This window comes from Triticum urartu, chromosome 3A, assembly GCF_056163025.1.
Source record: "Triticum urartu cultivar PI428250 chromosome 3A, HENAU_Tu73, whole genome shotgun sequence".
Taxonomy (NCBI): Eukaryota; Viridiplantae; Streptophyta; class Magnoliopsida; order Poales; family Poaceae; genus Triticum; species Triticum urartu.
Window position 1 is genome coordinate 467,731,161 of NC_141875.1, and position 71,247 is coordinate 467,802,407.

Sequence of the window (71,247 nt, forward strand, 5' to 3'; positions counted from 1 at the left end):
GCCGAAGGCGGCGCGGTCAGCTTCGCGCTGGTAGGCCTCAGTGAGGCGTCTTACGGAGGCCAGCCTCCGGCCCTCTGCGAGGAGGGCGAGGCGGCGTGCTTCCAGTGCTTCGTCGTCGGCGTCGGCCAGGAGAGGAGCGGACAAGTCATGGGCCGCCGCGCGCGAGGCGTCGCGGGCGCTCTCATCGGCCAGGCCACCATGGCCGACAACCATCACTTCGGCGGTGACAGCATCGCAGCCGTCGGCTCGAGGAAGCGGGTCGTTGTAGATCGCAACGTTGGTGGGGAAGGTGTCGTAGGAGGCCGTGTCGGAGTCGACAGGCATCGGGTCAGTGGAGCCAACCGACTCCAGGTCCGCAGCGGGCTCGCTGGAGACATGGAGCTGGCCGAGAAGGTTGGCGAGGCGGTCAGTGCCCGCATCGGAGGCGAGCTCGTCGGAAATGAAGGTCTCGTCGGGGAGATCGGCGAGGCCGCTTGCCGCGCAGATGCTGGTGACGCCTTGCAGCGCGTCGTGGCAAGCGCCATCGGGCGTGCCGGGCTGGCTACGCTCGCTGGGGAGGAAGAGGGTTCCCGTACAGAACAGGTCTCCGGACGACGGTGCGCCTAGCCCCACGGTGGGCGCCAAATGTCGGGTGGTGGGTGCGACATATGCCAATGGGTGGCTTATCTTTGTGGGAACCAGTAAGACATCGCCGGTGCCTGGAAGCGGGATAAGGCGAAGACATGTACGCCGGCGGATCTTACCCAGCTTCGGGGCTCTCCTGGGAGATAACACCCCTACTGCTGCTCTGCGGGGTCTCCGCATGCTCACTAGATGAATGAATTAGCTACACAACGCTCCTTGAGCTGTTTTTGGGAGGAGGAGGAAGAAAGGGCACGGCTAGCCTGCTTCTTCTCCTTGTATGGTGTCTAGAACTAGCAGGGGGTCGAACCCTTTGCATGGGTGCTCCGGGGGGTTTATATAGGCCTACCCCCCGGGGGTACAATGGTAATCCGGCTGGGCGCGGGGCCCAGCCGTCTGTGACTGCGCTCGCCGGCTTCTGCGCCGGCTGCTGGGGCCCGCCGACTGGTGGGTCCCGCCGGCTGCCTGCTCATTGGTCGACAGGCAGGCCCTACTGTCCTGGGCCTGGTCGGCGGCTGGTCACTGTGGCTTCATCTTGTTGACGTGAGCTCCATCGTGGTAAGCGCGGCTACAGTACCGCCGCCTGTCGGGCGATCGCTGTAGCCTTACCGCATCTTGTCTCCTTAATGGGGCGTCTTCTTCGAGGGAGGCGGCAAGCCGGCTGCGGGGAGCCGGCTCTGTCTTGGGCCGACTGGTTGGAAGCGTGGCCGCCTTCGGCCGTCTCTCTACTCAAAGGGGCCCACCGCCTGTGGGCCGTGCTGGCGGCCCGTCGTGGGTGAGGCCAGGGTCAACATGGCAACAGTGCTGCGCCGGACGGGTCATGCCTACCCCGTACGGCGCACTGTGCCAGGCGTGCCCCGGGATTCGGGGGTGGCAGGCTCTTCTGTAGCCACGCCCCGTCGCACCGCCGTTAGGTGGGTGCAAACTTTGTGGGTACGGTCTTGACTGCTTTACGGGGAGCCGGCTTCTTGGAGTCGGCCTTCTCGTGAGGGCTAAACCCAGACCGCCTTCCGAAAGCCGGCCTTGATCGCAGCCAGCTAGGGGAAGGCGGCCCCATGTCTTGGATTCTTGAGAGCCGGGCGGGCTCGTAACTCTTTCAGAAGTGCCAGGGGAGGCCGGCCAGGCTACCCATGGCTATTTACTCCGACAGTAGTCCCCGAAGCTGATCGAGCTCCGAGGTGAGCAGGGGGACGAGAAGCTTGGTCAGCTTCCTTTCCTGAAGAGCCGGCTTTGCGGGCGTACGCCGACTTCAGAGAGCCCCGCGTAAGCGGGAGGAGAGGGGACCTGCGTGCTGACCACGGGCCCTCTCGCGGTCACGTGGCGGCAGGATCCTGCGAGCGCACGCGCGCGATGGGACGCCGCCGCCGCAGGTCCGGGCCCGCCACTCGCGAGCCTTGGTCCGGGCACGGATCTTCCGTGGCCCACAGGGGCCGCTCGCCTTCTCAAGGCAGTTTTGCCTCGCCGTTAAGGCTCGATAATCGCGGGACGTGGGGAGTGGGCACGATCGATCCCCACGCTTCCCCACGCCGCGCCTCCTCGGCTCCGCCACGTGAGCCTATAAGTAGGGGGAGGAGGGAGAGCGACAGAGGTTCGCGCGCTCCCTCCCGCTCCGTCCCTCCTAACCCTCGTCTTCTTCCTTTCGCTGCCGCCGCAGCTTCCTGTCTCAGCGCCGTCGCGCCTCCACGCCACCTCGCTCCCATGGCGTTGTCAAGCTCCTGGGACGGCTCCAACGTCCATGAAGACCACGTGGAGTTCCTTCGCCAGACCCGGCGTCTGCCCGGCGCCGACCGCGTACAGGTCCGCCTGGCGCCCGCGAAGGAGATCTCGCCGGCGCCGGAGGAGGGCGAGCGGGTCGTCTTCCGCTCGCACTGCCTGCGCGGCTTCGGCCTCCCGACGAGCGGGTTTCTGCGCTCCTTCCTCGACTTCTACAACCTCCAGCCGCATCACCTCACGCCCAATGCGGTGATGCTGCTGTCGGCCTTCGTCTCCCTCTGCGAAGGCTTCTTGGGGCTGCTCCCCACGCTGGAGCTCTGGGGAGAGTTCTTTCAGAGCAAGCTCGGCACAGTCGTCGCCGGCGTGCCCGCCCCCTGCGGAGCCTTCATCGCCATGAGGAGGGCGAGCGAGAACAATCCGTTCCCGCCCATCCCCCTGATCCAGTCGGTAAAGGTCTGGCAGAGATCTTATTTCTATGTGAAGAACGTCGCCGAGCAAGAAGACTACATCAATCTGCCGGCTTACGTAGCCGGCCCGCCGGCTGGGAAGCAGCCCTCGTGGAGCTTCCGGTCCCGGTCGTTGTCTCCGGCCGGGAACGCCGCCATCTCCCGGCTTCGGGTGCTGGTTCAGTCGAAAGGCTTGCGCGGGGCCGACTTGGTGGCCGCCTTCGTGGAGTGCCGGATCCTTCCTCTCCAAAGCCGGCCCCACATGATGTGTCAGATGAGCGGCCGCTTCGACCCAAGCCGGCTGAGCACATGGGAGATGCCCCACGCGGAGGTGGCGCTCATGGTCAATTACATTGCCAACTGCAAGCTCGGCGGGGACTGGCAATACGGCAAGGCGCCGTATTCTCGCGCCAATCCTCCACCCGTGGTAAGTTTCTCTCTTTATCTTCTTTTTTGTCGTCAGCCGGCTTCGTGACGGCCGGCTTCTGACTAGTCGGTTCTTTGAGCAGAACCCTCTTCTTGCGCCGCCGGCCGGGGTGGCAGGGATTGAACGCCAGTACGCCCCCGACCGCACGGTGGATGACGTTGACGACCCGGACTTGGGGGCGGCCGCCATGGAAGACGCCGTCGTGGGGGACAGTGCCGAGCCCGGAGGCTCAAGGTTCACCGAGAGCTTCGAGGACTGGCCGGATGACTTCGAGGGCGAAGTCTCTCCGCGTCGCCAGCCGGCGGCCGACCAACAGGGCGCGGGCTTGTCTGTCGCGCCGGCTGCCGGCGGCGCGCAGAAGCGCCGGGCCGCTCTAGGCCTCTTCGGCAGTCGGCCGAAGAAGTCCAAGCCTTTCGCCGCGGCGACGAAGCGAGATGAGGCGGCCGCGAAGGCGGCTCGCTTCCGCAAGGCTGTGAAACAGCCCCAGGCGGTCTCGGCGTAAGTCTTCAATTACCTTGCCGCATTCTCGTTATTGTTCTATTTTTCTTCGAATGTCTTCTTAACTTTTCCTCGCTTGCTGGACAGGGCGCCGCTTTCCCTTGAGCGGGGCCCGGGCGGCTCCGTCGTGGGGCCGGCTGGAGGGTCTTCGAGCTCCCGCCGTGTGGACCCCCGCGCCGATCTTAGGGAAGCCACAGAGCGGAACGCCCGCGAAGCGCGGGAGGAGCGCGAGGCGGCGGAGAAGGCAGCCGCCCAGGCGGCGAAGGAGCAGGCCGAAGCGGTAGCCAAGGCCCAGAGGGAGGCGGCTACCGCGGAGACGGAGGCGGAAAGCTCGCGCAGCCAGCCTCCGCTGCTCGACGTTCCTCTCCGAGCCGTAGCCCCCAACACCCCGTTGCCCTTGGCGGAGGAGATCATCCAAGACCCGCCGCTGTTGGAGAGGGAGGAGGACCCCGTGGCCTTGGCGGGGAGAGCGCCGCCTGCGGCGCCAACCGAAGCGGGCCAAGGCGGTCAATCGTCAGCGGCGCCAGAGGAGCCGGCCGGAGGTAAGCCGGAGAGCAGAGCCGGCCTTGAGGTGCAGCTGGCGATGGGCCGGCGTGCTGGGGGAGGCGCCGCTCCGCCGGAGTTGCGCCGAGCCGCGGGCGCAGGGCAGCCGGCGGGAGATCTGGAGGCGGCCAGCACCGCCGTGTCCGAGTGGACTCCCAGCGGGGGGACTGGCGAGCTGGATGCGGCGGCTCAAGGGGTCCGGAGCCGGCTACAAGCTCAAGCCGCCCTGCTGCAACAGCTCAACCAAGAGTTCTTGTCAACGCGAACCACTATCCGGGTGAGTCCTTCGCTCTTGGCTGCTTTGCTTTCTTGATTTCTTCCGTGGGGGCGCGTCAGCGCACCCACTGGGTGTAGTCCCCGAGATTCAGGCCGACTGCTGCGCAGTTGGCTCGGATCTTTCTCGACGGCTATCTTACTTTGCTTTTTTATGAATTTTCAGGAATACCACAACCTTCGTGCTGCCGCCTTCGACTCCCAGGCTCGAGAGTTGAGCCGGCGGACCGACGACCTGGCCGACAGCCAAAGTAAGTACTTGGTTTTGTCTGTCTCCTGTGGGGGCGCGTCAGCGCACCCACTGGGTGTAGTCCCCGAGATTCGGGCTGACTGCTGCGCAGTCGGGTCGGATCTTTCTTGACGACTCTTTTCTTATTGATTTTTCTTTTTCTTTTTCTTCAGGGGCCAACGCCGACTTGAGGAAGGAGCTTGGCGAAGCGAAGGCCGCCCTTTACACCAAGGAGGCCGAGCGCGCTGCCTTGGTCCAGGAACGGGATCGCCTGGCCAAGAAGCTGGCCGACCAAGAGGAAAGCCACAAACCGGCCCTGCAGGCGGCGCGGGAAAGTGAAGCCACCTTGCTGGCGGAGTATGAGATGGAGGCGGCGAGCTGGTCTGAGACCCGGCGAGCCCTGGACGAAGGCTTCGGCCGGATCGAGGACTTGATCGACGGTAAGTTGCCTTCCTCGGCCCTTCTCCTGCCCCTTGCCGCCTGGGTCTTTTGACTTATCTTGAGCTGTTGCTTGTTGTTTCTTGCAGATTACTTCCCGGGCTACTCCGCCTTCGCCGCCCAAAGCATTGAGGCCCATCGCGAGGCGCGCCGGCAAGCGGGGGCCGACATCGCGCCGGATGCAAACCGGACCCTTGAGGAGCAGCTCCTGGCTGTCCAGGCACGGTTGCAGCCGGCTCATCGGATGCTTTGCCGGCTCCAACGTGCCGGGGCGCAAGTGCTGGCCGCCCTCTGGCCCGGCGAGACGATCCCCCGCACTCCGAGCCAAACTGCCGACTGGCTGGAAGTCGCAGTTGGTCGCTTCGAGGCTTGGAAAGCGTCAGCGGCCCGCCTCGGAGCCGGGCGGGCGTTGGAATTCGTCCGGGCTTGGTACCCAGGGCTGAGCCTGGACCAGCTGCGCACTTGGCGGATGGAAGCCGACGCGGAGCTGTAGGTGGTGAGGCCGGCTATCGCCCAGCGGGCTTCGACGATCGCTGAGTGCACCGACATCAGCATTTTCGCACCCGAAATCGATGATGACGGTGTCACTCAGCCAGAGGAGTGGTTCGGGCTGAACCCGGCGGTGGGCGAGGACTCGGCGGAGGAGATTGCCTCCAGCGACGAGGGCGAAGAAGACGAAGACGAGGACGGCGGAGACGTCGAGCCGGCTGGTGGAACAACCAGCCGACCTCAGGCCGACCGTGCCTCCAGCAACGAGGCGCGTGGAAGCGCGCCCTCTGCGGGAGGCGGTGACCAAGCCGAAGTTCGTCAGCCGGCCGCTCCTTCAGCCGGCACGACCGTCTCCGCCAACCAGTCTGGCTTGTCGGCCGCTCCGCCAGCTTGACCTGCCGTCTTTATCTTTCCTGCTTTGTTGTCTTTGAACAATCTTTTGTTAAGTTTTCGCAGTTCCACCCACTGGGGGTGTATCCAAACTATGTTGAATGCTGGCCTCTTGGAGGTCTTTTTATGTAAATATTATCATGTGCATGTTTGGTTTCCATTCGCGTATGCTTGTTTATCCTTAGGCTTTTTCCTTTGCCGCCTTCCCTCTTTGGGGAGGCAAGTACTTGAGCTTTCTTGGATTAAAGTAAAGTGAATGGAAACCGGCCGGCCGGCTACTCTGGTAGCCAGTCGGCGGTGTGAGAAAAACCGGCTTTTGTTATATTAGTCCGTTAGTCCCTAGCCGTTTTTCGTGTGGGCGGTCGCTCCTACCTTTGACTCTTGCCAGCCGGACAGCCGAGGCGGGATTTGGAGCGGCGCCTACGTCATCGCTTTGGTTGCTTCTCGAGGGGATTATCCTCCGCTGCATCCTTCCATTCCACGTCATTGTTTTCTTTGGGTGTATCTACCATGTATATATCGTGTGATGAAGTGGCTGTCCAGCGCCCTGTGGGTGGTGGTTCCTGTTCCTCTCCTGCATCACCGACCATACCGTCGATGTCTTCAGAGTCGAAATCAAGCATGTCGGTTAAGTCGTCGACAGTGGCTATTAAGTGGGTGGTGGGTGGGGAACGAATTTCTTCGTCGTCCGCTTCCCACTCAAGCCGGACATAGTTCGGCCAAGGGCCTTTCGACAAGGAGAGAGACCTTAATGAGTTCAGCATGTCGCCCAGGGGCGAGTGCTGAAAGATATCCGCAGAGGAAAACTCCATAATCAGCGCCCAATCAGATTCGACGGGCACGGACACAGGAGGTTCGGAGCCCGTGGCCGGGGACAAATCCAAGGATCCGGCAACACAGGTCTTGTAGGAGGTGAAGTCAGTATTCGGCTCTATCGCCATTGAGTGTGCGGCCTCCGTGGCGGGGTCCATCCACCCGTCCTCGGAGGGCGTGATCTGCTCCGGATCAAGGGCCGGAGTTGCCACAGGTGTGATCTCCCGAACATTGTTCGGCGACAGAGCTAAGTCATGCTCGTCGTGGCTGTGCGGCGCACCTAACACGGGCTCAAATCCGTCAAAGATCAAGTCTCCACGGATGTCGGCAGTATAGTTTAAGTTTCCAAACCTGACCTGACGGCCAGGGGCGTAGCTCTCGATCTGCTCCAGATGGCCAAGCGAGTTGGCCCGCAGTGCGAAGCTGCCGAATACGAAGATCTGTCCGGGGAGAAAAACCTCACCCTGGATCGCATCGTTGCCGATGATCGAAGGAGCCATCAAGCCTCATGGTGACTCTCAATGAAAGCACCAATGTCGGTGTCAAAACCTGCGGATCTCGGGTAGGGGGTCCCGAACTATGCGTCTAAGGCAGATGGTAACAGGAGGCAGGGGACACAATGTTTACCCAGGTTCGGGCCCTCTCGATGGAGGTAATATCCTACTTCCTGCTTGATTGATCTTGATGATATGAGTATTACAAGAGTTGATCTACCACGAGATCATAGAGGCTAAACCCTAGAAGCTAGCCTATGATTATGATTGTTGTTGTCCTACGGACTGAACCCTCCGGTTTATATAGACACCGGAGGGGGCTAGGGTTACACAGAGTCGGTTACAAGGGAGGAGATCTACATATCCGAATTTCCAAGCTTGCCTTCCACGCAAAGGAGAGTCCCACCCGGACACGGGACGAAGTCTTCAATCTTGTATCTTCATAGTCCAATAGTCCGGCCAAAGTATATAGTCCGGCTGTCCGGAGACCCCCTAATCCAGGACTCCCTCAGACCCTTCTTCTTCATTAGCTTGAAGAACGGCAAGGCGCACTCCCCCAACTTGGCGGCCTCCCGCACTTCTTCATGGCCCGGAGAGGCCCTTTGAGACAACACCTCGGTGTCATCCGCGGCGGTAGGCGGAGAAGCTCGGGGAGGCGTCTCTCTCTCCACCATATCTAGAGCCAGAGAGTTCCCCTCAGATAGCGATGGTTGGGGGAGGTCACGAGCAGGGCTGAAATACACACAACATAACACGTTATATTAAAAGCATAGAAGGCCAAATACTTGTAATGAATCCTTTGGTACTTACGATTCGGCCAGGGGCTTCGTCCTGGGGCGCCTCTTGGGGATGTGTTCGGCACCCGAATCCAAACCATCCGAGAGGGTTATCTTCCCCCTCTTGGACACCCCCTCCTCCGGGTTTGTGGAGGTTGCCCTTTTCTTTCTTCTCCCCTTGAGGGGAGAGTCACTTTCTGCCTCCTCCTCCTCTTCGTCTTCATCTTCCTCGTGGGAGGAGGGGATTTCGGTTTCTTCGGACACCGCGCCTGAAGTACCCTTATGGCGGGGGCCGCCCTTGGCCTCATTGCTCTTCTTCTTGGCCTTCTTCTCTGGTGCCTGATAGGGCAACCGGACCAACATCTTCGTTAGCTCGGGAGTGGCCGGATCTTCGGGCAGCGGAGCCGGACACTTGATCCGCTCTGCCTTCGATATCCAGCCCTGTACAAAGGACGGAAAATTCATTACGCCTAAGGATTTACGGACCAGAAGTATGTTTGGGAATAATACACTTACCAAAGTGGCCGGATTCTCATTGTCAAGGCTGATGTCATCGGTCTCCTTCGGCCACGTCTTCTGGGCCTTGAAGACCAGCTTCCAGATCTCTTTATGTGTTGTGCCGAAGAAGCGCTGCAGGGTCCGAGGACCTTCTGGATTGAACTCCCACATATGGAGGGGTCGGAGCTGGCAGGGGAGGATCCGGCGGAAGAGGATCACCTAAATCACGTCAGTGAGACTGGTGTTCTTGCTTATCATGTTTTTGATGCGCTTTTGCACCGTCAGCACTTCTGTGGTCGACCCCCAGTCCAGACCCTTGTTGGTCCATGACGCAGGCCGCATAGGGGGTCCGGATCTAAACTCGGGAGTGGCCGCCCAACTACCGTCGCGGGGTTCGATGATGTAGAACCACTCATGCTGCCACACCTTGACGGTCTCCACGAAAGCCCCTTTAGGCCACATGGTGTTGGGGAGCTTGCTCACCATGGCACCGTCGCAGTCCACATGCTGCCCATCGACCACCTTCGGCCTCACGTTGAAGACCTTGAGCCATATTCCAAAGTGTGGGGGGATGCAAAGAAGCGCCTCGCACACGACGATAAACGCCGAGATGTGGAGGAAGGAATTTGGGGCTAGATCATGAAAATCTAGCCCGTAATAGAACATGAGGCCGCAGACAAAAGGGTGGAGAGGAAACCCTAGCCCGCGAAGGAAGTTGGGTATAAACACAACCCTTTCGCCAGGCTCCAGTGCGGGGATGACTTGCTTCTTGGCAGGGAGCCTGTGCGCGACATCCGCAGTCAGGTACCCCGCCTCCCGGAGCTCCTTGACGTCCTTCTCCGTGACGGAGGAGGCCATCCACTTGCCCTGGGAGCCGGATCCGGACATGGCTGGCGAGGTTGGTGGCGGTGGGAAAGATTGAGGCTTGGGCGCTGGAGCTTGAGGATGGGAAACAGGAGAAAGAAGAAGGCGTGGGGTGAAAAGTGGGATCTTAATCCACTTATATAGGCGGTGAATATCAAGCGCCCCCCCCAAGCCTTAAAACTCACCTGTTCCCAAGGGGACGTGCAAATGGCGTGGTTGGATTACCCAAACCCGTATTGATGAGGATCCCGCAATAAGTGGACACGATCTCTGTTTTGACAAGACGTGTCAATAGAGGTCGTGCCTCGAAGCGCGAAGCGGGAGGCCAAAAAACAGTTCGAAATGATAAAGAGGCCAGATGTAGCATTTCGCTGAAAAAGTTGTCAGTTGACAGACATAGTTTTGATTGAATATTCTGCCTTCATGGTTGTGGGATGTGCAGAGCCGGGTACAGATCTTTTATTTAGATTGCTTTGAAGTATTAGGAGGAGGAACCCGCCTTGCAATGCCAAAGACAATCTCCGCGCCGAACATATCATCATTGAAGACTGGTTCAGGGGCTACTGAGGGAGTCCTGGATTAAGGGGTCCTCGAGTGTTCGGGTTATGTGATACGGGCCAGACTAATGGGCCATGAAGATACAAGGCAGAAGGCCTTCCCTCGTGTCCGGATAGGGCTCTCCTTTGCGTGGATGGCAAGATTGGCGTCCGGATGTATAATTTCCTTCCTCTGTAAACCGACTCTGTACAACCCTAGGCCCCTCCGCTGTCTATATAAACTGGAGGGTTTAGTCCGTAGAGGCTATCAGAATTCATATAGGCTAGACATCTAGGGTTTAGCCATTACGATCTCGAGGTAGATCAACTCTTGTAACCACTATACTCATCAAATACAATCAATCAGGACGTAGGGTTTTACCTCCATTAAGAGGGCCCGAACCTGGGTAAACATCGTGTTCCATGTGTCCCTTGTTACCTTCGATCCTTAGACGCACAGTTCGGGACCCCCTACTCGAGATCGGCCGGTTTTGACACCGACAGTAATCAACACTACTAGCAACCCACAGGTACCAATCTGAGATTTTGGGACAAAGATTGAATACAAGATATGAATTAGGGTTTGAGAGGAGATGGTGCTGGTGAAGATGTTGATGAAGATTGACCCTCCCTCGATGAGAGGATCGTTGGTGATGACAATGGCTTCGATTTCCCCCTCCCGGAGGGAAGTTTCCCCGGCAGAACAGCTTCGTCGGAGCCCTAGATTGCTTCTGCCCAGGTTTCACCTCGAGACGGCGGCACTTCGTCCCGAAAGCTTCCTTCTAATTTTTTCTAGGGCAAAACCCTTCATATAGCAGAAGATGGGCATCAGACGCTGGCCATGGGGGCCACAAGCCCTGGGTGTAGGGCGCGCCCACCAGGCTTGTGGCCACCTGGTGGGTCCCCTCTTGTTGCTTCTTCGCCCAATATTTCTTATATATTCCAAAATAATTCTCCGTGAAGTTTCAGGACATTTGGAGTTGTGCAGAATAGGTATATCAGATTTGCTCCTTTCTGGTCCAGAATTCCAGCTGCCGGCATTCTCCCTCTTCATGTAAATCTTGCAAAATAAGAGAGAAAAGGCATAAGTATTGTACCATAATGTGAAATAACAACCCATAATGCAATAAATATCAACATAAAAGCATGATGCAAAATGGATGTATCAGCCGCCGCGCCGGATCATGGGCTCCGGCAAGCCTCGGCCTCGGCTCTGGTCGTCACGCCCTCGTCGTCGTCTCTTCTTCCTCGGATGAAGAGGCCTCGTCAGTGTCATGTCGCTGACAACTGGAGATGCAGGGGAGGCGCCGGCGCTCGTCCCAACCGCCGGCGACTGGGCTCCCTGCTCCCCGCGAGCGCAGGTGATGGTGGGAGATCGAGCATGGTGCCGGTCTGGGCGGATCCTTATCCGTAACCGCCCCACCCATCGCCTCCTCTTATGCGGTGCGGGTGGCTGTGGGTCAGCCTTTGGCCGGCTGTGGCAATCCAGGCCCAGGCGCCCAGCCTACCCCCTTCAGGATTTCAATTATTTTTCTCTATTTTTCGTTAAACATTAGTACTAATTATTGTATTAGTGCAGTTTTAGACTATGTTTAGGACTGTTTAGTACCGAGTTTGACTACTTCTTACATTCTAGTCCAGTTCTAGATTAAATCTAGGTTAGGACTTGTGTAATTATTAGTGTGTTTATATTATGTAATGGATTGATAATATAAATAAAGTACCAGATCTCATCTGGGAAGAATGACATGTTCCATGTGTTTACCACATATCAAGTTCTCTTGAACATGTTTTGTGATGGAGACCATCTTCTCTCGCATATCAAACTTGCATTTTTTTGAATATTTCTCCCTCGTTATATTTGGAATCACAAGGTAATGAGTCGGGATCTACTGCTCACTTGGAGATTATCCACTCTTACTGTGAGGTCTAAGCTTTGTCATTCTCGACAAGTTATTACCTCCAACGTGTATTCCTTATATCTGAATTGTAGCATACACAAGGTAATGGCAATGTTACCTGTTAATGTGAGATCTAAGTGATCCTCAATGTGTTATGTTCACACAATTGAGGTTGAGAATTTTTCAAGTTTTCACTTGAGCATCAATTTTTTGCATTCTTATTACGGAACCATGACAGTTTTAATTTACCACCAGTAAATTAATTATCTCTGGTTCCTCATGTAAGCAAAGATGACCGCCAAAGAGTTTGAGGAGCTTGACCTCAATGGCCACAACTACCCTACATGGGATATGGACATCAAGATCAGTCTTGCGTCCCGTGGGATAGCGCGTGTAATCCAGCCCCCCGAGACTCCTCTCACGGCTGGAGCCACGCCAGTGACAGAATAGCAGAACTATGCTGCTTTATTAGTCATAAGGCACCATGTTCATCCAGATCTGAAGTCCGAGTATTTACAGGAGGAATCTCCTAGTACTCTATTTCTGGCCCTCAAAAAGAGGTATGAACAGCAGAAGGCGGTAGTCCTGCTAGAAGCACTCCATGATTGGACTCATCTCCATCTTCAGGATTTCAAATCCATCAGTGAGTACAATCATGATGTTCATAAGATATGTTCCAAACTGCGTTTTTGTGAGAAGAAACCTATTGAGGGGGAGAAGATAGAGAAAACTCTGTCTACTAAGCTCCCTTCAGATAGGATCCTCCAACAATAATAACGTGCTCGTAACTACACTGTCTATTCCGAGCTTTTTCACATGTTACTTCAGGCTGAAAAGCATGATGAGCTACTCGCTAAGAATGGCTCTCAGCGCCCAGTTGGGGCACAACCTTTACCTGAAGTTCATCTAAATGTCGCGAATAGTCAAAAGTTTAATGGTACCTTTCGGGGTAAACAATCCAATTTCAAGCATAAGTGAAAGCGCAATGGGAATAGGAGATCCAGAAACCCTGGAAAGGGAAAAGGCACTTCAAAGCCCAAGTTTGATAAATCTAAGCTTTGCAACAAGTGTGGATGCTACACGCATTCTACTGAAAAGTGCACGATGCCCAAGCATCTGGTTATGTTGTACCAGCAATCTCAGGGACGCAAAGCACCTCAAGGGAAAAGGTTTGAAGCTAACTTCAACCTTCATCCGCATAGCGCAAAAGGAGCCGGTGTTCGCACGATGTTCCTCCTGGATCGAGCAACGCCATGATTCCTTATCCGCCTGAGGATCCTGCTGAAACGTAGAACATGTTGATTGAGTACACCACAAACAATGTGTTTGGCGACTTCGACTAGTCCCTCAATCTCCTTAGTGATCTACTTAATTATGTCCATTTGTGATGATTGTAATAAGAACATAAGTTTGTTGTCTTTATATTATATTGTATCAGCATATTTGATATAATAAGATTGTATTCTATGTATTACCATGAGGTTTTCTTATTGAAAATTCTTTGTTTTATATAGTTCTCTCCGTGGACAATCCGATGGAAGGGGAATTATGCCTTGTGGACAGTGGTACTACAAACTCCATACTGAGGGAGATGAAATATTTCCAAACTCTGAAAAAGATGAATGGAGATATTTTAACTATTGCTGGACGTGATACGGTGATTGTTGGCACTGGGCGTGCTATATTTACCCTCCCAAGTGGTACACAAGTAACAATTGAGGATGCTTTATTGTATCCCGATTCTTCACGTATCCTGATCAGCTATCGAGATATCCGTAAAAATGGTTTTCATATTGAAACCCATGAAGACAACAAAGAGGAGTATATACTCTTTACTAAAGATCACGAATATGGCAAAAAGGTACGTGAGAAAATTCCTTCTCTATCATCTGGTTTGTACTATACGTACATCAAACCCATAGAACATGTTGCATACAAAGTAATTTTTCAGAATGTGAACGCATTCCAAACCTGGCATGATCGTCTAGGCCATCCCGGAATCGGGATGATGAGAAAAATTACTAGCAGTTCCATTGGTCATAATTTGCTTGAGTCAAAATTTCCTCAATCTTCAGATTTTGTGTGCACATCTTGCGCCACGGGAAAGCTAATTTTAAGGCCCTCGCACCTCAAAATACAAGCTGAACCACTTCAATTCCTTGAACATATTCAAGGAGACATTTGTGGTCCCATTCAACCATTACCTGGACCTTTCAGGTATTTCATGGTTCTCATTGACGCATCTACACGATGGTCACATGTGTGTCTTCTATCCACACGGAACCATGCATTTGCCAAGATAATGAGGCAAGTCATTAAGTTGCAGGCCCATTATCTAGAAAGTCGAATTAAGTCAATTTGAATGGACAATGCCGCAGAATTCTACTCGCGTGCTTTCAATGATTATTGCATGGCTTTGGGGATTGAAGTTCAGCACTCTGTTCCATATGTCCATACACAAAATGGTTTGGCTGAATCATTGATTAAGAGGATCAAACTCATTGCAAGGCCTTTGTTGACAAATTGCAAGTTGCCAACCTCTTGTTGGGGTCACACTGTTTTACACGTTGCTGACTTGATACAATTGAGGCCAACTGCATATCACAGTTCTTTCCTTCTGGAATTGGTACGTGGAAATCCTCCTAGCACTTCCCATCTGCGTAAGTTCGGATGTGCTACATACATCTTGATCTCACCACCACAGTGGACATCTATGGGCCCACACAGGAAGTTGGGGATCTATGTTGGGTAGAAATCACCGTCGATTATCAAGTACCTAGAACCCCTTATGAGGGATCTGTTCACAGCCCGTCACGCTGATCGCATATTCAATGAGGAACATTTTCCGGCATTAGGGGGAGATTTCCAGTACCAGAAAGAATGCCCGGAAATTGATTGGAATGCTCATGCCATTTCGTCCTCTGATCCACGTACCCATGAGACCGAACCTCAAGTTCGGAAGATCATTAATTTGCAACATCTTGCAAATAATCTACCAGATTCATTCACTGATCTGAAAGGTGTTATAAAATCCTTAAATCCGTCCAGAAATGCGCCCGAAAGAATGGAGGTACCAATAAAAACCACTCAACTCCCTATTCCTAAAAAGAGGGGGAGTAGCACGGCCTCTGACCTGGAGCAAGATCCTAGCAAGCAGCAAAGGAAACTGAGGAGAAAAACCTCGGAGTCAGTAAATGCAAGTCAACTTAACGTTGACAAACACCTGATGGATAGTATACACCCAGTGGAAGGGCAACCTCCACAACCCAGTTCTAGTGTGCACAAACTGGCTGGAACATCGGAACGCCCAGACTCAATCGTATTGGGAAATCACGAAGAGTCTCTAGGGGTGCAGGAAATTTCCATCAACTATGTTGATTCTGGAGAATCATTTGACCATAAGACTACGATTGTCGACATATATTTTGCTGAAAAGATTGCAGATATCCTTCTCACTGATCATGATCCAAGTTCCATCGTATAGTGCCAAAAGCACTCCGACCGGCCTAAATGGAAGGATGCAATCCAAGCAGAAATTGCCTCGCTTAACAAAAGAAAGGTATTCACTGAAGCAATACCGACACCTCCCAGTGTTTTCCCTATGGGATTCAAATGGGTTTTCTCCGGAAACGGAATGAGAACAATTAGGTGGTGAGATATAAAGCAAGGCTCGTAGCACAAGTTTTCACACAGAAACCCGCCATTGATTTCACTGAAACATATTCTCCAGTAATGAGTGCAACCACTTTCTGATATCTTATATCCTTGGCAGTGCAAAATCGTCTATCCATGCAGTTGATGGACGTCGTGGCCGCATATCTTTACGTGTCACTAGATTCGGACATATATATGAAGGTTCCTGACGGAATCTTTATCCCGAATAAAAGTACAAAACGCAACATGTATTGTGTAAAGCTGAATAAATCATTGTATGGCTTAAGGCAGTCGGGACGGATGTGGTACAACCGGCTAAGTGAGTTCCTTTCAGAAAGGTTACTCCAATAGTGTTGATTGTCCATGTGTCTTCATCAAGAAGTCCTCCACATGATTTTGCATCATTTCTATGTGCGTTGATGGCATCGATATCATCGGCAACACATCAGACATTGATGAAGCACGCAATCACCTAAAGATGGAATTTGAGATGAAGGATTTGGGTAAAACCAAATTTTGCTTAGGTATTCAACTTGAGCACCTTCCCTCAGGAATCATGGTACACCAGCTGCCTATATCCAAAAAATATTGGAGAAATTCAATATGGACAAATCCTATACATCTGAGACTCCCATGGTGGTTCGATCTCTAGACATAGAGAAAGATCCGTTCAGACCAAGAGATGATGGAGAAAAGGTGTTGGGACCTGAAGTTCCATACCTCAGTGTCGTTGGAGCACTTATGTACCTTGCAAATTGCATAATACCTGATATTGCATTTGCAGTAATCTACTTGCTAGACATAGCGCGGCTCCCACCAAACGTCATTGGTTTGGAGTGAAGAATATCTTACGATATCTCCAAAGCACAAAGGATCTTGGCCTATTTTTTCAGTTCCAGAGAAATCAGGACTCTGATATGATTGGATATGCATATGCCGGCTATTTGTCTGATCCCCATAATGCCAGATCACAGTCCGGCTTTGTATTCCTACATGGTGGCATTGCTATATCATGAAAGTCTTCAAAACAGACTCTAGTGGCAACATTTATCAATCATTCTGAAATAATTTCATTATTTGAAGCATCATGTAAATGTGTATGGCTTCACAGAATAATAAACCACATACAACAGTCATGTGAAATTGGTTCGATAGAATCAGCTACCATTATCTATGAAGATAATGCGGCTTGTGTTGCACAGATGCAACAGGATACATCAAGAGTAATATCACTAAGCATATTTCTCCTAAGTGGTTTTTTTCTCATCATCTTCAGCAAAGCGGGGAAATAAACGTCTTGCAAATTAAATCATGCGAAAATCTTGCTTATTTATTTACCAAGTCTCTACCAAATTCTACATTCCAGAAATATGTTCATCAAATTGGTATGTGACGTCTTCAGGACTTGCAACTTGCAAGCATCAGGAGAGTCTCTTCTTGAGACATCCTTGTTCAAACATGACATTACGCTATCCTTCTTTGTGAGTATATGTTTCAGGATCTCATCAAAGATTTTATGAAGAACTTTTAAAAAAGAATCTTTTGAGATGATAGAGCTTCCAATCGTGAAGATGATTCTACATGGTCAAGCGTAGATTAGGAAGAGTGTTAAAACTAATTATGTAATTAGGGGGAAAAAATCTCCCCTTACTCCCGCAACCGACGCCTCTCTCCCGTCTGCCTGGAACCGACGCATCTCTCTCAGGGTCAAGAGTATCATCATTTTTTATTCGAAATACAGGGTTCGACTCGATGGGGAAAAGGTGTTGGTCGGGATGATGCTGCTCGATGGGCCCTACGTCTCCCTACGTCTCCGTTGGCCCCAATTTTCTAACTAAATCCGATGATGCGAAACATGAAGTTTGTGCAAGTTTTACATTGATCATGCAACCATGACAAAATATATCAGATCAACTCTGCTTTTGTCATATAATCTGGTCACATACTACGGATAAAATGGTCTTTTCAGGTCAGACTTGACACCGTTAATAGTCAAAACTGACAGTAGTGTCACGTGGGAACAAAATGAAGTTTGAGGAAAAAGACATGTTAGGACCGAAACAGGAAGCAAATTTCAAAAGGAGGCGCCAAATAACTTGCTTCGAAGGCAACCGAGCTGCCGCCGACAAAGCCATCGCTCTGCCTGTGGCCGTGGGCGAGGCATGGAACTGCTCAGCAACCAAGGCATCGACGCTACAGATTTGGGGAGCTACCGCCGATAGAGCACGGCAGCTAAGAGCATGGTTAATAAAGTGGGCCTCATGCGGGTGCAACGGAGAGATAGGAGGTACTAACAGTTATCAACACAAATCTACAACCGATGCCAAAAGACGAGAAAGAAATGGCATGCTTCGGTTCTGAACCAACCCTCAACAGGCAAGAATTGGAGAGCCAAGAGCTTGCCAGCGGAAACAAGATTAGGAAACCAAATCCGACTGATCATTCTTCTAGCTTTTGGATGAGTTCCGTCCATCCAAGAAACAGAAACTGGACTTTTGAGACACTTCACTAAAAGAAGCAGCATGGAGGAACTCAAGATTTTGGAGCCGGTCCACGGCCTGTCATCCATTTCGATCAGGCCGCAAGACCGGCACTTCACTCATCAGAGAAAGTTGCATGAAGGGCATCCACAAACCATACCGTACTTAGCAACTGTGTAACCCATGATAAAAGCTCAATTCATTAGTGTCCGACCACAGATTGGAAGACCTCCAGAGTTTGCAAGGGAACTCTGTTGATACTTTTGCAACCACCATGAATACCATTTGATAGAATGGTAACTTGGATTTGAAATCCAATCAACCCTTCTGTTGGGCTGTTTTCACTTATCATTCCAGGTCAGGAATACGACAAGTTTAAACACAATCTAATTGGGCAACTAAATGATGTGAACATCGGCTAACATCTAACAAGGTGCCTTAGACTATGTAATGTCAGAACGACCAAAGATGACTGTGTTTCAAACAGAGAAAGCTAGGAAGTTAACAGCAAATGCACAAATGCAGTGATTTGAAGACAGGGCAAAAACAAAACAAAAACAAAAGAGGGGGGAGGATGCCACAAGGTTGACAAAGAGGCTTATTGATGCAATGATGCACCAAACATTAATAAGAACATCCAAGTCATCAAACATAATAAACCCACCTCATATGATAGCAGCATTAGGCTACAATCCGTAAAAACAAGTAATACAGATTTGCATACCATAAGGACATCAAATTTTGGGGCATTCTAGATGGAACAATGGTGAATGTCATAAATCGACGAAGCCAGATAGTTAGAACCTCAAAACACAAGGGTACTTGAATGATTTAGCATAACACAAATCTATCAAAAATTCCTTGGTAAACTGAGTGCCATCATAAAATTCTTTGAACCATACACACTGAATGTAACTAATTGAAAATACAGTCTTAAAATTGAAAAGGAATTTCTAATTCCAGTCTCCTCATTTGCAAATCAATGTGGATTCCCATGAAAAGGCATGGAAGATTTGCTACCACAATAAACAAAAGAGCTATGACAGATTGCACACTGGGCAACATACAGCATGACCGAAATCAAACCATCACCTGTAGCAACCAGGAAAGACGCATACTAAACCAGCCACACAAGGAGTACCTGCTGAAAAGAGTATAACCCAAACACCATCCTGAGCATCGACCACCCTATAGAAGCACAAGCCCAAGCTCAGATGGCTTGATTCCATTGCGAATGCGATAATTGTAGAGATAATAGTGCAGCTGCCCGTCTCCAGGGCCAAACTTGAGCTCCTTGAGGAACCCCTCGTTCTCCATGACATCGAGCGCGTTGAACACATCATAGTTCTTCTGCTTGGCCACAATCAGTGCATCATTCATCAGCTGCTGCAACGGGGTCTTGACAGCAACATTGTAATATGAGTATGCGGCCTTGAGTGTCGAGTAGTTGGCATTGTTCAGCACAGACGAGGGCAGGGTGTAAAAGCTGCAGAAATCTGTGACCTCGTGCGTCTCAGGGCTCTCCACAAGGTAGCTGTCCACCACATCCTCCTGGGGGAGCAACCAGTGCTCAACATCAAGCTCATCAAAATCTGGCGCCACCACGTACCTTGCAAGGTATGCCCTGAGCAAGCGTGTGACTGCTGCAACATCCCTCAACTCCATCTGGCGGAACCCAGGGGTAAGCGGCGCATCAGGCAGCTTGTAGAGCCGGACCGTGCGGCTCATGGTCATCCGAGGACCAAGACGGGAGAAGCCAACGTCGATGAGCTTCTTCGGGTTGAGGGATCGATGCCAGTAGCGGCAGGTGGTGATGGGGGTCGGGAGGACGACGCCCGCAGTGTAGGCAGCCTGCCAGATGTTCTCCAGGTGGACGCGACGGGTGACCTCACGGATGAGCACCGGCGCGAGGCGCTTGGATCGGAGCTTCTTGTGGACGCAGAGGAAGTTGATCTCGGCCATGCGGACAACGTCGTCGCGCGCACGGATGCGCGCGGGGACGCCGGATATGAAAGCGACGAGCTTCTTGGACTCCTTGGCCCGGACGCCAATGTGCCAGGCGCGGAAGAAGGAGGGGGGGCGGAGCGCCCAGCGGAGGAAGGCCGGGGAGTAGTTGAAGCGGAACATGTTCTCGTCGTCCTCGACGTAGTTGTGGGCGAGGAGGGCGTAGAGGTCGGCGAGGAGGGCGTCGTCGTCGAGGTCGCAGGTGAACCACTCGAAGGCGGCGGGGAGAGGGTAGGGGTCGGCGCGGACCTCGGAGAGCGGGGAGGGCGGCTCGATGGCACCGTCGGGGAGGGAGACGTCGGCGACGTCGCCAAACTGGCCGACGGGCTGCGTCTCCCAGAACTTGTGGCGGCGGGCGGTGGGGTTGTTGGCGAGGGTCATGTGCTCCTGCACGCGCCGCGCCAGCGCCTCGATCGAGGTGTCCTCCGGCGCGGCGAGCGCGGCGTCGCTGGTGGAGGCGCTGGCGCTGGCGGCGGGCTGGTCGTTGTTGGGGGCGGCCATGGCGATCGGCACGGTGGGGAGGGCTGGATCGGCTGTAGGGTTTGAGGGAGAGATTTGGGGGAGAAGACTAGGCGACAGGCCGGGTAGTGGAACGCGAGGCGGAGGCGGATCGGATCTGTTATTGGGCTACCTATTCCCTATTCGTAAGCGTACCAAGGATACGTTTATTTATTGGGTATTTTCTCTTCTCCTTTTTCTTTAAGGTTTCTCTCTACATCACGCGATATTACAAACCGGAAGAAAACCACAAATAAGAGTATGTATACAACACTTTGAATTAAGAGCATCTACAACCGAACTTTTCATAAAGGTCCTAAACGTCCGGACTCGGCCTGCACAAAAATATGTCACGTGGTTGGATATGACAAACCTGACCCAAACGCCTGGGCTAACGAACACCTCTCGTATGCAGCCCATAACTGAAGTGGATATAAGGACGCTCAGATGCGTTCGTCCCGTCGGATTAGGCCCATCATGACCCACTCCGACCCCACATATATTCAACAATATCTGCACTTCAGATCAAACCCTATTCACTCCATTCCGCTCCAATCCTCTCCATCCCCAAGCTCCTCTCCGGCGAACTTCGACCGTCTCGGACGTGTCAGGCAGTGGATCTGACTCCAAGATTCTCCGATCCGTCAACTAGGGCCTTGTCCCTTGCGTGGCCGGTGAGGAGGTGGTCGTCTGCATGGCTCTCCGCTACTCCCGGGAGGAGTGCGGCGTTCCCATGACGTCGGGCTCCGGGTCGAGGTCAATAGTGGCTTCCCTCATGACCCGTCTGTTGTGGAGTCGAGGCGTTGGTTTGTAGACGCGAGGCGTGCCGCAGTACGAGGCAGAGGACGATGGAGGCCGCGACAGCCCTCACGACAGAGGGCACGGAGCCGGAGTCGCACAACCACCTTGGATGAGGTCCGCCCGTCCATGTCTATCATAGACCTCACCTCGACCAGCGACATTCAGGTCACGGGTTCCGACGAGGAAGAGTAGGGAATGTAAGATGGCGGCGGCTCGTGCCCCATGTAGGTCAGTCTATGTCTCATGTCCTACCCTATCTCATCGGTGACCGGATCTTCAATTTGCGTGTTTCACGGCCGCCGGATGAGGACATGAAGGGAACACCAAGTACGGTTACGGCGAAGATTTAGACTAGATTTTACGTTGCATTTAATTGGATGTATTTGATGATTTGCAATGAGGTATCCAACTATGATATCGAAGATTTGAGTGTTGACCAATCGCTGTCCGCGGACACGCCCGAACATTTCTGCGGATGTCTGTGAGGCGGATTTAGTTAGGTCCGCTTGTAGATGCTCTAACCATCTATACATAAGATACAAAATCTGATTTTATAACGCCCGAGAGAGGGAGGGAGAAACGCTCTCGATAACACAAATGTTTAAACTTGTCGTCTGCTCACAAAAACTTGGACAGGTTTTCTTTTTCTGTTTTTTAGAAAAAAACTTGAAAAGATGAGTGTTCATAAGTTGGACCGACGGAGCAAAGTGCGCATCGCAGAGGACAAAAACCATGGGCGAATCTGCTTTTAGGTGCCTTCTTTGGACAAAGGCCAACCATCGGGCCATGTAATACAAAGAAGGCAGCGTCACATGTTTGTCAAAAAAAAAAAAAGCAGCGTCACATGATTTCAGATCACAGGCTGTACGTTAAGTATCCACCAAAAGCAGCCCTCACTTCCGCAAAACAATACTTCCTCCGTTCCAATTTAAACTAAAACCACGACAAAAATTATAAAACAAAGGCACTAATAACAAAACGCAAAGCAGACAAGCGGAAATACCATTCTGCACCCGGGCTCAAATACATCTGATGTGAACCGTAAAATCAAAAAATAGTAAAAAATTCTTTTTTGGCATACTTTAAAAAATGTTTATTGTGCATATAAAATTTCATGATGAAATCACATTGATGGAAGTCGTGGCAAAAAAACAAAGCTCCAAAATGCATTTGAAAGTAACATTTTCATAGCATTGATTTTGTCTTTTTTTACCACGCCTTCTACCAATGTGATTTCGTGATGAATTTGTGCATACACAACAAACATTCCTTAAATTTTACCACAAAAAAATTCAGAATTTTTAAATTTAATTCCTATTTTTTGAATATACTGTTCACCCAGGAGACAAGTTGCTTGTCCTCGGGACAGAAACATGACTGCCAGTAATACTCCCGAGGCGGATTTTGCCGAGGGAGCATATGACCAAACTTGCATTAGAGTACATACAGGAAAAGGCGGCAGGACGAGATACACATTATTCCCTGATTTCAACACAGGACAGTATCCAAAATGCACCAACTTAAAATCATTCCTACGCAATGAAAGGAATGCCCTCTCAGGTACAACCAACGAATTGATTCGGGTTATGCTACAACACAGAGACAACACGCGGGCAAGAAGACAACAGGCTGGGCCTACGCTTCCATCCATCCATGTACAAGAGAGCAGATGTCGGCGCGCAGCTGACGGGGTCGACAACACCATCAAAACTCCCTGTGCGCCACTTGCAGTATTGTGAGCGCCTCTCCTCTTGAACCTGAAAGGTCACCGGGGGGGTTATATGATGATGGGAAAGATACTATGGCAAGGTGAAAGGTTAAAAATTGCTGGAGGATGAGTATGACATACATCGCTCGTAGAGCTCTGAGGCGAGCTCGAGGAGAGACTCGGTCTCCTCAGCCATCTTGCCGATCCTTTCAACCTCCATCATGTGCTCGTTTGCGAGGTGCGATTTGGCCTCCGCGTCGGCTACTTTCATCGCTGCAGCTTCAGCTGCGTCCAGTGCAGGACTCAACTGGCCTAGACCCTTTGCTGCCTTGGATGACTTGGCTGAATCCTTCTTCTTTAGAGATGGATCTTTCATTGGAGCCAGAGCCCTTTTTGCATATGAATCCGTCAGCTTATAGGACTTATCAATCTGTTCACATTAAGATAGAAAAGATTATCGTTAGTTACATCTAAAGGTCTTTTCACATCTTCAATTCAAAACGTACAAACAAGCTCAAAACTTGAGGGGATCCAAGGATATTGCATGTCTGGTAAACTAAACGTATAGTTTGGATCCAGCCACCAAAGTATTCCTACAAAAATATATCATTCTCAATACAACCTTGAATCTCGTGTCGAGCTCCACATAAGATAACTTGTAACTTGAGATGCAGCGTGCCAATTTTGACAGCCAAACTAAAGAATCTGAATTCCACATATCGTCAATGCTTAAATTGGAAGAGGTGCAAATCACAACATCTGCTGCAAATTTGGCACAACGAGACTTCCTATACCCCCTGTATCCCCACCAATACTCTACCCAGCAGATATGAATATTCTGGTTTGGGTTTGGTAAGGAATGTGGCATCCCGGCATAATCCATACGGAGAATTAAGATTCGTGTGGATTTGGTAATAGCCCTGCCGTAGTTTGAAGGGAGAATATATGCAAAAAAATGAAAAGGAAAATTGGAGATGTGGCCTAATGGAGTGGATTCAAACAAGCATGAGGCACATAACAGTCGCACCAGCAGTAGTCAACCAGGTAGTTAGTTAGGAAGAGAAAGAAATGAGTTAGGAAGGTGAGTTATATTCTCAAGGGGGCAAGTCAGTCTTCCCTATAAAAGAGACACCATAAACCCAGTTTGCAATTAAGCAATGAAAAATTAGAAGTTCAACTAAGCCTAGGAGCCTCTCTACCAAGGCAGGGAAGATAGCCCTGACAGTGGCTAGTCAAGGCAAGTTCCCTCCCATTTCTTCAGACCCCCAACAAGCTAACAGGAGAACTACTTCAGCACTCATAACCTTTCATAATTCTGGTAGTCTCGTTTTCATAATAATGAAAATATTGTCACCTTCTCAACTTTGTTCACGCCTATAAGCCTTCGTAATTTGGCACAAAGCAACCTTCTAAAATTTGGTTGCACCTCATGCCTTTGCTGCATGTATGGCACAAAGATAACATCAGCAACCTACCATTATCCTAGCAATGCAACATAATTATGAAACATAAGTACTGCAAGTACCAAAAAGGACACAAGCAAACCACAAAAACAAAATATTCCTGTAGCAGTCAAGGCAATCTTAGGAGCATCCTTGATGTAAAGGACTCTTAACAATAAATAAAATATCATGCAAAATTCATAAATAAAACAGGTCATGAAACATGGGCTCACAACTTTTTCACCATGTCAAAGATCAGGTTATATAGCAATATCTATGTGAAAACTGGCTAGATTAATCTGTTCACCTAACATAGTTCACTAGCTCTCATTACCAACAATATTTTCAGAATACTTTAAAGCCAAATTACTTTTCTCCTGCAAGCAAATCAAGCGATGGAAAATGCTTATAATTCTCACTTGTTCGATGTTAGTTGTATACCTGAGCAAAACTTGAATGAACTCAAAAAAATGAGAAAAAAAATACTACAACAGAATGAAATCAAAAAGATGCTCAACCTCTATGAAATTGCAAATTGTAGCAACTTCTGAACCATTTGGCTCTTTCAGTTCGTCGAGAGCTTCCAGGATCATGGAACTGTACCTAATATGCAAATAGGTAGACGTAATCAGATCGCAAACTAAAATACTTGTGTCAGGGAGAAATGATGCAGTTATAATTCTCAATGCGATAAAAAATAAGAATGCTTATTAATGCTCACAAGACTTTTATTTTGTTGACCTGAGTCTGTCAACATCTTTGTTATTTAACTACACTCTTACCATGTCTACTTGTTTGTATTCATTTTATACCAATATCATACTTTTAGCGGGCATATCCTTATGTTGGTCATTCCTACTGCTTTGTTTGAAAATTCATCTAGTGATCATTAGACAGAATCATATATTCCTCTAATGGAAAGAAATATAAGAGTAGATTTATCTAACATGGGATGAGTAGAAACGTCCTAGATGTATCACGTGATCATGCACTAACTCTTGAATAGAAGTATTGAATTAATAGTACTATGCTTGTCTTCCAGAATAAGCAGACGCTTAAAAGTATATGTTTTGTAACGAAAGTTTAAAGGCATATGGCTTAAGTAAGACAACTTTGGACTCGGAGTCTTGTCATCCTGTGGGCTTTTTTCACAATCTTCTGGTGGAGAAGCCTCGGCAACATTATTCGGGGCTGAGAGAAGCAGAAGCTGCGGGCTAGGTGATGGGGAGGACGAAGGTGCTTTCGGCCTCGGAACCCTTAGTTTATCCCTTGAACCCAGTCCACTTGCACTAAAACTCAAATTCCTCCATTTGTCCTGAAAGTCGCAGATAAATTTCAATCAGGTAAGCTAGAGCACAGTGTCATTAAACATGGTAAAATCTGAAGGTACAACTTAACTTACATACCATCCTCATGCTCCTCAAATGGCAGAACTATCATAACAAACAATCTAAATTTTAAAAGTATTACTGCCTTGGATTGTATGCATGGGAGAAGATTGCAATAAATAATTTCCTCTCAGTTATACCACCAAAAGGTACACACCACATTTCATGCCATGACGTTATCAACCAATTTCACAAAGGAAGCTGATGTACTTTTCTCCCCATTCTGCCTTATGAAAGGAAAAAGACATAAACGCCGCTTCAGAAAAAACAAAGTTGCCAGGTGTGTAACAATTTGCAGCATGCACCTCATGAGTACCACTTGAAGAAACAATTGGACCACTGGAACAGCAATATATAATTCCTCGCGTTTTCTAAGTCTATCTATTGGCTTGTTCATACAATGTATCTGGAGAACAGGAGAAATATCTAGGAGTAAGGTCATGTACTTTGCCCACTGCATAAATTTCTACGAATCAAATTATAGAACACAATTTCTCAATCCGAGCAGTAGATTGCGTCTATATCTAGGACTCAAATGGCTTCCATGAATATGGTCAATTTATTCAGTACTTCAATTCAAGATTTAGCTTGCCTGGTATATTGTCATGCCAGGAACTCATGGTTCCAGTGAAGGAAACAGGATCACACCAGTAAAACTACAGATAGAGACTATAAGGACGGGCACAATTTAGAATAATATTTCTGTTGCTAAGAGTGTATTCATCATTCAAACATAAAGAAAAACCTATTTCACCACTGTTACAAAATAGATAATGTTTTAGATTTTCAAGAAAAATATCTATGCCCGTCTTCAAACTTGCCCTTGTACTAACATTTCATCAGGCTATTCCTGGTGGTCGGACCAGCGTTTGGAAAACCCATAAATATGGCAGGTTACCAGGCTGGGTTGCGTTTATCGAAGGCCTGGTAGGGGGGAGGAGGGGGGTCTGGTTTCAATTAAACTGGTTGGGACTGGATTACCGGTTACATTGGAGGAATTGTTAAGAAGAAAATTGTAAGTGGTAACAGTTTCTGATTTCTTATCTGTGTTCAACTTGCTAAAGACCTAGAGTAAGATTTGTTTTGTATCTAAATGAGTACAACTCTACAACATAGTCTAAAGGGTGCCTAACAGAGGAAGAACAAACTCCCAACTAAAACCATGGAAATAATTCAACTGCAAGAAGTTGTCCTATTAGTGAAGTAATTTGCTGGTTAAATGTGATGCTAAAAGCAACTTCTTGAGGGCCCTATTCAGTTATTCCCTTCCCCATGTGGCGCCTTACTCGAGGCTGAATCCTGTCCATCAAAACTTACTCAATCTGAATCGTATCTGGAGGCATCACATAACTGCACAGCTCTTACGCTAGAACTCCAATGTGCTTAGCTAATTGCATTTCCCATCAAGCAAGGGATCCATAAAAATCACTTCTTCAGTTCTTTTGCAAAGCAAATAAGCAATTGTCCCATGAGCAGCAAGCTAGCATCACAAACCAAATCCAACTATTTTACCAGCACCTTTCACAAAGAAGAAAATGCCTCTTTTTTTCACTAATTCCAACCTCCTACACCCGCAAAACCAATGACACGAGCACACCCAATGGCATCACCTTACTTCCCTTCTGCACTCTGAGCAGCATAAATGACAAAATTACATCAGCGAGATATATGCTTCATAAAGTCAATTCTTTCTGTAGACACAGCACCATCCCATGACCAGTGACAACATAAAATCCAACTATTTCGACCACCAATAGTTCACAGATATGAGAAAAAAGACAATCTTTTACTGTACAGTCCAGATCATAAAACATCCACCCTCCCTCCCAACGCAGCACCACATACCATTGGGCAAAATCACATCACGGCAACTAAGCTACACCAAGTCCCCTCAAGCTTGAGGTGTCGGGATCAGATTCTCGTCTACCCGACCCTAAATCTACCCCCATATCCCCGGTCCGGGAATCACTAAGGCATCCTACGATGACCAAAGGACTAACAGAGCATCGCACACAAGTCAGGCGGCGACATCACGAGCAGCGCCACGGGAGGCTCGCCTGGCGGAACAAGCGTTCGGCCATACCGAATCTACCGAGGCGACGAGCGGGCCGCAGGCACGCTTGAGCGAGGTAGTAGATGGGAAGCGGCACGGTGCTTCAGGGGATGGATGGTACCTTGAGGTCGATGTTGGAGCGGGAGGAGAGGACGGGGCTGAACTCGGGATCCTTCTGGATGGTGCGCCACTTGCCAGCGCCGTGCTTGAGCACGCCGCGCCGCAGCGCCTCCTCCTCCTCCGACGTCCACTTCTGCTTCGGCGCACCCATCTCCTCTCCCGAGTTCCGCCTCCCTTCCCGTGCTCCTCGCCGTATGAACTAGCCGACCAGAAACCCTAATCTAACTGATGGCCTTTTCGAGGTTTTCTCTCTCTTTATTTGCTGTTGAAATGCTCCCCCGGAGTAGTACGAGTACGTACAGAACTCAAAAGGGATAAGTACTCCATACATCACCAACCATGGCCAAGACTATCTCCACCCTTCACCCTCTCCTTGAGATTCGTATGGACCAAAAGCAAGATATTACTTACCCGAATTTATCATGTGGCACACAAAAAACACACTGTCCATGCTTTATGATTTTTATTAATTACGATAACATAATTTGTAACTGGCACACCTAGTTTTTTTTTGCAAAACTACGAATGGTTTCGTCGTCGTTCAATTTAAATCCTCGACTTCTTTCCCCATCGCGCGGCTTCTTCCTCACTTCCACGCACACAAGGCCACCGCCTCGGCGGCCGTCGAGCCCATTGTCACCGCGTCCACCACCCACCTCCAAGTGCCCCCTCCCTCGAAGATGGGCGTGAGATATCCGTGTGGTGACAGATGAAATTGAAGCTGTCTTTGTCGATCTCATGGCATTTGTCCATCACGTCGAGCAAAGGCACGTTGAAGCTCTTGACCTCAGTCATGGACAAAGGCATGTAGGAAGCTGGAGGGGAGGGGAGGTCACCGGCTGTTGTTGTGGCGCCCAACCTGGTCGATCTCCCTTCCATTTTCTGTTCTCTCCTCTTATCTTCTCTCTTGATGATGGGTAGCTGCAGTAGTCAGTAAGGGGAAGAGCGCTCACGGATTAGCATAAACATAGGGCTTCCTCTCCCATGCTTGTGAGGATGGAGGCAACCTCCATGAGGCCCAACCGTTCACGACGGATGGATGTGGTTGAGAGGGAGCGTGTTGGATCTGGTGTGAGGAAGAGAGGCACCATGGTCGTGGGCGGCTGACCTGGTCACTGAATCTCCCTCCCGTCGTCCTCTTTTGTCTTATGATGAGGGGAGGGAGGGGGAGGGTGGAAACAACGACGGTGGGTGGAGAGGTCCAAGGAAGACGAGTGTCGATGATGGGTGGTGGTGCGAATTTGGGGAGGAAGGAGATGAATATGAGGGTTGGGTCTTTTCGGTGGGTGTTGGTCACTGGATCACTAGCATGGCTCATTTTTGGCACCAGTGCAATAAAGTTATTTGGAAAACAAACTCCTGGTAACTTTTATGCAAATAGCACGGTAATACACGCACTCCAGACATGATAACTTGCGCAAAAACACCGTGGTAACTTTGACTTGAGGGAAATTTTGTCGAAAATATGACCTTGGTAACTTCTGTGTAAATAGCATGATAATATACGCATTGTTGACCTGATAAGTTTCGTACAACACCGTGTTAACATTGACATGTGGAAAAAAGTTGCTGAAGACATATCCTGGTAACTATTGTGTAAATAGTATAATAATATACGCACCATATTGCTTATAACTTACGTACAAACACCACATAACTTTTGAGGGGGGGGGGGTTGTTGAACACATATCCCCCAATAACTTGTGTGTAAAAGGCGTTGTAATATACACACAGCAAAACTGACAACATATGTACAAACACCATGACGCATTTATCCTAAATTTATTTCAGGATTTCCAGCAATACGTGTTTAGTGGAAGAAGACGTTCCTGTCAACTACGAGGCGCCTACGTTGACTTCGTAAAATCTGAAGATGATATGCCGGCTCAGTCTTTGAGGTGCTCATATGGGTAGGATGTGCATGTGTGCATTCATAAGGTGAGTGTATGCACGTATATATGAGCGGTTGCATCTGTACTATGTTAAAAACCATAGTAAAATTTGACCCTGGGGTACAAATTGTTGAAAACATACCCCTAATAACTTCTGTCTGAATAATATGATAATGTACGCACATGGAGCTGATAACTCACGTACAAACACCGTGGTAACTTTTTGACCCCGGGATAAAAGATGTAGAAAAACATTCCCCCAATAACTTCTATATAAATACCTTGATAATGTACACACGACAGATACGATAACTCGTGCAAGAACACTATGGTAACCTTTTGTTCCCTAAGTTTTTTTAAACATACCTCTAGTAACATGTGTAAATAGTATGGTAATATACACACCGCATGCATGGTAACTTAGACCAAGTGTGGTAACGTTTTAACTCGAAAAAAATTCTACGAAACATACCAACATGAGATCTAGTTTAGAAGGTCTCGCCTTGACGATTTTGTTGTGAAAACGGTTTTTGAATCGGACTAACGGTTTGACCTACTAAATATAATGAATTTTATAAATGGAGAGAACTTCGGATGACATTGTATTTTTGTCGTCTAATGCATACATGCATGTGGAGAAGGATGGGAAAACCATTTTTACGCCCTGGTAAGTTTGGTGAAAATACCACAATGACTTACATACCATAGGCATTTAACTTATGTAGCCCAATACGTGGTAAATTTTTACAAAAAAGCCATTGAAGCATACCAACGTGGCATATAGTTTCTCACATCTCATTGTGGCGATCTTTTATGTGAAAATGGATTTTGTATCAAACCGACGGTTTGAGCTACAAAAAATTTTAAATTTCCAAAATGGAGGGAATCTAGAATGACATCTGTTTTTTGTCCTCTAGTGCATGCATGCATGTAATTAGAGAGAGAAGTGCATGTGGGAAGAGCGGGGGTCGTCCTAATTAATGCATGCATGTAATTAGAGGGAACGAGGGAGGTGTTTGATAGTTAAGCTTAACTGCCACATAATTGGCACTTACCGTTGTCCACTAAGCTAGAAGGTGTACATATAGTACCATACTAAAGTTTCCATTGGTTCTCTTCGTTGCCTTTTTATTCATATTTTTCTTTGGTGTTTGTTTCCCTAGTGGCATCGACGGCTATGACAGAATAAGGTCTATTTGGCCTCACTCTACCTCGATTCGTCGTCTGCGTTTGAGGGTAGGTGTCGGATGACCCATAAGTATAGGAGATCAATCATAGTCCTTTTGATAAGTAAGAGTGTCGAACCCAATGGAGCAGAAGGAAATGACAAGTGGTTTTCAGCAAGGTATTTTCTGTAAGCACTGAAATTGTCGGTAACAGATAGTTTGGTAGCAAGATAATTTGTAACAACTGATAGGTAGTAAAGAGTAACAATAAGTGCAGCAAGGTAGCCCAATCCTTTTTGTTGCAAAGGACAGGCTGGAACAATCTCTTATAATAAGTAAAACATTCTCGAGGACACACGATAATTTCATCTAGTCACTTTCATCATGTTTGTTTGATCCACGTTCGCTACTTTGATAATTTGATATGCGGGTGGACCGGTACTTGGGTGCTATTCTTACTTGAACAAGCCTCCCACTTATGATTAACCCCTCTCGCAAGCATCTGCAACTAGGAAAGAAGAATTAAGATGAAATCTAACCATAGCATTAAACATATGGATCCAAATCGACCCCTTATGAAATAGCGCATAAACTAGGGTTTATGCTTCTTTCACTCTAGCAACCAATCATCTAATAACTACTCCACAATGCATTCCTTCACACTACTGCAGGATGCTGCTAACTCGACTCTACGATCAGAGACCCTTCGACAAAACTGTGTGCGATGCAATAATCGCAAACGATGGTGTAAAAAACCCGTCAAAAAAGGAGCAAAATGTTTGCGATGACGGATGCATCAAACACGGTTCAGATTTTAGTTGTGTGTGCGATGCAGGGCATACAATTCAGTTCAATTAACTGTTTGTGATGAGGAGGAACAAAAAAACGGGCACCCAGATGAAGGTGTGTGCGATATACAACATACGGTTCACTCGGATGAACTATTTGTGATTAGGCAACACAAAAGAAACGGGCAGCCAGATGATGGTGTGTGCGATGTACAGTATACGGTTCACTCGGATGAACTGTTTGTGATTAGGCAACACAAAACAAACGGTCAGCCAGATCAAGGTGTGTGCGATATACGACATGCAGTTCACTGATACGTCTCCAACGTATCTATAATTTTTGATTGTTCCATGCTGTTATATTATCAATCTTGAATGTTTTATAATCATTTTATAGTCATTTTATATCATTTTTTGGTACTAACCTATTGACATAGTGCCAAGTGGCAGTTCCTGTTTTTTCCGTGTTTTTTACATCACAGAAAATCAATATCAATCGGAGTCCAAATGCCATGAAACTTTACGAAGATTTTCTATGGACTAGGAGGAACATGTTGGGCCCTGGTTGCACCTGGGGGGAGTCCCGAGGAGGGGACAACCCACCAGGGCGCGCCAGGAGGCCCAGGCGCCCCCTGGTGGGTTGTGCCCACCTCGGGTGCCCCCGGACCGCCTCTTTGCTCTACAAATACCCCAATATTTCCAGAACCCTAGGGGAGTCGACGAAATATTAATCCAGCTACCGTAGAGTCCAGAACCACCAGATCCAATCTAGACACCATCTCGGATGGGGTTCACCATCTCCATTGGTGCCTCTCCGATGATGCGTGAGTAGTTCTTTGTAGACCTTCAGATCCATAGTTAGTAGCTAGATGACTTCATCTCTCTCTCTCTTGATTCTCAATACAATGGTCTCTTGGAGATCCATATGATGTAACTCTTTTGCGGTGTGTTTGTTGGGATCCGATGAACTTCGAGTTTATGATCAGATCTATCCTTTTATATCCATGAAAGTTATTTGAGTTTCTTTGATCTCTTATATGCATGATTTATTATAGCCTCGTATTTCTTCTCCGATATTTGGGTTTTGTTTAGCCAACTTGATCTATTTGTCTTGCAATGGGACGAGGTGCTTTGTTGTGGGTTCGATCTTACGGTGCTTGATCCCAGTGACAGAAGGGGAACCGACACGTATGTATCGTTGCTACTAAGGATAAAACGATGGGGTCTATCTCTACATACATAGATCTTTTCTATATCATGTCATTGTTCTTATAGCATTACTCCGTTTCTCCATAAACTTAATACACTAGATGCATGCTGGATAGCGGTCGATGTGTGGAGTAATAGTAGTAGATGCAGGCAGGAGTCGGTCTAACAATCTTGGACGTGATGCCTATATAATGATCATTGTCAGGATATCGTCTGAGTATTTGAAGTTCTATCAATTTTCCAACAGTAATTTGTTCACCCACCGCTTTGCTATTTTTCTCAAGAGAAGCCACTAGTGAAACCTACGTCCCCTGGGTCTCTTTCTCATATTATTTTCCTTTGCGGTCTATTTTTATTTGCTTTTATTTTCAGATCTATTAAACCAAAAATCCAAAAATACCTTTCTATAATTTATTTTATTTGGCGTTCGATCTATCAATATTTACAACTTTCTCTCGTCCATGTGCCATTTTTGGCGCCGTTACCCGAAAGAGATTGACAACCCCTTTAACACGCCGGGTTGCGAGTGGTTGTTATTTGTGTGCAGGGGTTGTTTATGTTGTGTTGCTTGATTCTCCTACTGGTTCGATAACCTTGGTTTCATATGTGAGGGAAATACCTATCACCGCTGTGATGCATCATCCCTTCCTCTTTGGGGAAATACCGACGTAGCTTCAAGCGACATCAAAAGGAATTTCTGGCGCCGTTGCCGGGGAGGATCTTCAACATATACCAGGTTCCTAATCACAAATCTCATCTCCTCAAAATTTACATTATTTTTCATTTGCCTCTCGTTTTCCTCTCCCCCACTTCACAAAAAATTTCCGTTTTATTTGCCTCTCTTTTCCCTTCGCCGTTTTCTTGCCGGATCTATTTTTGAGTGCAATCTTGTTGTGTAGTCATCATGACTCAAGAGAACACCAAGTTATGTGATTTCTCAAATACCAACAATAATGATTTTATTGGCACTCCGCTTGCTCCTCCCGCCACTAGTGTGGAGACTTGTGATATTAATACTGCTTTGCTGAATCTTGTTATGAAAGACCAAATTTCCAGTACTCCTAATGAGGATGTCGCGTCCCATCTTAATACCTTCATGGAATTATGCGATATGAAAAAGAAAAAATATATGGACAATGATGTGGTCAAGATGAAATTATTTCCGTTTTCTTTGCGTGATTCTGCAAAAATTTGGTTCTCTTCTTTGCCTCACAATAGTATCGATTCTTGGAATAAGTGCAAAGATGCTTTTATCACTAAGTATTTTCCTCCCGCAAAAATTATTTCCCTTAGAACCCGGATCATGATTTCAAGCAACTTGAACATGAGCATGTTGGATAATCTTGGGAAAGGATGAAAATGATGCTAAGGAATTGCCCAACTCATGGGTTAAATCTTTGGATGATCATACACAAATTTTATGCGGGGTTGAATTTTGTTTCTCGTAATCTTTTAGATTATGTCGCGGGTGGTACTTTTATGGAAATTACTTTGGGTGAAGCCACCAAATTGCTTGATAATATTATGGCAAATTATTCGCAATGGCATACCGAAAGAGCTCCTACTAGTAAAAAAAGTTAATTTGGTTGAAGAAATTTCTACTTTGAGTGAAAAAGTTGATGCTCTTGTGAAATTGGTTGCTAGTAGAAGTGCTCCTATTGAACTTAATGATGTGCCTTTGTCTACTTTTATTGAGCAAAATAGTGATGCCATAGATGTGAATTTTATCTCTCGAAATAATTTCAACAACAATGCTTATAGAGGTAATTTTAATCCTAGGACTTTTCCTAATAATTCCTCTAATAATTATGGTAATTCCTATGGAAATCAATCTTATAATAATAATAGGAACACCTCTGATCTTGAGAATAATATTAAAGAATTTATCAGCACTCAAAAATCTTTCAACACTTCCATAGAAGAAAAGTTGAGTAAGATTGATGATTTGTCTAGAAGTGTTGATAGAATTGCTCATGATGTGGAAAATATCAAGATGAAATTTTTTGTGCCTAAAGTAGATGAATCAATTAAAGCTCTTTATGTTTCTATGGATGAAAGTAAGAAAAGAACCACTATGCTTAGAGCTAAAAGAGAATTTTTAGAAAAAGCTTTTTCTAGTGATTTCTTTCGCAAAAGTTATGAAGATCTTAAAATGATTGGTGTTTCTTCTATTGATTCCTTGTTTAGTAAGGTTAAGATTTATGAAAAATGGACTAGAGAAGAGTCAACTTTAGGTAGAAGGCGTTCCAATATTTCGGAGGGTGATAATCTTGTTGAAAAAATTGATGAAAGTGGGTTTGGAGAGGTCAAAACTTTAGCTAGTGATGTGCCCACTCTTTTGGATTACAAAGACTTTAATTATGATAGTTGCTCTTTGATTTATTGTATTTCTTTGTTTCAATCCATGATAAATTCACCCCATGCTTATGAACAAAATAAAGCTTTTACTAAACATATTGTTGATGCTATCATGAAAGCTTTTGAAGAAAAAATGGAATTATAAGTTTCAATTCCTAGAAAATTGCATGATGAATGGGAACCTACTATCAAAGTCAAGATTAAAAATTATGAGTGTTTTGCTTTGTGTGACTTGGGTGCTAGTGTTTCTACAATTCCGAAATCTTTATGTGATGTGCTTGGTCTTACTAATCCTGAAGAATGTTCTTTGAATTTGCACTTGGCGGATTCTACTATTAAAAAGCCTATGGGAAGAATTAATGATGTTCTTATTCTTGCAAATAGGAATTATGTGCCCATAGATTTTATTGTTCTTGATATTGATTGCAATCCGTCTTGTCCAATTATTCTTGGTAGACCATTTTTACGCACTATCGGTGCCGTGATTGATATGAAAGAAGGCAATATTAAGTTCCAATTTCCTTTGAGGAAGGGTATGGAACACTTTCCTAGAATAAGAATTAGTCCACCTTATAAATCAATCATGAGGGCACCTTATGGATCTCGAACCAAGGATGACAAAACTTAAATCCTTGCCTTATGCCTAGCTAAGGGCGTAAAACTATAGCGCTTGTTGGGAGGCAACCCAATGAATAAATTTTGTTTTTGCTTTTTGCTTCCTGTTTTTGTGTGTTAACACAATTATGCTACTGTTATGATTGTGTTTTTTATGTTTTAATTAGTGTTTGTGCCAAGTAAAGCCTTTAGGATTTTCTTGGGTGATAGTTTGATCTTGCTGAAAAACATAAACTTTTACGCTAACGAAATTAATTTTCATTTTTGACCAGAGAGCGATAAAATACCGATTCCACTTGCAGTAGATCAATATACAAATTTCTCAGGTCTTCCTAATTTTTCAAAAAATTTGGAGTTACAGAAGTATTCGAAATAGTTAGATTACTACAGAATGTTCTGTTTTGATAGATTATGTTTTCTTTGTGTTGTGTGCTTATTTTGATGGCTCTATGGTTTTCTTTGATGAGTTTTTGACATAGAAAAATTGGAATACAGTAGATATAATACAAAAAGAAAATATGAATTGGTTTGATACAACACTTATAGTAGTGGTTTATTATTCTTATACTAATGGATCTCACGAAGGTTTTGTCGAGTTTTGTGTGATTGAAGTTTTCAAGTTTTGGGTTATCTTACGATGGATGAAGGAAGGATGGAAGAGCCTAAGCTTGGGGTATTATCCAAAAATGAGCAACCAACTAAGCCTGGGGATGCCCTCGAGTGGCACCCCCGCTTTCTTCCAACGATCATCGGTATTTTACTTGAAACTATATTTTTATTCGCCACATGATATGTGTTTTGCTTGGAGCGTCTTGTATGATATGAGTCTTTGCTTGTTTTATTTTGTGTTCTAAGTCATCAATCCTTGCTGTACACACCTATTTGAGAGAGCCAAAATTATGTCATGACTTGTTAGAATTGCTCTCTTTGCTTCACTTAAAATTTTATGAGCAATGGACTTGCTCTAGTGCTTCACTCATATCTTTTTGAGCACGGTGTGCTTTAGTATTTTTGAAGAAATGCTCTCTTGCTTCACTTAGATTTATTAGAGAGTTAGTAAAATTTTCAAGAAATTCTCTCTTGCTTCACCTAAATTAATTTGAGAGAAAGAACAATATATTATGCTCATGATCTTCACTTATATTTGTTGGAGCTTGTCAAAATCTATACATGAAAATTAGTCCCAAAGTGATAGATATCCAAGAAGGATATAATGAAAACTTTCATGAAGATCATTGGACAAAATAAACTTGATTATTAGTAACAGTTTTGAGATATGATGATGTGATATGTGGGTCATCTTGATGAGTAATCATGCTTTAGTAAGAATATTGGCATTAAGGTTTGTGATTCCCTATGCAAGTACGGAAGTCAATAGTCATGCAATGAAATTATATCCTACTTGTGGTGCATTATTCGATGTTATTTATGCTTGCTTATGAAATTATTCGTTTCTTAGTTGGTCGCTTCCCAATCTTTTTCTAGCCTTCATTTTGCACTAAGTATGATCACTACTTATGCATCCAAAAGCCTTTAACCCAGTTTTGCCACATGAGTCCACTATATCTACCTATATGCGGTATTCTTTTGCCATTCTAAGCAAATTTTCATGTGCCATCTCTAATTTTCAAAATAAACTTCTCTTTTGTGTGTTTGTTTCGCTCGCGGAGCGGTGAGGGGTGGCTAATATTTTCCATGCTAGATGTGTTATTCTCAAGATGAGTGTTTATTCAATTGTCATTGCACAAGAGTAAGGCAAAGGTATTAGGATGCCCAGTACCGAAATGCAAAAAAATTGAATTTACTTTATGTTGTCAAATAATTAATTCCTTGGAAAGTGTTGGTATGGAGGGCACCCGTGGATACGGTTAGCCATGGAAAGTGAAAGTTATGGTAGAAAAAGGAATAAACTTTATTTTCTGTTTGGGAACCGCCTATGATATATCTATGCATGGAAAGTATTGGAAACTCTAAGTCGTTTTCGTTGGTGGGATGGATACACCTCTCCAAATGTTTTTATCTCTAAGTTTTTCGCTTTGAGCTCTGACACCTCTACAAATCCCTACTTCCCTCTGCGAAGGGCCTTTCTTTTACTTTATGCAATTTTTATTTTTGAATTTGAGTCTCCATCTTCTCTTATAAAAGCACCAACTAGGAGGCAATATGATCGTACTTAAGTATTGGGTGTAGCTAATATTTGAGTGTGTTTCATGAATGGATCAATGTTTGAGCATGATGGGCTAGGGATAGCTTATTTTAGCGTTGATATTTTGAAAGACATGGTTGCTTGTTGATATGCTTGAGTATCTAAATTATCATGTCAAAACTAGACTATTGCTTTGAACAACTAAAAGTCCAATTGTCCATGCTATAAAGAAAGAAATATGATATGACATGATAGACATCATTTCACATCAAAAATTCTATTTTTACCACTTACCTACTCGAGGATGAGTAGAAGTTAAGCTTGGGGATGCTGATACGTCTCCAATGTATCTATAATTTTTGATTGTTCCATGTTGTTATATTATCAATCTTGGATGTTTTATAATCATTTTATATCATTTTTTGGTACTAACCTATTGACATAGTGCCAAGTGTCAGTTCCTGTTTTTTCCATGTTTTTTACATCACAGAAAATCAATATCAGACGGAGTCCAAATGCCATGAAACTTTACGGAGATTTTTTATGGACCAGAAGAAACATGTTGGGCCCTGGTTGCACCTGGGGGGAGTCCCGAGGAGGGGACAAGCCACTAGGGCACGCCAGGAGGCCCATGTGCGCCCTGGTGGGTTGTGCCCATCTCGGGTGCCCCCTGGACCGCCTCTTTGCTCTATAAATACCCCAATATTTCTAGAACCCTAGGGGAGTCGACGAAATATTCATCCAGCCACCGCAGAGTCCAGAACCACCAGATCCAATCTAGACACCATCTCAGATGGGGTTCACCACCTCCATTGGTGCCTCTCCGATGATGCATGAGTAGTTCTTTGTAGACCTTCGGGTTCGTAGTTAGTAGCTAGATGGCTTCATCTCTCTCTCTTGATTCTCAATACAATGGTCTCTTGGAGATCCATATGATGTAACTCTTTTGCGGTGCGTTTGTTGGGATCCGATGAACTTTGAGTTTATGATCAGATCTATCTTTTTATATCCATGAAATTTATTTGAGTTTATTTGATCTCTTATATCACTACTGCAGGATGCTACTAACGCGACACTATGGTCAGAGACCCTTCGACGAAACTGTGTGCGATGCCATAATCGCAAACGGTGGTGTAAAATAACCGTCAAAAAAGGTGCAAAACATTTGCGATGGAGGATGCATCAAACACTGTCGGTGTCAAAACCGGCGGATCTCGGGTAGGGGGTCCCGAACTGTGCGTCTAAGGCGGATGGTAACAGGAGGCAGGGGACACGATGTTTACCCAGGTTCGGGCCCTCTTGATGGAGGTAATACCCTACGTCCTGCTTGATTGTTCTTGATGATATGAGTATTACAAGAGTTGATCTACCACGAGATCAAAGAGGCTAAACCCTAGAAGCTAGCCTATGGTATGATTGTATGTTGTCCTACGGACTAAAACCCTCCAGCTTATATAGACACCGGAGGGGGCTAGGGTTACACAAGGCCGGTTACAAAGGAGGAGATATACATATCCGTATTGCCTAGCTTGCCTTCCACGCCAAGTAGAGTCCCATCCGGACACGTGACGAAGTCTTCAATCTCGTATCTTCATAGTCCAACAGTCCGGCCAAAGGATATAGTCTGGCTATCCGGAGACCCCCTAATCAGTAGCCCCTGAACCAGGCTTCAATGACGATGAGTCCGGCGCGCAGTATTTTCTTCGGCATTGCAAGGCGGGTTTCTCCTCCGAACACTCCATGAAGATTTTGAACACCAGAATAGTGTCCGGCTCTGCAAAACAAGTTCCACATACTACCGCAGAGAGAATAATATTTGCACAAATCTAATCTGCTGACGCGTTCTGGCAGCACGACGTTACGTCATGGCTCGGTCATTATTCGAACCGTTTTTTCTCAACCAGCACCGCACATAACATGGGGCGGTTTTCTCGACACGTCTTGTCAAAGCAGAGATCGTGTCCCCCTTATTACGGGATTCTCATCAATACGGACATGGGTAACCCAACCGCGCCATCAATTACGACACCTGGGAAATAAGCAGTTTTACTAGGCAAGTGGGGAGACGCATCGCCTCTTCCGCCCTTATAAAGGGACAAGGATTCACTCTTTTCACCCACGCCTTCTTCCTCCTTGCTTACCCATTCCCGCACACTCGAGCTCTAGCGCCCAAGCTCGCGTTCCTCTTCTCAAACCACTCCAAGCATGTCCGGAGCAGGAGGCAAGTGGATGGTCTCCTCCATCATGGAGGAGAACATCAAAAAGTTACGGGAAGCCGGATAACTGGTCGCGGATATCGCGCACCGGCTGCCAAATGCGGGGCAGATCATCCCAACGCCCGAACCCCATGAGAGGGTAGTTTTTCTTACCCATTTTGTCCGCGGACTGGGATTTCCCCTCCACCCGTTTGTCCGCGGGCTCATGTTCTACTATGGGCTGGATTTTCATGATCTGGCCCCCAATTTCATCCTCAACATCTCGGCGTTTATCATCGTGTGCGAGGCCTTCCTCCGCATCAGGCCCCACTTCGGCCTATGGCTGAAAACCTTCAATGTTAAACCGAAGGTGGTGGGTGGCCAGCAAGCAGAGTGCGGAGGCGCCATGGTGGGCAAGATGCCTAATGTCACCTGGCTCGAGGGCACCTATGTGGATACCATAAAGGGGTGACAATCGGGGTGGTTCTACATCACCGAGCCACGCGACTCCAACTGGGTGGCGGCCCCCAAATTTCGATCCGGAATCCCCACACGACTCACCTCCTGGAAAGAGAAGGGCCTGTCATGGGGTTCTTCGTAGAGTTGACCGGACTCCAAACCTGTATCCGTAACATGACGAGCAAGAAAATCAAGCTCGTCAACGTGGTCCAGGTCATGCTCTTCTGCCGGATCCTCCCGTGTCAACGACGGGCATTCGATTTGTGGGAGTTTGACTCGGCCAAGCACCAGACGCTGCAAGAGCTCTATGACACGGCGCACGAGGATGTCTGGAGGGTGCTGTTCAAGGGCGCCGAGATTCCTCCTTCCCTCACCGAGGACCGCGGACTCAGCGCAAAACACCGTGCCAATCCGGTAAGTTTTTATATCTCTCAGGGTATTATTTGCCCCGGTTTAGTCATGTGCAGGGTCTAAGCTTCTATGCCATTAACAGGACTGGATAAAGACAGCGGAGCAGCTTGATTGCCCAACCCCCTACCCGAAGATCCTACAGGCGCTCTCCTAACGGAGATGATGACTCTGGCACCTTACAAGGTGCCGGTGAAGAAGACCAAGAAGAAGGCTGCGGGGACCCGAAAGGGTCTCCGGCGCAAGGTTGTATCGGACTCATCGTCCGATGACTCCGAAGCGCACTCCTCCCACGAAGATGAGGAGGAGGAAGAGGAAAGTTCTCCCCCCAGTCAGGGGAGACAAGAAAAGAAAGGCCGACCCAACCGGGGAGGCCGAAGGGTCCAAGAAGGGAAGGACCCTCCCTCCGGACTGTGCCACGACAGCCGCCGACTGCGGCGACGAGTGGCTACCCAGGGTCAAGCCCCTGGCGAAATCGTAAGTGTCCGGGCGCCATAGTACTTCATGGTATGCTTTATTACACTGCCTCTCCTCATGCCGAACATGATTATGCAGTCCGTCCCGAGCTCGTCTCGACGTATCCTCGTCGAGCGGCTCTCTGGACTCGTCGGATATGAGCAGCGGTTCTCTCCCGACCGCTACCACCACTCACCCTACGGGCAACGCCGAGGTGTTGTCTCAAAAGGCACCGAGCTAAGGGGAGGTGGTCCTGGGGGTGCCTCGAGGCGACTTCCCGGACCCTGGGTACAAAGGGAGCGAGGCTCCTACGGGCTCCGAGTTCGGCCCTCAGCCAAACACTACGCCGGAACCTTTGATGGTTCCGGACTCCGTGTAATGCCCTCGATGCGGCTATATCTCCCACGTGTCGAAGCACGACTTAGAGGCATAACCGCATTGAAAGCAATGTCACAAGTGAGGTAATCTTCACACAACCCATGTAATACATAAGGGAAAGAGATACATAGCTGGCTTACAATCGCCACTTCACACAATACATGAATAAAGCATTACATTCATCCAAATACACTCAAGGTCCGACTACAGAACCAAAATAAAAGAAGACTACCCCAAATGCTACAAAGATCCCCGATCAACCCCAACTGGGCTCCACTACTGATCAACTGGAAACGGAACGACACAACGAACAAGGTCTTCATCGAGCTCCTCCTTGAGCTCGGATGCGTCACCTGCACGGTTTCATCGGCACCTGCAAACTGGTTTTGGAAGTGTCTGTGACTCAAGGGGACTCAGCAATCTCACACCCTCGCGATCAAGACTATTTAAGCTTATAGGAAGGGTAAAAGGTATGAGGTGGAGCTGCAGCAAGCGACTAGCATATATGGTGGCTAACATACGCAAATGAGAGCGAGAAGAGAAGGCAAAGCACGGTCGAACAACTATGATCAAGAAGTGATCCTAGAACAACCTACGTCAAGCATAACTCCAACACCGTGTTCACTTCCCGGACTCCGCCGAGAAGAGACCATCACGGTTACACACGCGGTTGATGTATTTTAATTAAGATCAACTTCGGGTTTTCTACAACCGGACATTAACAAATTCCCATCTGCCCATAACCGCGGGCACGACTTCCGAAAGTTCAAATCCCTATAGGGGTGTCCCAACTTAGCACATCACAAGCTCTCACGGTCAACGAAGGATATTCCTTCTCCCAGGAAGACCCGATCAGGCTCGGAATCCCGGTTACAAGACATTTCGACAATGGTAAAACAAGACCAGCAAAGCCACCCAGATGTGCCGACAAATCCCGATAGGAGCTGCACATATCTCATTCTCAGGGCACACCAGATGAGCCAGATGTCGGGTGGGCCAGCCCAGAGTTGCCCCTGGTAGCTCCGGACATCGCTCAGTTTGGACCAACACTCAGAGGAGCACTGGCCCGGGGGTTTAAATAAAGATGACCCTTGAGTCTGCAGAACCCAAGGGAAAAAGAGGCTAGGTGGCGAATGGTAAAACCAATGTTGGGCCATGCTGGAGGAGTTTTATTCAAGGCGAACTGTCAAGGGGTTCCCATTATAACCCAACAGCGTAAGGAACGCAAAATCTGGGAACATAACATCGATATGACGGAAACTAGGGAGGCAAGAGTGGAACAAAACACCAGGCATAAGGCCGAGCCTTCCACCCTTTACCAAGTATATAGATGCATTAATTAAATAAGAGATATTGTGATATCCCCACATTTAAACATGCTCCAACAAGGAACAACATATTCATGTTCCAACAAGGAACAAACTTCATCTTCACCTGCAACTAACAACGCTATAAGAGGGGCTGAGCAAAGCGGTAACATAGCCAAACGACAGTTTGCGAGGACAAGGTGGGTTAGAGGTTTGACATGGCAATATGGGAGGCATGATAAGCAAGTGGTAGGTATCGTAGCATAGGCATAGCAAAAGAGCGAGCATCTAGCAAGCAAAGATAGAAGTGATTTCGAGGGTATGGTCATCTTGCCTGAAATCCCGCAAGGAAGGAGAACGAGTCCATGAAAAAGAGAAACGGACATAGTCGAACGGGTCCTCACAAATGCGACGTTATTGGAACCAATCCGAAGAAGCAACACTGGAAAGAAGCACACAACATAGTAAACAACCAACACATGAACATGACATGATATGCGGGATGCGGTATGTGATGCATATGCATGATTTGGAAAGGAATGATTGAACCTGGCCTTAACTTGGAAAACCAAGAGTGCCACTGGAAAGGTGAGTTTATTTCGGTCGAAATCGATATAAAGATCACCGGAATCGGATGCACGGTTTGGAAATGGCAGGCAAAACAAATATGGCACCGGTCTGCGATTAACAGCAAGTAGCCTCCTAAATGCATCAAGATAAATATGCTACAACACTCAAACATGACAACAAAATACATGGAAGGGATCTGCTCATGATGCTTGACAAAAGAAGAACAATGAGCTACGGCTAATTCACTCAATAGCAAGCTCAAATAAGCATGGCAAAAGTGCAAATGATAACAGGTTTCAGACTTAGTGAAATTAGCAGCAAGTCAGGAATTTATCATCAGGAAGCAAAGTTTAGAGCAGGATAATTACATGCTACAGGAACATATCATGGCAAAGAAAGGCATGGCATGAAGCTACTCAAAGCATATAACAAAAGTCCCTTAGTGACCATAAGCGAAAAGGGATCAGAAAATTCAATTGCAAGAATGTGAACATAGCAAAAACATAAACAGATTCAGACTTAGTGAAAAACTGGAGCATGACAAAACAGTTAACAAGTAGGCATGTTTACGAGCTCGATGCACTCACTACAAAGCATGGCATGATAATCTAAGAATACACCCATCAAGAAGACATGGCACATAAGCTAGACATGGAAAGAACAACAACATAGCATGCACGGATCAACATCAACAAGCTCGGCAAAATCGCTAAACACGTTAACAATCTGCCAGGAACATTTTATAGCAAAAGTAGAGCTCGACTGACTCAAGCTAGGGTGCTCCATAATTACAAACAAAGATATGGATGGATAGAGTACAACAATATCTACAAAACATCCTTACTGATCATGCTCAAAAGAGGCACGGATCACTAGGAAACAACATGAACATATGGCATAAAAACAATAACAGGACAAGGACTTAGTGAAATTCCAAGTCCCTGAAATCAGCATCATTGAGTAAGATACTTTGCATGCTTGTGCTAGTCACAACAAAGATCACAAAAATACATGGCATACACCCATGTAAAGATGGCATGGCATACATCAAAACACATGTAGAGCTTAGGATCATAGCATGCACACATTAATCATGGCAAAAATGACAAAAGGCTATTTGCTGAAACAGATCTGAAATATTCCTCACATAGCCCTCTTCCAACAGCATTTCGGGCACCAAGATGAGCTCAAATGAAAATGATGCAATGAGATGAAATGATGTACTCGTCGAGACGAACATTTTGATATGTTACACGCACGAATCGGAGCAACGGTGATGAAGTTATGATGCGTTAAAAATGCATAAAAATTAGGGTTCGGAGGGGAAAAGTCAACCGGGGTGGATCTGGATTTGGATCCAGATCGGGCGCGGAAACCGAGGCCGGCGGAGTTCTTGTAGATGCCAGAGCTGCTGCCGGCATCGACGGGTGGTGGTGGCCGGAGTACGCCGCGGGGAGGAGGAGGAGGCCGGGACGGGGAGGAGGAGCTCGCCGGCTGGAGCTCGACGGCGTCGGCGGCCGGAGTAGGCGCCTGGCGCGGTGGCGCGGCGGAGCCGGGCGGCGGCGGATGCGGCAGCCGGCGCCAGAGGCGGCGAGGCGGCGAGAGGAGGCGGGCGGCCGGCCCCCAGGCGGAGTACACGAGGCGAAGGGCGGCGGCGCGGGGAACGGGCTCGGGGGCCGGCGGTGGGGAAGCTCCCGGCGCGACATGTGGCGCGGTGCCACTGGTGCGGGGCGGCAGCACGGTGTAGTCGGACACGTCCGGCGCCGGCGGACGTTGTCCGGCGCGCGGAGGACGAAGGAGGCTAGTGTTTTGGGGGAAGGGATCCAAAAATTTCATGGAGAGGTCTATTTATAGAGGTAGGAGGAGCTAGGAAGCTCCAAATGAGGTGCGGTTTTCGGCCACGCGATCGTGATCGAACGCTCTAGATGATGGGAGAGGTTTTGGTGGGTTTTGGGCCAGTTTGGAAGGGTGTTGGGCTGCAGCACACATGAAGCCTTTTTGGTCCCTCGGTTAACCGTTGGAGTATCAAACGAAGTCCAAATGGCACGAAACTTGACAGGCGGTCTACCGGTAGTAAACCAAGGCCGCATGACAAGTATCGGTCCAATCCGAAAATGTTTAACACCCGCACACGAAAAGAGGTAGAAAGGACCACCGGAGGACATAGGAGCACCGGATTGCAAAACGGACAACGGGCGAGGGAGTCCTGGATTAGGGGGTGTCCGGATGGCCGGACTATACCTTCGACCAGACTCCTGGACTATGAAGATACAAGATTAAAGACTTTGTCTCGTGTCCGGAAGGGACTTTCCTTGGCGTGGAAGGCAAGCTTGGCGATACGTATATGTAGATCTCCTACCATTGTAACCGACTCTATGTAACCCTAACCCTATCCGATGTCTATATAAACCGGAGGGTTTTAGTCCGTAGGACAACATACACAACAACAATCATACCATAGGCTAGCTTCTAGGGTTTAGCCTCTCTGATCTCGTGGTATATCTACTCTTATACTACCCATATCATCAATATTAATCAAGCAGGACGTAGGGTTTTACCTCCATCGAGAGGGCCCGAACCTGAGTAAAACTTCGTGTCCCTTGCCTCCTGTTACCATCCGGCCTAGACGCACAGTTCGGGACCCCCTACCCGAGATCCGCCGGTTTTGACACCGACATTGGTGCTTTTGAGAGTTCCTCTGTGTCGTCGCCGTCAGGCTCGATGGCTCCAACGATCATCAACAGCGATGCAGTCCAGGGTGAGACCTTCCTCCCCGGACAGATCTTCGTCTTTGGCGGCTTCGCACTGCGGGCCAATTCACTTGGCCATCTGGAGCAGATCGAAAGCTACGCCCCTGGCCGTCAGGTCAGATTTGGAAGTTTAAACTACACGGCTGACATCCGCGGGGACTTGATCTTTGACGGATTCGAGCCACTGCCGAGCGCGCCGCACTGTCCCGACAAGCATGATATAGCTCTGCCGCCGAACAGTGCCCTGGAGGCCGCACCCGCATCGGCTCCAATCCTTAATTCGGAGCCAACTGCGCCGGTCGAGGATGGGCGGTTGGACGCCGCCTCGGGGGCTGCGATCCCAACGGTGATTGAGCCGAACACTAGCCCCGCACTCCGCGAGACACGTGACTCCAAGGAGCCGGACTCCTCTCCGGACTCTGAACCCTCCGCGCCCCTGCCAATCGAATCCGATTGGGCGCCGATCATGGAGTTTACTGCCGCAGACATCTTTCAGCACTCGCCTTTCGGCGATATTCTGAAGACATTGAAGTCTCTCTCTTTATCAGGAGAGCCCTGCCCGGACTACGGTCAGCAAGGTTGGGATTCATACGATGAAGAAATTCAAAGCCCACCCACCACCCACTTTGTAGCCACTGTCGACGACTTAACCGACATGCTCGACTTCGACTCCGAAGACATCGACGGTATGGACGCCGATGAAGGAGACGATGAAGAACCAGCGCCTATCAGGCCCTGGAAAGCCACCTCATCATATGACATATACATGGTGGACACCCCAAAAGAAGGAGATGGCGATGGAACAACGGAGGATGACCCATCCAAGAAACAGCCTAAGCGCCGGCGTCAGCGGCGCCGCTCAAAATCCCGCCAAAACAAACACGGTGATTCCAGCACGGGAGATAATAATACTCCGGAAAGTGCCGAAGAAAACCCCCTCAAGCAAGATTTAGCACATGAGGATGGAGAAACCAACCCTCATGAGAGAGCGACAGACAGAGAGGTCGAGGACGATAATTATATGCCTCCCTCTGAAGACGAGGCAAGCCTCGACGACGATGAATTCGTCGTGCTAGAGGATCCCGTCGAGCAAGAGCGTTTTCAACGCAGGCTTATGGCCATGGCAAGAAGCCTCAAGAAAAAACAGCAACAACTTAAAGCTGACCAAGATTTGCTAGTCGACAGATGGACTGAAGTCCTTGCGGCCGAAGAGCATAAACTCGAACGCCCCTCCAAGAGCTACCCAAAGCGCAGGTTGCTACCCCGATTAGAGGAGGAAGCACTTGATGCGGCCGACCGGCCACCTCGTGGCCGCGACAGAGAGGCCTCTCGGCCCTCCACTCAAGCCGCACCCCGTACCAAGGCACGGGAATATGCGCCGGACTTACGAGATATGTTGGAGGACAAGGCAAGGCAAACAAGATCGATCTACAGATCGCGTGGGTGCCCCACGGCTCGAGACGGTAACTGTCACGCCGGCCACAAATTCGGCAGGGCCAAACACAGTAGACAAAGCTCTTTGGAGCTATGTCATGATATAGCCCAGTACAGAGGCGCCGCACACCCACTATGCTTCACAGACGAAATAATGGATCATCAAATCCTCGAGGGTTTCAAACCCGTAAACATCGAATCATATGATGGCACAACAGATCCTGCGGTATGGATCGAGGATTATCTCCTTCATATCCACATGGCCCGCGGCGATGACTTCCACGCCATCAAATACCTCCCACTCAAGCTTTAAGGACCAGCTCGACATTGGCTTAACAGCTTGCCAACATGATCAATCAGTTGTTGGGAGGACCTGGAAGCCGCATTCCTCAACAATTTCCAGGGCACTTATGTGCGACCCCCAGACGCCGATGACCTAAGTCACGTAATTCAGCAGCCAGATGAACCGGCCAGGAAATTCTGGACACGATTCCTAACAAAGAAAAATCAAATAGTCGACTGTCCGGACGCCGAGGCCCTAGCAGCCTTCAAGCACAATATACGTGACGAGTGGCTTGCCCGGCACCTTGGACAGGAAAAGCCGAAGTCTATGGCAGCACTCACGACACTCATGACCCGCTTTTGCGCGGGAGAAGACAGCTGGCTTGCTCGTAGCAACAATATGACCAAGAACCCTGGTAATTCGGATACCAAGGATAGTAGTGGCAGGTCGCGTCACAACAAGCAGAAGCGCCGCATTAACAGCGACAATGCTGAGGATACGGCAGTTAATGCCGGATTCAGAGGCTCTAAATCTGGTCAGCGGAAAAAGCCATTCAAAAGGAATCCTAGGGGGCCGTCCAGTTTGGACCGAATACTCGACTGCTTGTGCCAGATACATGGCACCCCCGAAAAGCCGGCCAATCACACCAACAGGGATTGTTGGGTGTTCAAGCAGGCATGCAAGTTAAATGCCGAAAATGAAGACAAGGGGCTGCATAGCGACGACGACAAAGAGCCCCGGCCGCCGAACAACAGTGGATAGAAGGGTTTTCCCCCACAAGTGCGGACGGTGAACATGATATACGCAACCCACGTCCCCAAGAGGGAGCGGAAGCGCGTGTTAAGGGACATATACGCGGTAGAGCCAGTCGCCCCAAAGTTCAACCCATGGTCCTCCTGCCCGATCACCTTTGATCGAAGGGACCACCCCACTAGCATCCGTCATGGCGGATTCGCCGCATTGGTTCTAGACCCAATTATTGACGGATTTCATCTCACTAGAGTCCTTATGGACGGCGGCAGCAGCCTGAACCTGCTTTACCAGGATACAGTGCAGAAAATGGGCATAGATCCATCGAGGATTAAGCCCACCAAAACGACCTTTAAAGGCGTAATACCAGGTGTAGAGGCCAACTGTACAGGCTCAGTCACACTTGAAGTGGTCTTCGGATCTCTGGATAATTTCCGAAGCGAGGAGTTAATCTTCGACATAGTCCCACTCCGTAGTGGCTATCACGCACTGCTCGGGCGAACCTCGTTTGCCAACTTCAATGCGGTACCGCACTACGCATACCTTAAGCTCAAGATACCAGGCCCTCGAGGAGTAATTACGGTCAATGGAAACACCGAACGCTCCCTCCGAATGGAGGAGCACACGGCGGCCCTTGCAGCGGAAGTACAAAGCAGCCTCTCCAGGCAGTTCTCCAGTCCGGCCGCTAAACGACCGGACACCGTCAAGTGCGCCCGGAGTAACCTACAACAAGACCGCCTGGCATGATCCGAGCAGGCGTAGCAATGCGGCCCCAACCCCAGCCCTAGCAAAAAGGCGACGCTAGTGCTTCGCATACATAACTACGCTCTAGAAATACCATGGGTACTGGGGGAGGGGCACCATCATGGCACGCCCGAAGCACGGCTTAAACCGCACCAAGGGCTGCCAATTTTTTAATTTTCTCTTACTTTCAGGACTCCATTCTTCGGACGGCCTGTTCGGCAGTTCAATTGCCGCACAAACGATGCAAGAACCAGGGAAGTAGACAAGCCACGCCGCATTACGGAACTCCCAGGTGGTCTCTATCACGAGAAATATACCTGTTTCGCATACTATTCCGCAGCTTGCCCCTGGAGCGGACATGTTAAATAGTCCAACCTTTTCGCTTATCGCATTATTTGTATCGTTCCGCTTTGATCGCAGCCCTCTTTAATAAACAATGCATAGCTTTTGTCTATTTTTGCATTACTCTTTTTTTATATGTTCCTTAACGACATGTTGCACCCGTACACTTTGGTACGACCAAAATACGCCAGGGGCTTCAGTACCCCTCAACATGGTGTGAGAAGTCCGAACACTTTAACAAGTGCGGCACCCCGAACTTATAGCATTATATGCATCGGCTCCGAATCATGTCTTGGGTCAATAGTTGGGTTTGCCCGGCTCCTATGTTTTGGTGCCTTACGTTCCGCTATATCGGCTAAGGTAGCACTAGGAGAACCACTGCGATTGTGCCCCAGTTGAGCTGGGTCGAGCACCTTAGTGGAGAAAGCTACAACTGACTGTCATGATGAAGCGAGAGCTGGTCGCTGTTCGAGAGGTTTTTTCGAGTCCTTAAAGACTTATGCCGCTTAGGGCGAGGAGTCGGCTCCGTCCGGCCAAGGCGTGGATAGCGCCCCGAACTCGGTCTTCCGAATACCAGGGGCTTCGCCGAAATTTAAAATTATAGAATTCTATGGCTAAGTGAGAGTGTTCACACATTATAGTCCGATTGCCTTGTTCGTTGGGCTGAGCGCCTCCCTCGAAGGACCCAAACATGGGAAAAAGAGCGCTCAGGTTTATCCCCGAACACCCCAGCACTAGCGGCACGGGGGCAGAAGCCGACGACTTTCCATCTCTCAGAATTGATAAACAGCCGCACAGAAGGTAATATTTTAAATTCAAACAACATTGCTTAGTGCATATGAACAAGTTTTCAGCGCACATGACAAAACGAGCAAGTTTTACTCAAAAATTACATCCCTAGAACACTCATCCGCCACAAGGGAGGCACCCTTCAGAACATCCTTATAATAATTCTCGGGCTTGCGATGCTCTTTCCCCGGCGGTGGCCCGTCCTTCACAAGCTTCTCAGCATCCAGCTTGCCCCAGTGCACCTTAGCACGGGCAAGGGCCCTACGGGCACCTTCAATGCAGACGGAGCGCTTGATGACTTCGAGCCTTGGACAGGCCTCCACCAGCTGCCGCACCAGCCTGAAATAGCTCCCAGGCAGAGCCTCTCCAGGCCACAGCTGAACTATGAGGCCCCTCATGGCCTGTTCGGCCGCCTTGTGGAGCTCGACCAGTTGCTTCAGCTGGTCGCTCAGGGGCACGGGGTGTCCGGCCTCAGCATACTGAGACCAGAACACCTTCTCTTTCGAGCTGCCCTCCTCGGCTTGATAGAATGCGGCGGCATCAGACACACTCCGAGGAAGATCTGCGAACGCTCCTAGAGAGCTCCGGATTCGGGTAAGTAACAAGTAACTCACGTTTATGTGTTTGCTTTGCATAAATAATGCCTTACCCGCCGCTATCTTCTTCACCTCATCCAACTCCTGGAGGGTCTTCTGGGATTCGGCCTTGGCAGACTTGGCATTTTCCATAGCCACCGCGAGCTCGGACGCTCGCGTCTTTGAGTCAAGCTCCAAACTCTCATGTTTTTTCATGAGAGCCTGGAGCTCTTGTCGTACCTTGCCAACCTCGGCCTCATACTTCTCCCACTTGGTGCGCTCCGTGGCCGCCCTCTTCTCGGCCTCGACCAGCGCTTGCTTAAGGGTCGCCACCTCAGACGTGGCCCCTACAATAGCCACGATAATCCTGTCATTTTTTGCAATTGCACCTTTATATATATATATTTAAACAAGGTATTTCTTACCTTCATTGTCCTCGAGCTGCTTCTTGGCACTCCCGAGCTCTTGCTCGGACTGCTCGAGGTTCTTCTTTAGCGTGTCCACTTCCGCAGTCAGTGCGGCGGACGCAAGCAGAGAAGCCTGCATACGCATATTGACTCCTTTTTGTTAGACTCCTACGAATTTTATTTGATCCTCTATTCGGCTTTTCTTCCCGAACGCCAAACAGAGCATCAGGGGCTACTGTCTATGCGGTAATATTATTTACGCATTCTTTACTTACCTCAAAGCCTGTTAAAAGGCTTGTACAAGCTTCAGTCAGTCCGCTCTTGGCGGACTAAACCTTCTGGACCACCGCACTCATAATGGTGCGGTGCTCCTCGTCGATGGAGGCGCCTTGGAGCGCCTCCAACAGATTGTCCGGCGCCTCCGGTTGGACGGAGGTCACCGGCACGGTGGGCTTGCTCCTCTTGGAAGGAGGTCCCCCGCCGGACTCTAGGACCTTTGAAGGTTCCGGAGCGGTGTCCGGCCTAGGGCCGGACTTGGAGCCCTGGGGTATTTCATCCCCTTTACTCCTGGAGTCCGGGAGGTCGCCTTGCGGCGCCTCCAGGACCACCTCCTCCCGGCTTGGAACCTGTTGGGACAACACTTCGGTGTCGTCCGTAGGGCGGGGGGAGGAAGTCGTCGGAAGCGAGTTCACATCCGACGAGTCCAGTGAGCCGCTCGACGACGCGTTGAGCCGGTCTTTGGGTGGGCTGCATAAACATGTTCGACATAAGGGAAAGCTGTGCAATAAACGAATACTATGAATTACTTCGGTATACGGATACTTACGATTTCGCCAGGGGCTTGGCCCTGGGCGGCCACTCCTCTTCACCGTCGTCGGCGTTGGTGGAGTAGTCAGGAGGAAGGGTTCTCCCCTTCTTGGACCCTTCGGCCTCCCCAGTTGGGGCGGCCTTCCTTTTCTTCCCTTCCCCCGCTGGAGGGGGAAGGGTCTCTTCTTCCTCCTCCTCGTCCTCATGGGAGGAGTGCATCTTGGATTCGTCGGATGATGAATCCGACACCTCCGGGCATCGGGCACTCTTTTGAGTCCCCGTGGCCTTCTTCTCTGGCACCACATGGGGTGCCGGAACCAGCAGCTTCGCCAAGTGGGCATCGGCTGGGTCTTCGGGCAAAGGTGCCGGACAGTCGATCCGTCCGGACTTCGCCTGCCAATCCTGTCTAAGGTAAGGAAGCTTAGATCCTGCATAGAGTTAAACTATGAAAAACTAGTGCCCTGTGAAAGGTACAAAAAACTACCACGCTAGCGTGACGCTGCACGCTGAATCCGCGATCCTCGGTAGCGGATGCGGGAGCCTCGGTGCCTTTGAAAAGCATCTTCCAGGCATCTTCGTACGTCGTGTTGAAGAGCCTGCTCAGAGTTCGGTGCTGCGCTGGATTGAACTCCCATAGATTGAAGGCCCGTTGTTGGCACAGGAGGCTCAGGCGGATGAGCATAACCAGGACTATGTTGACGAGCCTGAGCTGCTTGTCCACCAAGGATTGGATGCATGTTTGCAATCCGGTCACCTCTTTTTTGCTGCCCCACGACAGGCCCGTCTCTTTCCAGGACGTGAGCCGCGTTGGGGGTCCGAACCGGAACTCGGGGGCTGCGACCCACTTAGGGTTGCGCGGCTCGGTGATGTAAAACCACCCCGATTGCCACCCCTTTAGGGTCTCCACAAAGGAGCCCTCGAGCCATAAGACGTTGGGCATCTTTCCCACCATGGCGCCTCCGCACTCCGCCTGGTTGCCGCGCACCACCTTCGGCTTGACATTGAAAGTCTTGAGCCATAGGCCAAAATGGGGGCGGACGCGGAGGAAAGCCTCGCACACGACGATAAACGCCGAGATGTTGAGGACAAAGTTCGGGGCCAGATCGTGGAAATCCAGGCCATAGTAGAACATGAGCCCCCAGACAAATGGGCGGAGAGGGAAGCCCAGTCCGCGGAGGAAATGGGGGAGGAACACCACCCTCTCATGCGGCCTAGGGGTGGGGATGAGCTGCCCCTCTTCGGGAAGCCGGTGCGCGATGTCGTTAGACAAGTATTCGGCCTTCCTTAGTTTTTTGATGTGTCCCTCCGTGACGGAGGAGACCATCCACTTGCCTCCCGCTCTGGACATGACTGGAGAAGGTTGAGGTGGGGAGGGCGGACTTGGGCGTTGGATCTTGATGCGCGAGAATGGATAGGCAAAGGAGGAAGAAGGCGTAGGTGAAAGGGTGGATCCTTATCCCTTTATATGGGTGGATGCAACTATGCGTCCCCACCAGCCTAGTAAAACTCGCTTATCTCCCAAGCGCCGTAATCAATGGCGCGGTTGGGTTACCCACGCCCATATTGATGAGAATCCCGGAACAAGGGGACACGATCTCTGCTTTAACAAGACGTGCCAAGAAAACCGCCTCGCATGACGCGCTGAGGTGGGATATTGAAACGACTCAGATAAAGGCTTGGCCGTGGTGTGTCTCACTACGGAATACGTCAGCAGATTAGATTTGTGTAAATATTATTCTCTCTATGGCAATATGTGGAAACTTATTTTGCAGAGCCGGACACTATCTTTGTGTTCAAAATCTTCTATGAAGTACTTGGAGGAGGAACCCGCCTTGCAATGCCGAAGACAATCTGCGCGCCGGACTTGTCGTCATTGAAGCCTGGTTCAGGGGCTACTGAGGGAGTCCTGGATTAGGGGGTGTCCGGATGGCCGAACTATACCTTCGACCGGACTCCTGGACTATGAAGATACAATTTTGAAGACTTCATCCCGTGTCTGGAAGGGACTTTCCTTGGCGTGGAAGGCAAGCTTGGCGATACGTATATGTAGATCTCCTACCATTGTAACCGACTCTATGTAACCCTAACCCTATCCGGTGTCTATATAAATCGGAGGGTTTTAGTCCATAGGACAACATACACAACAACAATCATACCATAGGCTAGCTTCTAGGGTTTAGCCTCTCTGATCTCGTGGTAGATCTACTCTTGTACTACCCATATCATCAATATTAATCAAGCAGGACGTAGGGTTTTACCTCCATCGAGAGGGCCCGAACCTGGGTAAAACTTCGTGTCCCTTGCCTCCTGTTACCATCCGGCCTAGACGCACAGTTCGGGACCCCCTACCCGAGATCCGCCGGTTTTGACACCGACAATGGGGAAAATGCTCGGATGCATGAGACGAACATGTATGCAAATGAAATGCACATGATGACATGATATGCAATGCATGACACGCAAGAAATGACAAGGCAACAACAACGAATAACTGGAAGACACCTGGCATATCGGTCTCGGGGCGTTACAACACTCCACCACTACGAGAGGATCTCGTCCCGAGATCTAGAATGGCACCGGAGGGAAAAGCGGAAGAGAAAGAGAAGAGGTAAAACTAAATTGCTTCTTTGACCAATGAGTGAAACCAAAGAACCTTGCGAGGTTGAAAAAATTCGAGAAAAGAATACAACAAAGGTGAACAAAGATGAAAACACTCCGTTAGAAAATAGGGACAAAGAACATTGCGAAAAACCTTGAGGTTGAAGGGCAAGATATATATTGAAACCACTCCGGTTAAGAAGTTAAGCAAGACTTGATAAGATGAAAAGAACTTGAGCAAAAGGGTACAACACACCGGTTAAATGGATAGGCATGAAAAGAATATGATCTTTGACAAAACGAAAATGATTGGTTGAAAAGAGCAACATCACAATGCCTCCGGAAGAAAGAAATAGAAGATAGATAATTGAACAAAAAGAATGGAGAAGAAAATGCCAACTTCTGCCACAAAAGAGCTTGAAAAGGCATACTTAGGAGAAGGGTTGAAAGGAGTTGTTAGAACACCAACAACGGAAGGACAAGCTTGAAGTGGGCTTATAGAAGGCATCTCAACATTATGAGGTGACAACTTGCCACTCACGGAAAATATTTGATTGGGTTTATATGACAAGGAGACGAGAAACTATTTCACCGGGAGGAAAGATGAAGAACTTGGGTCATTTATGAGCACCATAAATAGCAACAATCCTTAGGGAAGGCTTTAGGTGAAATATGACCCAAGATAACTCCAACAAAGAGGTTGATGGATTTGAAATATCTCATTGTTAACAACATGTGAATCATGGAACATGAACTCAAATTATCAAGAATGACATAATACCACCTCTAATGATACGGTAGAAAGAATTGCACTCTGAAATGCAAGATGAAGAATGCTTGAACTCCTCTGGAAAGAATCTTGATGAACCATCATATAGAATCTCCATGAAGAACTCCGTTAAACAAAAGAATGATCAAGCGGAAGGAAAGAGAAGTTGAAAACACAGGTGAACCCTTGTAATGATTTAGATGGATCTCTGTGATGATATAATTGCGAGAGCTTGGAACTCCGGGAAAAAGAAAGAAGAACAACTGAAATCCAGAATTTTTTATGAACCTCCGGAATAAGGAATTGATCACTTAGATGAAACAAGAATAAGAATTACATTATGCGTATCCTTCACCAATTAACTTGATGACAAGCAAACGGATTTGGCATACCACTTATTCTCATAGATAGGATTAAGAGAGATATGGCATAAACTTGAGATGGTCTTCAATGAACCACCGGTAGGATAGAAACAACGAATAAATTGATATGATAACCAAGGAAGAGAATCTTGAATGAACCACCGTAAGAATTGGAAATGAATGAAATAAAGGTAAAGAAACATCGGGAAGAATTATAAAAAGAACGAAGATACTTGAGAGGATTTGGATATATGAGAACGAAGAGATCGCGAACTGATTAGAGAATAATTGATTTAAGCACCGGTAAGATTGGAGAATGACAACTGAAAGCTGGAATGGATAAATCTTCCGAAATGATGGCCTTCGGAGGAAAGGAATGGAAAACAACTCATGAAATGCTCCGGATGGGTGAAAATAATTCTCACGATCAAAAACAATTATGCGAGGATGGCCTCGAACTAGAACCACGAATCTTGAAGAGAATGGAGCAAGATTGAGAGAGAAATCTTCTTCGGTCTTCCAATCTGAGAATGACGATGAGAAACACCACCAAGAATTATTGAGACACTCCGGAAGAATCAAAAGCGAAGGGATTGAGCCAACGATGAAAAGAATATAACCGATCTTGGAGAAAGGCATTTGACTGATGATAAATCATTCTTACGTCAAACTTGAAAAGAAATTTGAGGATAGCTCCGGGAAAATAAGAAGAGTCGGGTAAGATCCTGGGAAACATCCTGTGGGTTAGGGCCCACTCAAAAGAAACACCATAGAACAACTTAAGATAGATTTGCGCCGGTTGAATTAAATGGTTTCAAAGAGATAACATCCTCGAAAGAGCTTGAACGAAAGCAGAGTGGAAACACGAGTCTTCGAGATATCTTGAACACTCCGGAACAATTGAATAGCAAGCGGGGAAGATTAAGAGGTGCACCGGCATGAGAAAACATTTGAAATGAGGAAAATGATGTGATCAACAAAGCTTGAATTAAATCCACCAAAGAGGAAAGAACGAAGAATGATGAACTAGTAGAGCATCTTCAAGAGAACCACCGGGTAAGAACATTGACGAAAAAATAAATGGAGAGACTTCTCAACAATAACATGGATACTGGATTAAGAATTCTGAGTCCTTGAAGAAAAAGGGTGGGAGGGTGGGAAAAACAAAAGCAATTAAGGACGGAAGAAATGAGCACCGGTGAGAAGAACTGATAATTGACCTTGAGGATGTTGAAAGAGATCGGATCCACTTGAAGAGAAACACGCCGGTTGAAAAAGGATTGACATGACAATCTCGATGGTTATGACGGATTAGCATCCAGATAGAAATATGAGAACATCGCTTAGGGAAGGCATGGAATCAACACTTGACATTGAAGCAACTCGAATACCTCAATCAAAACAAAAACAAAGGATTGGCTTGCAGAAAAGCTGGAAATAACCGCGTGATCCTAAAAAAATTTACGTGAAATTTGAGGAGAGAAGAGTCAAAACTCTACGTCAGGAGGCCTCACCAGAGCGATGAAGGGACTGAGAAGTAAAAAGAATTCCTAACTCTCCGATGTATATAATTCCTAAAAGACTCAAAACATTTTTCTAGACTCAACAACGCCAACGATTCGATCAAGCAGGGGGCTCCTAAGGTCAGGGAAGGCTCTGATTACCAACGTGTAACGCCCTCGATGCAGCTATATCTCCCACGTGTCGAAGCACGACTTAGAGGCATAACCGCATTGAAAGCAATGTCGCAAGTGAGGTAATCTTCACACAACCCATGTAATACATAAGGGAAAGAGATACATAGCTGGCTTACAATCGCCACTTCACACAATACATGAACAAAGCATTACATTCATCCAAATACACTCAAGGTCCGACTACGGAACCAAAATAAAAGAAGACTACCCCAAATGCTACACAGATCCCCGATCGACCCCAACTGAGCTCCACTACTGATCAACTGGAAACGGAACGACACAACAAACAAGGTCTTCATCAAGCTCCTCCTTGAGCTCGGATGCGTCACCTGCATGGTTTCATCGGCACCTGCAAACTCGTTTTGGAAGTATCTGTGAGTCATGGGGACTCAGCAATCTCACACCCTCGCGATCAAGACTATTTAAGCTTATAGGAAGGGTAAAAGGTATGAGGTGGAGCTGCAGCAAGCGACTAGCATATATGGTGGCTAACATACGCAAATGAGAGCGAGAAGAGAAGGCAAAGCACGGTCAAACAACTATGATCAAGAAGTGATACTAGAACAACCTACGTCAAGCATAACTCCAACACCGTGTTCACTTCCCGGACTCCGCCGAGAAGAGACCATCACGGTTACACACGCGGTTGATGTATTTTAATTAAGATCAACTTCGGGTTTTCTACAACCGGACATTAACAAATTCCCATCTGCCCATAACCGCGGGCACGACTTTTGAAAGTTCAAATCCCTATAGGGGTGTCCCAACTTAGCCCATCACAAGCTCTCACGGTCAACGAAGGATATTCCTTCTCCCAGGAAGACCCGATCAGGCTCGGAATCCCGGTTACAAGACATTTCGACAATGGTAAAACAAGACCAGCAAAGCCACCCAGATGTGCCGACAAATCCCGATAGGAGCTGCACATATCTCATTCTCAGGGCACACCAGATGAGCCAGATGTCGGGTGGGCCAGCCCAGAGTTGCCCCTGGTAGCTCCGGACATCGCTCAGTTTGGACCAACACTCAGAGGAGCACTGGCCCGGGGGTTTAAATAAAGATGACCCTTGAGTCTGCAGAACCCAAGGGAAAAAGAGGCTAGGTGGCGAATGGTAAAACCAATGTTGGGCCATGCTGGAGGAGTTTTATTCAAGGCGAACTGTCGAGGGGTTCCCATTATAACCCAACAGCGTAAGGAACGCAAAATCTAGGAACATAACATCGATATGACGGAAACTAGGGCGGCAAGAGTGGAACAAAACACCAGGCATAAGGCCGAGCCTTCCACCCTTTACCAAGTATATAGATGCATTAATTAAATAAGAGATATTGTGATATCCCCACATTTAAACATGCTCCAACAAGGAACAACATATTCATGTTCCAACAAGGAACAAACTTCATCTTCACCTGCAACTAACAACGCTATAAGAGGGGCTGAGCAAAGCGGTAACATAGCCAAACGACGGTTTGCGAGGACAAGGTGGGTTAGAGGTTTGACATGGAAATATTTGAGGCATGATAAGCAAGTGGTAGGTATCGTAGCATAGGCATAGCAAAAGAGCGAGCATCTAGCAAGCAAAGATAGAAGTGATTTCGAGGGTATGGTCATTTTGCCTGAAATCCCGCAAGGAAGAAGAACAAGTCCATGACGAAGACAAACATACGTAGTCGAAGGGGTCCTCACAAATGCGACGTTATCGGAACCAACCCGAAGAAGCAACACCGTAAAGAAGCACACAACATAGTAAACAACCAACACATGAAAACATGACATGATATGCGGGATGCAGTATGTGATGCATATGCATGATTTGGAAAGGAATGATTGAACTTGGCCTTAACTTGGAAAACCAAGAGTTCCACTGGAAAGGTGAGTTGATTTCAGTCAAAATCGATATAAAGATCACCGGAATCGGATGCACGGTTTGGAAATGGCAAGCAAAACAAATATGGCACCGGTCTGCGATTAACTACAAGTAGCCTTCTAAATGCATCAAGATAAATATGCTACATCACTCAAACATGACAAAAAAAATACATAGAAGGGATCCACTCATGATGCTTGACAAAAGAAGAACAATGAGCTACGGCTAATTCACTCAATAGCAAGCTCAAACAAGCATGGCAAAAGTGCAAATGATAACAGGTTTCAGACTTAGTGAAATTAACAGCAAGTCAGGAATTTATCATCAGGAAGCAAAGTTTAGAGCAGGATAACTACATGCTACAGGAACATATCATGGCAAAGAAAGGCATGGCATGAAGCTACTCAAAGCATATAACAAAAGTCCCTTAGTGACCATAAGCCAAAAGGGACCAGAAAATTCAATTGCAAGCATGTGAACATAGCAAAAACATAAACAGATTCGGACTTAGTGAAAAACTGGAGCATGGCAAAATAGTTAACAAGTAGGCATGTTTACGAGCTCGATGCACTCACTACAAAGCATGGCATGATAATCTAAGAATACACCCATCAATAAGACATGGCATAGAAGTTAGACATGGAAAGAACAACAACATATCATGCATGGATCAACAACAACAAGCCCGGCAAAATCGCTAAACACGTTAACAATCTGCCAGGAACATTTTATAGCAAAAGTAGAGCTCGATTGACTCAAGCTAGGGTGCTCCATAATTGCAAACAAAGACATGGATGGATAGAGAACAACAATATCTACAAAACATCCTTACTGATCATGCTCAAAAGAGGCACGAATCACTAGGAAACAACATGAACATATGGCATAAAAACAATAACAGGACAAGGACTTAGTGAAATTCCAAGTCCCTGAAATCAGCATCATTGAGTAAGCTACTTTGCATGCTTGTGCTAGTCACTGTCGGATTTCGGGTTCCGGCAGACCCTTGAGGTTCGAACACTGGGGTGCGCAGAGATTTCGCCTCCTACCTACCCGCGCCCCTCCGCCTTGCTAGGATCTAAACTCAGGAAAGAACAACACAAGAGACACAAGGTTTATACTGGTTCGGGCCACCGTTGTGGTGTAATACCCTACTCCAATGTGTGATGTGGTGGATTGCCTCTTGGGCTGACGATGATGATCAATACAAGGAAGAACAGCCTCGCGAGGGTCTGCTCTTGGCTGGGGCGATGAACTGCTAGGAGGAGCTCAGTCACCCTTCTCTCTCTCTCTCTCTATCTGATCTAAACCCCTCTCTCAAGAGCCTCCTTCTCCGAACCCCTCTGCTCTCTGTCCGTGTCTCTGTCTGTCCGTCTGTCTGTTTGTCCGTCTGTTCTTCCGTCTGTTTTTCGTCTGTTCGTGGGTGGCTGATCCTATTTATAGATGCCCTGGTCCTCTTCCCAAATATTGAGCGGGAAGGGAGCCAACAATGGCGGGCTAATTTGAAAGTGGGACAGCTAGTATCAGCCATCCTGACAAAAGTAGTCTTCGCCTGCGCAAAGCTCTGGTGATGACGCCGTCTTGGGCTCCACGGTGACCTCCGTCTCGTAGTCCTCCTGGTCTTGGTCTCGTTGCACCGAAATGGAAACCTTTGCCTGATGCCTCGGTACTCCGCGGCTGCGCTTGCCCCCTTTGCAGCAAAGAGGAAGGGAGGACGCTGCGCGGGCTGGCACCCGCCTGGCGCCCTCGGTCGTCATGGCTTGCGTCACGGGCACCTCGTGAGGTACCCCGCCTTGATCTCTCCGCCTCCTCGTGAGCCAGCCTGACGAGGCCGTGCCTGAGGAAGCTCCGTGTCGTCCGCCCCGCGAGGCTTGGCCCCTCGCAAGGGTCTTAGGTTTGTGTTGGTGAAGATGGGCCGTGCTGGGCCCCCCTTTGAGCCACGCCGCAGGCCGCAGGCAGACAAGTCTGGGGACCCCCGTTCCCAGAATGCCGACAGTAGCCCCCGGGCCCAAGGCGCGCCCGGGCTTGGCCGTGCAGGGAGGCGGAAGGGCAAGAGCGAAGCGCCGCGGGCCCTAACAGCCTGCGGCCTTGGGCGCCGCGTGGCGGTTGATTGGACGTGGGCGCCTTAGCAACCGCGCGAGTTGATTAGGGAGCGTCATCCACCTAGGCTTTGCTCCTTGCTTCCCCCAGTTGCTGCTCAGATCCCCTTTCTTGCGCCTCTCCTTCCTTCCTCCAAAACTTCCAGATCCGCTCCGACCGTGTGATCTAGGAAGCCATGGCACCTGGTCAGCCCCCGGCCGTAGCTTGGTACTCATCCGCCCTGGACCCGCCGAACGTGTCGGAGGCGAGCCTTGCCCGGTTGCGCCGGATGGCGACGGCGCGGGGCGTCAACGGGGCGAAGGTGTTTAAAGCCGACTCCGCCACCCATGAGGGTCAAGGGAGCACCTTCTATCCACTCTTCGTAAGTGCCATTGCTGCTGGCCTGGTGCCTCCCTTCTCCGAGTTCTTCTTCTCTGTCCTCCGCCACTATAAGCTGCAAGCCCTGCATCTCCACCCCAATTCCGTCCTTCTCCTGGCTATCTTCGCCTATTACTGCGAGGCTCACGTAGGGGTGCAGCCCTCAGTGGCCTTGCTGCGCCACTACTTCTACCTCTGGACCTCTCGTGGTACTGTTTCCGCGTGCGCGAGCTTCGTCGCGTACGGTGGCGCCATTGCCATCTCGAACCCCGGGAAAAGGATCGAGGGCTTCAGGAGCAAGTGGGTCTTGGTGGATGCTGGGCGCATCCACCCTCTGCTGATCTTGCCCACGGAGCAGCCCATGATCTCCAGCAATTGGGGTCGAGCGGAGCTCACGGACCCCCGCATGAAGCTGATGTTGGAGAAGATGGACGCGGATCTGAGGCCGGCCAACATGGCGGCGGCGAAGCTGACCGGCGCGTCGCTGCTGAGGGAATTCCTGGAGCACCAGCTGACTCCGCTTCGGCAGTACTCACTTCCGATGTGGAGGCCCCGTCCGAGCCCCGCGGCCTTAGCCGACGGAGATCTGGCTACTGTCCTCCAATCTCTGGTCGGGGACGATGTGGCGAGGTCGAAGGGCGCTCCTACGCCCTTGTTCCTCCGCGACGACTGGGAGCAGGTAGTGGAGTCCATGCCCGTCTTCAACGGGGATGGGCCCGTGCCCATGGAAACTCCCGAGGAACCGGTGGACATGCCCTCCGACGACTCCAGCGAAGAGGAGGAAGGAGGGGAGCGGGGAAAAGGGCCTGACTCTGAGGCGACTGACGGAGAGTCGAGGGCTCCCCTCCCCCGGCGCAGGTCCCGCGTTCTCCGCCTCTCTCCGAGCGACGACGACGAGGATGACGACGAAGACGACGACGAGCAGGACGGCGGGGGCTCACCCCCGATCCTGAAGAAGGACAGGACCGGGCTGATCTCCCGAGGGTCCGCCCCGGCCCTGGGGCAGACCGCAGATGAACCTTCCGCCTCCAAGCTTCCTGAGGTTGACCCTTCCAGCCGGCTTTCGGGCTTCAAATTTGGCCGGAGGCCGCTTGAGCTCGCTGGCGACGACCCGTAAGCATTCGACTCCTGTCTTTATCTCCTGCTCTGCTTCTGAGGCTTGACGTCCGCATCTCTTGGATAGGCTGGCGCCCGCAGCAAAGAAGTTGAAGGGGGCTCCCGAGGTTCCACCCGTGGCAGCGCCTCTACCTGCGAAGGAGGGTGACCGCGACGCACAGGCTTCTCCTGCCCGGTCGTCCTCGCGAGGCCTGACCGAGCCGGCTGGGGCGAGCTCAGCCCCCACGGCCCAAGTGGCTCCCGAGGTGCTCTCGCTTGCCGCCGCCACCACAGCTGTCGGGGCGCGGCAGACTCCGCCTCAGGAAGCTGCGGCCGCGCTGCCGCCTTCTCCTCCTACTCCATCGGCTGCTGTATCTCCGGCTCCTTCTGCCGTTCTGGATCGTGCTGTTGCTGAGCTGGACCAACTGCGGCAGGATCTTCTTGGCGCCGACCCCCTCTTGGTGGCCGGGCGCTTGGAGCTGGCTTCAGGATGGGTTCGCTTCGACGCTTCGATTCGGGCGGCGCTGGTCCAGGCCTCGATGGTATGCGACAAGGAGAAGCAGGCCGTCCTTGAGGCGAAGGCTGCCCGTGACGCAGCCCTGGGGGAGGTTGTCGACGTCCGTGGGCGTTGCAAGGCGCTGGAGGGTGAGCTGCAAGATTTGCGGGACCAGCTCGCGAACGAGGTCCGCCTTCGCCAAGAGCAGGAAGAAGGCGTGAAGGCTTGCGAGGCGGCTCTCAAGGAGAGGGAGGTCCAGCTCAAGAAACGCCGCGACCGCCTAGGCGCGCTGGAGCAGGAGTTGGGGGCGAGGAAGGCCAAGCTGAACGACGAGGCCCTGGTTCTTGCCGAGGACCGCGTGGCCTTCACGGAGTTGGAGGCGAGGGCTCGCTCCTCATTGAGGACGCTTTACGACAGCGGCTTGGAGAGCCCACTGGCTGGCGCCGAGGACGGCCCCGCCAAGCTGCTTCCCTTCCTGGTTCACGCTCTTGAAGATGTCGCCCTTGGCCTTGGCCCCACGGCCAAGGCCGAGGCGCGTGTCCTGTCTTCTGCAGTGCTGACGCGGGTCCTCACCCACATCTACCTTCGCGATCCCAGTGTCGACCTCGACAGCCTGCTGGAGCCGGTGAGCGGCGAGCGTGCCGCTGCCGCTGCTGAGGCCGTGAAGGGTCGCGCAGAGGCCCTGCTGGGGAAGTTCCGGGCCTTCAGCACCAAGCCGAAGCAAGGCGCTGCGGACTCCACCGCTCCGTGAGGCGGACCCGATCCGTGCTGCTCCACCACCGACAAGTGACTCCGCCGCGGCTCCTGTCCTGCCTTTAGTTCCTGCATATGTATCATGCCTCGAGGAGGCATTTAAACTTGCGTTTGGCATTGAGATAACAGTGTGGACTGTAGTATTTGCCTTTGAATTCCTTGAAATTTGTGCCTTTCCTTCCTACTTGCTTATGTTCTACGCCGACAGAGCTCGGCCCCGCGCATGCCTCACCCAGCGTTGGTCCCGACCGGAAACCAGGACGGGGCCAAGGAGTGAGGGGCCACGTGACAAGTTAGGCTCCTGAGTCGCGATGCTCAGGAGTCCCCCTTGGCGCACGAACAGCAAGTAGGGAGGTGTGATGCGGGTGGATTTACCATTCTACGTTTGCAGAGCCCGGCCGCGCGCGTGCCTCACACAGCGTTGGTCCCGACTGGAAACCAGGACGGGGCCACGGAGTGAGGGGCTACGTGACCAGTTAGGCTCCTGAGTCTCGATGCTTAGGAGTCCCCCTTGACGCTCAAACGGCCTTCGTACCTTGGCTCCGCTCGGGGAGAGACGCGCGACGAACCAGGCCCGGGGGGACCTGGCTGGGCGGCGTGCGTCTGGGTGTGACCCAGGAACAGCCCCTGTGCCCAGCCCCCTCGCGCGGCACTCCTGAGGGGAGGCGTTACGGTGAGGCTAGACACTGAGCTCTGGGCTCCCTGAGGTTGATGCGGCCCGGGGGCCACCCTCAGTTGTTTATCACCAGCGCGGAGCATAGCGCTACCGTATGTGTACGGGCATAGCCGCTCCTCGGCAGTGTCGTCAGCCAGCGCGGAGCATGGTGCTTCCACTGGTACGTGGGAGGGGGCCCCCCCTCCGGGAGGAGCCCCCGGGGCGTGTACAGCCCCGCCCTGACACGTGGCTGGCATGGTAGGGCCTGGCGAGGTGTATCTGGGCACCCGTGAGCCAGCGCGGGACTCACGGGGCCCTACCTCTAGGCGGGTTGCGCCTGGCACTGGGCCTTATCTTGTGATGTGTCCCTGCAAATTTGGTTAGATGTCGGCACTCTACGTCCTCGGGTCCCGGCCCTCGAGCTGGTCTCAGCCGTCACTGGTATGCCAGGTCGCGATGCCATGGACAAGGCCAGAGGGTGAGGGCTTGAGAGCCAGTAAGAGCCCTGAGTCGCGATGCTCAGGTACCCCCCCTTTAACGTGCAAGTGGTCGGCATGGAGAAGAAGAGGTGCCGTGGACCGGCATCAAATAATCAAGCATGGTGGGTCTAACGCATAATCGGAAATAAACGCAAATGGGATACATGCCACTGGGCCTGGCCCATGCGGCTTGGGGATCATGCAGCCTGAGGGGCGCCCCCAACAAGGTAAGCTAACAACATGGAATAAAAAAAGGGATACACGCCGCAGGGACGGACCCACGCGGCCTGGGAATAATGCAGCCCTGGGGGCACGCTCCCAGCTGGAAGTAAAACTAGAAAGATGTCACCTGATGATGTTGAGGACGAAGGAGCGTTGATGTAGCAGGCTTGGTGGGCTGCAGGAGCCGATCCTCACGAGCCCCCAGGCCCAGGGGCCTCGGGAGGCTCCGGAGGTGCTGGCGGCTCCTCGCGGGCCATCTCCACCCCTGCTAGGGCAGTGGAACGCCTGGCCTCTCGTGCCTCCGTGGTGCCCCTCATGAGGCGCTGGTACGCGTCAGCCGCGCTCGGCAAGCCGTAAGGCATGCGAACGTAGCTGTGGGGTGGGCCCCCGCAGTGCCCCACTCGCGAGGGCCAGAGGCGCTCCAGAGAGGCGACTCGGTTGAGCCCTGGTATGTCGATGCAGACGCGCAGCCCACCATCCTCGCCCGGATGGGGAGCCACTGCTGGTAGGCGGCGGCCGCCTTTCATGACTCTTGACTCCTGTAGCTCCTGAATGGCCTTGCTGACGAACTCCTGAGGGTCTGGATCTCCTTGCCTTGCTCCTTCTTAAGGGAAACATGCTTCGAAACACGCCTCCATGTGGTGCCCAAGCGCCTCCCTCGTGACGCTAGCTAGGTTGGTGGCCCTCCAGGGGAGAGCCCCCGAGCCCTGCCTGAGGAGGGCGCCGGGCGCGCTTTCCTATGCGATGGAAGGAGGTTCCCCCTAGGCAAGCGCGGGCCCAGAGGAGCCTGCCTCATGAGTGGCCGGGCCGGACGATGTCTTCTTCTTCTTAGGGGCGATCTCGGGAGGCCTCCTGCTTCCACGATCCGGGTCTTCCAGTGACGCGGCCTGAAAGGCTCGTTCCAGGGAACACACCGCGTCCTTCTCTTCACAGGGCACCGTGATGACTCCGCCGCTTCTTGGCATCTTGAGGACGTTGTAGCCGTGGTGAGTTACGGCCATGAACTTGGCCAGCGCCGGGTACCCAAGGATGGCGTTGTATGGCAGGCGAATGTGAGCGACGTCGAAGTCGATGAGCTCGGTGCGGTAGTTGCGTGCCCCAAAGGTGACAGGGAGGCGGACCTGCCCAATCGGGACCGTGGAGCCGTCGGTGATACCGGAGAAAGGCTTGGTTGGCTGAAGCTGGCTGTAGGGCACTTGGAGGTTGTTGAATGTTTCCACGGACAGGACGTTGAGCCCTGCCCCGCCATCGATGAGGGTCTTGGTGACCACCACGTTGCTGATGATTGGGGAACAAAGCATCGGGAGGACTCCGGCTGTAGCCGCACACTTGAGCTGATCTGCTGAGCTGAACGTAATGGCGCACGCCGACCACCTGAGAGGGCGCGTGGCTTCGAGCCTGGGGAGGACTGCGTTCACTTCGCGGGCGAACTGCTTGAAGATGCGCTGAGAGGCTGGGGCTTGTGCCCCGCCCAGGATGCAGGCGATCGCGCGTGGCTCCTGGAAGCCCCCAGCCCCCTCGTCCTGGTGGCGGTCCTCGTTTCTCCTTGGCAGCGGCGACAGCAGTGGGAGGCCTGCGTTGCCTTGCGGGCGATCCTCGCGAGGCTGATCCCTCCAGTTTCCCTCGCGAGGCTGATCCCTCCAGCCTCCCTCGCGAGGCGGGTCTTGCCAGCGATCCTCATGAGGTTGATCGCGCCACCCTTGGCGTGGGCCACGGTCTTCCCAGCGTCCTGCGTTTCTTCCTCCTCCTCGGCCGTAGCCCCGGTCACTGCGGTCAGGGCGACGGCCGATCCTTCCTTCTCGCACGGCTCGGAGCTCTTGACATTCGTTGGTGTTGTGGGTGTGGAGGTCGTGGTACACACAGTACCGGCTGCCCTTGGAAGGTTCGGGCTGATCTCTGCCTCGCTTGGTGTCTGGTTCTGCCGTGAGCACGGCAGCCCCCTTGCGCTTCACATCCTTGGCCTTGGGCTTCTTCTCTTCTGGGTCCGTGGCAGGCAGCTCGAGGAGGGAGAGACGCCCTTCCTCGGCCCTGGCGCACTTGGTTGCCAGGTTGAACAGCTCCAAGGAAGTGCACAGGTCTTCATGCATCGCCAGCTCCTCCTTCATCTTGACGTCGCGCACGCCATCGGAGAAGGCCGAGATGATGGCCTCCTCGGTCACCTTGGGAATCTTGAGGCGCACGTTGTTGAAGCGCTGGATGTACTTCTACAGGGTCTCCCCGGGCTGTTGCTTGATGCGGCGCATGTTGCTCACGGCGGGTGGCCGGTCGCGAGTGCCCTGGAAGTTGGCGATGAAGCGGGTGCGCATCTCGTCCCAGGAGGAGATTGTGCCTGGAGCCAGGTTCAGGAGCCAGGTGTAGGCCCCGTCCTTGAGTGCCATGGGGAACCAGTTCGCCATGACCTTCTCGTCTCCGTTGGCAGCTTCGATGCCCAGCTCGTAGAGCTGGAGGAACTCCGCAGGGTCAGCCGTGCCGTCGTAGCGAGGAGGCAAGTCCGGCTTGAACTTGCCGGGCCACGCGACGCTGCGTAGCTCGGCGGTGAAGGCGCGGCAGCCTGCTGTGGCCACGGGGGGTCTTGGATGACGGGGAGCTTGGTCTTGCATGTCCCCACGCGCTGCAGCTGGGAGCAGCACGGGGTCTTGACGTGCGGGAGCCGGAGCATGGTCGCGACGTGCTGGAGCAGGGAGCGCCCTGGCAGCTTCTTGCGGGCGAGGGACTTCTTGACAGCTCTGCTCTTGCCGCGCTGGGACCTGACGGAGCGGGTTCCGCCCAGGGGCCTCGCGCCTTGGAGCCATGGCGCCATCCTGAGGAGGAGGCGGCCGGGGCGTCGCTGGAGCTTCATCGCCCGCGCGAGGCGGGGTGCGGCACAGCGGAACGGACGGCGCAAGAGAGCCCCTAGCGGCGTGGACAAGCTCGGCGACGCGGTCGAGCCATTCTTCGTAGACGTCGTCGACGGGATGGTAGCGCAGGAGCTCGTTTGCCGCGATGAGTGCAGCCCGAGCCTCCATGGGCGCGCGGAGCGCGCGGGATGAAGAACCAGCTGGGGTGAGCGAGGGAGTTGCGGTGCGGCCGTCCTGCCGCACGGACGGATGCTGAGACGATGCTTGCCGCTCGTCCCCCGCCAGGCCGGTGGCGGTGTTGACGGCAGGTGACGGGGAACGGCGAGGACACCCGCCGACAGGGGCCGTCTGGGCGATGCGGGAAGCGAGCGCGGCCTGGCGCTCGGCGCGAGCCCGACGAGCGTCAGACATGGGTGTGATGGTCGGAGGAGAACGGGGTGGTGGAAGACGAATCCCGACGCACCCCTACCTGGCGCGCAAAATGTCGGATTTCGGGTTCCGGCAGACCCTTGAGGTTCGAACACTGGGGTGCGCGCAGAGATTTCGCCTCCTACCTACCTGCGCCCCTCCGCCTTGCTAGGATCTAAACTCAGGAAAGAACAGCACAAGAGACACAGGGTTTATACTGGTTCGGGCCACCGTTGTGGTGTAATACCCTACTCCAGTGTGTGGTGTGGTGGATTGCCTCTTGGGCTGATGATGATGATCAATACAAGGAAGAACAGCCTCGCGAGGGTCTGCTCTTGGCTGGGGCGATGAACTGCTGGGAGGAGCTCAGTCACCCTTCTCTCTCTCTCTATCTGATCTAAACCCCTCCCTCAAGAGCCTCCTTCTCCGAACCCCTCTGCTCTCTGTCCATGTCTCTGTCTGTCCGTCCGTCTGTTCGTCCGTCTGTTCGTTCGTCTGTTTTTCGTCTATTCGTGGGTGGCTGATCCTATTTATAGATGCCCTGGTCCTCTTCCCAAATATCGAGCGGGAAGGGAGCCAACAATGGCGGGCTAATTTGAAAGTGGGACAGCTAGTATCAGCCATCCTGACAAAAGTAGTCTTTGCCTGCGCAAAGCTCTGGTGATGACGCTGTCTTGGGCTCCACGGTGACCTCCGTCTCGTAGTCCTCCTGGTCTTGGTCTCGTTGCATCGAAATGGCAACCTTTGCCTGATGCCTCGGTACTCCGCGGCTGCGCTTGCCCCCTTTGCACCAAAGAGGAAGGGAGGACGCTGCGCGGGCTGGCACCCGCCTGGCGCCCTCGGTCGTCATGGCTTGCATCACGGGCACCTCGTGAGGTACCCCGCCTTGATCTCTCTGCCTCCTCGTGAGCCAACCTGACGAGGCCATGCCTGAGGAAGCTCCGTGTCGTCCGCCCCGCGAGGCTTGGCCCCTCGCGAGGGTCTTGGGTTTGTGTTGGTGAAGATGGGCCGCGCTAGGCCCCCCTTTGAGCCACGCCGCAGGCCGCAGGCAGGCAAGTCTGGGGACCCCCGTTCCCAGAACGCTGACAGTCACCACAAAGATCACAAAAATACATGGCATACACCCATGTAAAGATGGAATGGCATACATCAAAACACATGTAGAGCTCAAGATCATAGCATGCACACATTAATCATGGCAAAAATGACAAAAGGCTATTTGCTGAAACAGATCTGAAATATTCCTCACATAGCCCTCTTCCAACAGCATTTCGGGCACCAAGATGAGCTCAAATGAAAATGATGCAATGAGATGAAATGATGTACTCGTCGAGGCAAACATTTTGATATGCTACACGCACGAATCGGAGCAACGGTGATGAAGTTATGATGCGTTGAAAAATGCATAAAAATTAGGGTTCGAAGGGGAAAAGTCAACCGGGGTGGATCTGGATCTGGATCCAGATCGGGTGCGGAAACCGAGGCCGCCGGAGTTCCTGTAGATGCCGGAGCTGCTACCGGCGTCGACGGGCGGTGGTGGCCGGAGTACGCCGTGGGGAGGAGGAGGAGGCCGGGACGGGGAGGAGGAGCTCGCCAGCCAGAGCTCGGCGGCCGGAGTAGGCGCCC

At 50.0% G+C, this 71,247-nt stretch overlaps 3 protein-coding genes across 6 annotated transcripts; all 3 read right to left on the minus strand.

Moving 5' to 3' along the window:
• Nucleotides 1-8,180: 8,180 nt before the first annotated feature.
• Nucleotides 8,181-9,506, minus strand: LOC147980112 (uncharacterized). The gene is made up of 4 exons (XM_087515481.1): nucleotides 9,381-9,506; nucleotides 9,075-9,191; nucleotides 8,667-8,867; nucleotides 8,181-8,591 (listed from the first exon to the last, which is right to left on the minus strand). The coding sequence occupies exons 1-4, from the start codon at nucleotides 9,504-9,506 to the stop codon at nucleotides 8,181-8,183; spliced, it is 855 nt and encodes a 284-aa protein (XP_087371607.1).
• Nucleotides 9,507-18,931: 9,425 nt separating this feature from the next.
• On the minus strand, nucleotides 18,932-20,739 carry NMT1 (myristoyl-CoA:protein N-myristoyltransferase). Its single transcript, XM_048708124.2, has one exon. The coding sequence runs from the start codon at nucleotides 20,586-20,588 to the stop codon at nucleotides 19,272-19,274; it is 1,317 nt and encodes a 438-aa protein (XP_048564081.1). The 5' UTR covers nucleotides 20,589-20,739; the 3' UTR covers nucleotides 18,932-19,271.
• Nucleotides 20,740-22,830: 2,091 nt separating this feature from the next.
• On the minus strand, nucleotides 22,831-28,400 carry LOC125544429 (Homeodomain-like/winged-helix DNA-binding family protein). 4 transcript variants are annotated; one of them, XM_048708126.2, is made up of 6 exons: nucleotides 28,099-28,400; nucleotides 25,649-25,851; nucleotides 25,055-25,139; nucleotides 24,449-24,532; nucleotides 23,236-23,524; nucleotides 22,831-23,143 (listed from the first exon to the last, which is right to left on the minus strand). In XM_048708126.2, exons 1-6 carry the CDS (start codon nucleotides 28,246-28,248, stop codon nucleotides 23,091-23,093), a joined length of 864 nt encoding a protein of 287 aa, XP_048564083.1. In that variant the 5' UTR covers nucleotides 28,249-28,400; the 3' UTR covers nucleotides 22,831-23,090. The 4 variants fall into 4 exon arrangements, with proteins under 4 accessions (XP_048564083.1, XP_048564082.1, XP_048564085.1 ...); XM_048708125.2 differs by having other exon boundaries at nucleotides 25,646-25,851; XM_048708128.2 differs by lacking the exon at nucleotides 24,449-24,532 and having other exon boundaries at nucleotides 28,099-28,399.
• Between the last annotated feature and the right edge of the window lie 42,847 nt (nucleotides 28,401-71,247).

Excerpts from the sequence above, each read along its gene's own strand:
- LOC147980112 (XM_087515481.1), bottom strand. The coding sequence starts at position 9,506 with ATGGCCTCCTCCGTCACGGAGAAGGACGTCAAGGAGCTCCGGGAGGCG. Across the intron at positions 9,192-9,380 it reads CACTGGAGCCTGGCGAAAGG|GTCTTCAACGTGAGGCCGAA; the intron begins GTTGTGTTTATA and ends ATATGGCTCAAG. Across the intron at positions 8,868-9,074 it reads CTTTCGTGGAGACCGTCAAG|GTGATCCTCTTCCGCCGGAT; the intron begins GTGTGGCAGCAT and ends GACGTGATTTAG.
- NMT1 (XM_048708124.2), bottom strand. The coding sequence starts at position 20,588 with ATGGCCGCCCCCAACAACGACCAGCCCGCCGCCAGCGCCAGCGCCTCC.
- LOC125544429 (XM_048708125.2), bottom strand. The coding sequence starts at position 28,248 with ATGGGTGCGCCGAAGCAGAAGTGGACGTCGGAGGAGGAGGAGGCGCTG. Across the intron at positions 25,852-28,098 it reads GCTCCAACATCGACCTCAAG|GACAAATGGAGGAATTTGAG; the intron begins GTACCATCCATC and ends TGCGACTTTCAG. Across the intron at positions 25,140-25,645 it reads AAGACTCCGAGTCCAAAGTT|GTACAGTTCCATGATCCTGG; the intron begins GTCTTACTTAAG and ends TTTGCATATTAG.